Source organism: Arachis ipaensis, chromosome B1 (genome assembly GCF_059453495.1).
Source record: "Arachis ipaensis isolate K30076 ecotype BB chromosome B1, ASM5945349v1, whole genome shotgun sequence".
Lineage (NCBI taxonomy): Eukaryota > Viridiplantae > Streptophyta > Magnoliopsida > Fabales > Fabaceae > Arachis > Arachis ipaensis.
In genome coordinates, this window is record NC_142436.1 from 106,068,481 (window position 1) to 106,140,569 (window position 72,089).

Below are 72,089 nucleotides of genomic sequence, written 5' to 3' on the forward strand. Positions count from 1 at the left end.
ATTATGCTCATGGTGGGTGGGAGTATCAGGAACAGGAAACGGGGTACTTCCCAGAGCCACAAAATGGTCCATGTTTTGGTGAATTTGATCACTACTCAAGTTGTGGCTGGGAAGATCAAAACCAAAGAGATTTCACTTATTCACACCCCATTCATCAAGAGCCATCACCTCTGAATTATCCAACCTCACCTCCTAGTTTTACATATCCAAATTCTTCATCACTTGAGCATTTCTCAGCACAAAATTCCTTCTCAAATTCATACAATTCATTTCACTATCCACAAGACTCATTCCACTACACACAAGAGTCATACCACTACCAACACTCCAACCAAAGACTCTATCAGCCCACACAAAACACATACTCCCAGCCACCATATCACAGCCAAGATAATCAACCTCATCAACCCAATCCGAACCAATCACTTCATGATCAGTTAACCAGGATAGAAGGAATGCTTGCAACTATGGGCAGAGATGTGGCTGATTTGAAAAGCTTTAAGGAAGAAGTGATATCCAACTTACAAAATCAAGGTGCTGCCATTCAAAAGCTAGAAGCACAAATTGGATATCTATCAAAGCAAATCCCTACCCACAATTCTTCTAGTGATACCATGGCAAACCCAAGGGAGGAATCAGAAGAACAAGAAAGGGAGAAAGTCAATCAAGGGAGATCACACTCCAATGAAACAGAGAGTTGCAAAGAGGAAGGGTTCATTGAACCACAAATTCAGGAAGCTTTTGATGAACAGGATACTCCAACTGTCCAACAACAACCAAGTTCTGAGATCAAGGATGTGAAGGCAGTAGAAACAAGCACCAAAATGAGGATTGTGACCGAGAAACAAAGGACCATATCCATGAAGAAGAGAAGGTCGAAGAACAATCCAACTCCTGAGCCAACAAGCAAGTTCACTCAAGCCAATCACAAGGGAAAGCTTGCTGGAAAGAGGCATTCACAACAAGGGGCACTAACTAGCTCCTTTATCCACTTGAAGTCATTCCTCTTAACAAACTGGAGGAAGAGGAAGAAAGTCAGGAACAGCATGTCAAGCTAATGACAGTAAACGAGCGTTTGTTGGGAGGCAACCCAACCAAAGGTAGTTTTTCTTTTGTAGTTATTTCAATAAAAGAGTTAAGTAGATTTATCTGTATTGCAAGGAGCTAAGTTTGGTGTTGCACACCAAAACAATTCAAGGGTGAATGTGAGATTCAAAGTTTGGTGTTCTACCAAAAACTTCATTAAAAGCACATTTCTACCTCAGCATGACTAGTCACTAGCTCCAACCAATCAGGGAAACTACTTAAACAATAGTTTAATTTCTAGTTCATAGTTATTTTCTTAATAAAAGCACATGAGGTTTTCTGCATATGATCCAAATTGCTACATATGGCAAGGAACTAAGTTTGGTGTTCACACACCAATCTAAGTTCAGAGGCCTACAAACATACATGCATGCTAACTAATTCTCAAAGTGCTTGGGGAACAAGCAACTTCTAATAGCTTTGCAGGAAGACAATCAATCTCATGGAAGGAATATACATCATCATCAAAGAGAACACCAAGGCTAGGAAGGATGATGAACAACAAAGAAGATGCTAAAAGGTTGTATTGTCACTTAATTGCTTGTACTTTGAATTGCTGATATTGGAAGTTTGCATGCACCCCTGCTTTAAGTTTGAGTCATTGCAGTTTTTGTTTGTCTGTTTGTTTAATTTCCAAATAAGTGATAGTCTAAGTGTCTGGATAAACTTCACTTGCTTAAATGTATGCTTGTTCTGTTTCCAAAAATAAAAGAAAAGTTTGAACAAAAGTAACTTGGCTCAATTAGTGACAAATCAAGTAGAATTAAGTGGTGGTATGCATGCTTGATTGTTTAGTCAGATCACTGGAAATTGAGTGTAGAATTATCATTTTTTGTGTAGAATTTGAAAACTGTCTATGGATCTTGATGAATAAATGTCTTTGGCCATGAAAAAGAAAGAAAAAGAAGAAGAAAAAGCCACTGAAAAAGGGCAACCAAAAAAAAAAAAAGCAAAAAAAAAAATTGAGAAAATAAGCTAGGCACCAATGGTTTGAACTTCTGAGACAAATGCCTGTGGTGTTTATGTATTAAGGATATGCTTGGATGAATAGGTTCTGAGGAGTGTTTCAACACTTGGTAACTTGGGTTAACTAACCCGGGATTATCAACCAAAAGTCCATTATCAAGAGCAACCTAAATACAAAACATTTAGTCACACAAAGAGGTGCTGGGCACCAATGTCTCAAGAAGAAATGTGAACTAAAATGCCTGTAGTGGATATGTGTAGTACACTGATAAGAAAAAGAAAATGCCAAAGGCTTGTGCAACACATGACACTGAGCAAACAAGGAGCAAAGGAGCTCTAAGGAAAAGAAAAACAAAGAAGAGAAAAGTGCCAAGGACATAAGAATAACAAGGGGCCATAGCAGTGTTTGATGGATGCAATGAAAAAGTGATAATCTTACTTGATAAGAATGAAAAAGTGATGCTGCAACTTTCTGCATAAAACCCTTCTGATGAACTTCAAGTGCTTACTAATATAGCCAATGTAATTGCTTTCTGTTTCATACTTTCTTCTCAAGTAACTCAGGACTTGCTTAGGGACAAGCAAGTATTAAGTTTGGTGTTGTGATGCCAAGGCATCTTAGGCTAGTTTCACTAGCATTTTTCTGTTATTTTTAGTTGTTTTATGCATTTTCTTGAGCCTTAAGTAATCAGTTGGGCCAAATAGTCATGCTTGTCTTAAATCATTCAAACATGAAGATTTTGATGCAAATTCCATGAGTTTTTAGTTATATTCCTTGAATGCTATGAATGAAAGATTTCTCATGAAATTTTGCAAGACTTTGATGCAGTTGTTTGGATGATTTCAGGGAAGAAGAGGCTAGGCAAGGAAGTAACAAAATCAATAAAGGAAGCTTGAATATCACATGTGGAGTTTAAGTTCCAGTTTAAGCTTAAACTGGAGCTTAAACGCCAAAACCATGAGAGCTAAGGAAATGCTGAAAGTGGCGTTTAACCTCCAGTTTAACCTTAAACTGGAAGTTAAACGCCAGAATTAGAAATGCACCAGGGAGCATTTCCACGTTTAAGCTCCAGTTTAAGGTGTTTAAGCTCCAGTTTAACCTTAAACTGGAGCTTAAACGTGTTCGACTATTTTTTCTCCTCCAGGGTTGCTTTCTCATTTCCACGTTTAAGCTTCAGTTTAACCTTAAACTGAAGCTTAAACGTGCTCGAGCTTGTGCCTCCAGGGAGTGCCAGCGTTTAAGCTCCAGTTTAAGCTTAAACTGGAGCTTAAACGTGTTATATGGAACAGCTTGACCATGCCTTCTTCAAACATAAATAACTTGAGCTACAAAACTCCAAATGAGGTGATTAAAAATGCATTGGAAAGAAGACATCTAGAGCTTTCCAAGCATATATAACATGCATGGTGGATACTAAAAATTGAGGGAGAAAACAGCCCCGTAATGTGCATAGAAGAGCATAGTACCAACATGCAATCAGGCCAGCTGACCTCTTCACCTTCCATGGAGTATAACTCGAGTTGTAGAACTCCAAATGAGGTGCTTCCAGTTGCGTTAGAAAGCTGACATCCATAGCTTTCCAAAGAGGTATAATAGTCTATATTTGGCATCAAATTGGCAAGGTTGACAAGAGAACAAAGTGACGACTCAAGAAAGGGGGGTGCAACGTTTGAGTGTAGTTTAATGGATCATTATCCTTTTTGGATCAATTATGTCACTCTACCCTTCAAGCAAGCAAGGCCCATCAACAACACCAAATCAAGGCCACAAGAATCATCTAGAATAGTTTATTTTCATTTGATTGTAATTTGCTTTGAATTTCATTTTCATTTTGTAATTTAGGGAGCCTATTTAAAGGCCTTAGTTTCTGCATTTGAGACGGGGGGATTGAGGGGGAATCCAGCCCCTGAGGGGGAAGTTTGGACACAGAGAGAACTGGGGATCATTTTCTTTTAGTTTTGTAATTGAATTCAGAGCTATGACTCACTAAACCCCTTTCATTGGGTTAGGGAGCTCTATTGTAATTCAATGAATCAATAATAGTTTTATCTTCTTCTTCAATCTTTTCTCTTGAATTTTGTTAGAAAGCTTCTCGATCTAATTCCATTGGGTAGTTGTCTTGGGAAAGAAACTACCTATAATTGGAATCCTTCGGAACCTTGGGAAAGGAATGGAGGATTCATGCTAGAGAAGCTTTCTCACAGTGAATTGGATTGGGGTTTGGATGGATATTGTGACATGTAATCCTACCAAATTGTGGTTCATGAAACTGTGTGGTATAATCAGTGATCGAGCATCATCTCTTCTTATGAACATTTAAACCAAGGGATTGGGAATTTGTTCGTTTTTAGAGAGAATTGGTGAGCCAAGGGATTGGGATCCAATCATATAAGATTGCCAAGCAAAATTCAATGAATGCATTGGTTGAGGAAGGAATAAAAATGTTTTGATTCGGAGATCTCAATATCTCCTAACACCCAATGAATTCCCCATTTCTGATCTACCACTTTCTCTTTACATTCTGCAATTAAATTCATGCAATCACCCCATCCCTTTTAATTTCAGCAATTTAGCTTCTCGCTCTTTAATTCATGCAATTTTACATTCCGCAATTCTCATCTAAATTTTGATTCCGCTCAACTAGAACATACTTCTAATCCGAATTGCTCACTCAACCAATCCTTGTGGGATTCTACCTCACTCTACTGTGAGTTTTTACTTGACGATAACCGGTGCACTTGCCGGAAGGAATTTTGCCGATCGTGCAATTTCCTAAATCGTAGCATAACAAGTTTATGCGCATCAAGTTTATGGCGCCGTTGCCGGGGATTGGTTTTCGATTGACAATTCTCCAATTGGAAGTTAACTAGATTGAGCAATTTTTCTTTTCTTTTGTTAATAGTTTTTGTTTCAGTTTATTACTGCTAATTTCTGCAAATTTTAATTTGTTTTCTTTGCTTATTCACTTGTTAGCATACTAACCACTAGCTGTTTGTGATATTGCCTCACTATGGAATTTCCACTATCTTTGGATGAGTATTGTTTGAGACTGAGCACATTGCAAAAAAGAAAGGAGTATCCATCATCTTTTGGTCAATCAAAATTCATGAGAAACTCTCCACCACCACAGAATGATTCATGTTATTATGCTCATGGTGGGTGGGAGTATCAGGAACAGGAAACGGGGTACTTCCCAGAGCCACAAAATGGTCCATGTTTTGGTGAATTTGATCACTACTCAAGTTGTGGCTGGGAAGATCAAAACCAAAGAGATTTCACTTATTCACACCCCATTCATCAAGAGCCATCACCTCTGAATTATCCAACCTCACCTCCTAGTTTTACATATCCAAATTCTTCATCACTTGAGCATTTCTCAGCACAAAATTCCTTCTCAAATTCATACAATTCATTTCACTATCCACAAGACTCATTCCACTACACACAAGAGTCATACCACTACCAACACTCCAACCAAAGACTCTATCAGCCCACACAAAACACATACTCCCAGCCACCATATCACAGCCAAGATAATCAACCTCATCAACCCAATCCGAACCAATCACTTCATGATCAGTTAACCAGGATAGAAGGAATGCTTGCAACTATGGGCAGAGATGTGGCTGATTTGAAAAGCTTTAAGGAAGAAGTGATATCCAACTTACAAAATCAAGGTGCTGCCATTCAAAAGCTAGAAGCACAAATTGGATATCTATCAAAGCAAATCCCTACCCACAATTCTTCTAGTGATACCATGGCAAACCCAAGGGAGGAATCAGAAGAACAAGAAAGGGAGAAAGTCAATCAAGGGAGATCACACTCCAATGAAACAGAGAGTTGCAAAGAGGAAGGGTTCATTGAACCACAAATTCAGGAAGCTTTTGATGAACAGGATACTCCAACTGTCCAACAACAACCAAGTTCTGAGATCAAGGATGTGAAGGCAGTAGAAACAAGCACCAAAATGAGGATTGTGACCGAGAAACAAAGGACCATATCCATGAAGAAGAGAAGGTCGAAGAACAATCCAACTCCTGAGCCAACAAGCAAGTTCACTCAAGCCAATCACAAGGGAAAGCTTGCTGGAAAGAGGCATTCACAACAAGGGGCACTAACTAGCTCCTTTATCCACTTGAAGTCATTCCTCTTAACAAACTGAAGGAAGAGGAAGAAAGTCAGGAACAGCATGTCAAGCTAATGACAGTAAACGAGCGTTTGTTGGGAGGCAACCCAACCAAAGGTAGTTTTTCTTTTCTAGTTATTTCAATAAAAGAGTTAAGTAGATTTATCTGTATTGCAAGGAGCTAAGTTTGGTGTTGCACACCAAAACAATTCAAGGGTGAATGTGAGATTCTAAGTTTGGTGTTCCACCAAAAACTTCATTAAAAGCACATTTCTACCTCAGCATGACTAGTCACTAGCTCCAACCAATCAGGGAAACTACTTAAACAATAGTTTAATTTCTAGTTCATAGTTTCTTTTTCTAGTTCATAGTTATTTTCTTAATAAAAGCACATGAGGTTTTCTGCATATGATCCAAATTGCTACATATGGCAAGGAACTAAGTTTGGTGTTCACACACCAATCTAAGTTCAGAGGCCTACAAACATACATGCATGCTAACCAATTCTCAAAGTGCTTGGGGAACAAGCAACTTCTAATAGCTTTGCAGGAAGACAATCAATCTCATGGAAGGAATATACATCATCATCAAAGAGAACACCAAGGCTAGGAAGGATGATGAACAACAAAGAAGATGCTAAAAGGTTGTATTGTCACTTAATTGCTTGTACTTTGAATTGCTGATATTGGAAGTTTGCACGCACCCCTGCTTTAAGTTTGAGTCATTGCAGTTTTTGTTTGTCTGTTTGTTTAATTTCCAAATAAGTGATAGTCTAAGTGTCTGGATAAACTTCACTTGCTTAAATGTATGCTTGCCCTGTTTGTTCTGTTCAAAAAAAAAAATAGAAGAAATGTTTGAACAAAAGTAACTCAATTCCATTTGGTAAGAAATCAAATAAGATTAAATGGTGGTATGCATGTTTGATTGAATAGTCAGCTCACTAAGAAATAAAGTTAGAACTGTCACTTTTAGTGGAAATTAGGATGCTGTCTATGGATCTTGATGAATAAATGTCTTTGGCCATGAAAAAGAAAGAAGAAGAAGAAGAAAAAGCCACTGAAAAAGGGCAACCAAAAAGCAAAAAAATTGAGAAAATAAGCTAGGCACCAATGGTTTGAACTTCTGAGACAAATGCCTGTGGTGTTTATGTATTAAGGATATGCTTGGATGAATAGGTTCTGAGGAGTGTTTCAACACTTGGTAACTTGGGTTAACTAACCCGGGATTATCAACCAAAAGTCCATTATCAAGAGCAACCTAAATACAAAACATTTAGTCACACAAAGAGGTGCTGGGCACCAATGTCTCAAGAAGAAATGTGAACTAAAATGCCTGTAGTGGATATGTGTAGTGCACTGATAAGAAAAAGAAAATGCCAAAGGCTTGTGCAACACATGACACTGAGCAACAAGGAGCAAATAAGCTCAAAGGAAAAGAAAAACAAAGAAAAGAAACTTGCCAAGGATATGTGAATAACAAGAGGCCATAGCAGTGTTTTAGTGGAAACATAAAAAGTGACATTCTTACCTAAGAAACAATAAAGTGATGCTGCAACAACTTTCTGCATGAACACCCCATTAATCAATGTCAATTACTTACTGATATGGCTAATGAATTTACTTTCTGTTGCATTCTTTCTTCTCAATAATTCAGAACTTGCTTGGGGACAAGCAAGGATTAAGTTTGGTGTTGTGATGCCAAGGCATCTTAGGCTAGTTTCACTAGTCTTTTTTCTTTTATTTTTAGTTGTTTTATGCATTTTCTTGAGCCTTAAGTAATCATTTGGGCCAAATAGTCATGCTTGTCTTAAATCATTCAAACATGAAGATTTTGATGCAAATTCCATGAGTTTTTAGTTATATTCCTTGAATGCTATGAATGGAAGAATTCTCAGAAATTTTGCAAGACTTTGATGCAGTTGTTTGGATGATTTCAGGGAAGAAGAGGCTAGGCAAGGAAGCAACAAAATCAATAAAGGAAGCTTGAATATCACATGTGGAGTTTAAGTTCCAGTTTAAGCTTAAACTGGAGCTTAAACGTGGAAACACAAATTCTCTCCAAAGAAGCATTTCCACGTTTAACCTCCAGTTTAACCTTAAACTGGAGGTTAAACGCCAGAAGTAAGAAAGGCACCAGGAGCATTTCCACGTTTAAGCTCCAGTTTAACCTTAAACTGGAGCTTAAACGTGTTCGACTATTTTTCCTCCTCCAGGGTTACTTCCTTCATTTCCACGTTTAAGCTTCAGTTTAGCCTTAAACTGAAGCTTAAACGTGTTCGACCCAATTGCTCCTCCAGGGTTGCTTTCTTCAATTCCACGTTTAAGCTTCAGTTTAAGCCTAAACTGAAGCTTAAACGTGTTCGACTTTTCACACTCCTGGGTTGCTTTCTTCCATTTCCACGTTTAAGTTTCAGTTTAACCTTAAACTGAAACTTAAACTTCAACTTAAACGCCACTTTTTGAAAGAGGTTTCTGGGCCAAATATCTTGAAGTTTAAGTTAGCATTTGAGCACAAACATTAACTTAAACGTATTATGGTATGAAACCCAATTGAATATCATGGTTTATGGGATTGGGCCTGAAGGATTGATGAGTCTGGAGCTTTAATTTGTTGAGTTTTATGTCATTACTTGTTTATCACTAAGTCTGCTCAATGAATGTTACAGAATTGGATCACAGCCTCATCAGGATTATGGACCATAAACCCAAAGCAAAAGGAAATCAGGGAAAGGCCTCAAAGCCCAAGAAACACAACAGAAGCTCAATTTAGAAAGTGTATAAATAGGATAGAATTTAAGTTAGTTAGGATCATCGGGAGAGAACGGGATATCATTTTCTTTTAGTTTTGTAATTGAATTCAGAGCTATGACTCACTAAACCCCTTTCATTGGGTTAGGGAGCTCTATTGTAATTCAATGAATCAATAATAGTTTTATCTTCTTCTTCTATCTTTTCTCTTGAATTTTGATTAGAAAGCTTCTCGATCTAATTCCATTGGGTAGTTGTCTTGGGAAAGAAACTACCCATAATTGGAATCCTTCGGAACCTTGGGAAAGGAATGGAGGATTCATGCTAGAGAAGCTTTCTCACAGTGAATTGGATTGGGGTTTGGATGGATATTGTGACATGTAATCCTACCAAATTGTGGTTCATGAAACTGTGTGGTATAATCAGTGATCGAGCATCATCTCTTCTTATGAACATTTAAACCAAGGGATTGGGAATTTGTTCGTTTTTAGAGAGAATTGGTGAGCCAAGGGATTGGGATCCAATCATATAAGATTGCCAAGCAAAATTCAATGAATGCATTGGTTGAGGAAGGGATAAAAGTTGTTTTGATTCGGAGATCTCAATATCTCCTAACACCCAATGAACTCCCCATTTCTGATTTACCACTTTCTCTTTACATTCTGCAATTAAATTCATGCAATCACCCCCATCCCTTTTAATTTCAGCAATTTAGCTTCTCGCTCTTTAATTCATGCAATTTTACATTCCGCAATTCTCATCTAAATCTTGATTCCGCTCAACTAGAACATACTTCTAATCGGAATTGCTCACTCAACCAATCCTTGTGGGATTCGACCTCACTCTATTGTGAGTTTTTACTTGACGATAACCGGTGCACTTGCCGGAAGGAATTTTGCCGATCGTGCAATTTCCTAAATCGTAGCATAACAAGTTTATGCGCATCAAGTTTATGGCGCCGTTGCCGGGGATTGGTTTTCGATTGACAATTCTCAAATTGGAAGTTAACTAGATTGAGCATTTTTCTTGCTTTGTTAATTCAGTTCAAGTTACTTGTTGAATTTTAATTTCTGCACTCTGTTACATGCTTTCTTTCTTTATGCCTTTAAATTCAAGCAACTAACTCACTGACTCACTAACTATTTGAATTAATTCCTCAACTACTCTAACCATACTCTTCCATTAACCAAGAGTATTTCAATTGTTTGTTGCCTGTGCTGTGTTCTTGTATGACAGGTAGGAGAGAAGAGACATCAACCCCTCCATATACTGAACCAGAGAGGACCCTTCATAGACTTAGAAGGGAAGCAAGAGGGAAGAGAGTACTGAGAGAAGAGGAATCTGAAGGAGAATCTGAGGACAATTTTGAGGAAGCTCTAGATCTCAACATGGATAGAGAAGTTCACAACCATGAGAGAGCTGATGGAAACAATGCCATTCCGGAGAGGAGGGTTCTTAGTTCATACATAAACCCAACCTCTGGGAATTGTGGTAGCAGCATTCAGAAACTACCCATCCAGGCCAACAATTTTGAACTCAAACCACAGCTAATATCACTTGTGGAGAATCATTGTTCATTTGGTGGGAGTGCTAATGAAGATCCAAACCAACATCTCACAAAATTCCTGAGAATTTGCGACACTGTGAAGTCCAATGGAGTCCAAGAAGATACCTATAAACTGCTCTTGTTCCCATTTTCACTTAGGGACAAGGCAGCTAAGTGGCTGGAATCATTCCCAAGGGGGAGCCTAACAACCTGGGATGAGGTGGAAAGCAAGTTTCTGGCACGTTTCTACCCCCCACCAAAGGTCAATAGGCTTCGATCTGAGGTTCAGACGTTTAGACAACAAGATGGTGAAACTTTCTACGAGGCATGGGAGAGATTCAAGGATTTGACAAGGAAATGCCCACCAGACATGTTCCATGACTGGGTGCAATTGCATATTTTCTATGATGGACTTTCTTATGAATCAAGGAAGGCTGTAGACCATTCATCAGGAGGTTCATTGAACAGGAAAAAGACTGTGGAAGAAGCCATTGAAGTGATTGAGACAGTGGCTGAGAATGAGTACTACTATGCTTCAGAGAGACACAACACTAAGGGAGTCATGGAGCTGAGCCATGTTGATACAATTTTAGCCCAAAACAAGGTGTTTGCCAAGCAACTAGCAGAGCTCACCAGGAAATTAGAAACAAAGCAAGTGGCTGCAATACACACACAAGATCAAGAGGAAGTAAGCACTGAAGGAGGTGATTGGGAAGAGGCCAACTATGTGGGAAACCAACAAAGGCAATCATATGATCCACATTCCAACACTTACAACCCAGGATGGAAAAACCACCCAAACTTTGGGTGGGGAAACCAGCAAAACCAACATAACAAGTCCACATACCAAAACTCCAACCAAAGATCATACCAAGCCACACAAAACACTTACTCCCAACCATCATATCATGGCCAAAATAATCAACCTACCCAACTTAATCCGAACCAACAATTTCAAGATCAATTAAACAGGATAGAAGGAATGCTGGCAAACATGGGCCAGGACATAAGTGAGTTGAAAAGCTTCAGGGATGATGTGAGATCTACCTTAAGAAACCATGGTGAAAAACTCAAGAGGATGGAGTCTCAAGTAGGAGAGCTATCTCAACAGGCCCCCAAATCAACTGCAGTGTTCCCTAGTGACACAGAAAATAATCCTAAAGGGGAACAAAAGAGAGTGAGATGGGAAGAATGCAAGGCCATCACCATATTGAAGGAAGTCTCAGAAGAAGAAGGAATTAGACCCTCAGAACAGGAGCCAGAAATCTTGAAGGAAGGTGTGGAAGAAGCTAAGCAGGAAAGTGAAACTGAGCAAGCCAAGGAACTGCAAAAAGGCATGCTGGAAACATACCAACCAAAAGCACCATTTCCTCAGAGGTTAGGAGGAGGTGAAAAAGGGCAAACCTATTCAAGGTTTTTAGAGACATTTAAGTCTCTCTATATCAATATTCCCTTCCTTGAGATTCTCCAGCAGATGCCTACACATATCAAGTATTTAAAGGAATTGCTGAGCAAGAAAAGAGTTTTGAAGGGAGGACAAATCGTAATAATGAACAAAGAATGCAGTGCCCTCATCAGGAAGGACATAGCCTCTAAGAAAACAGACCCAGGAAGTTTTCATATCCCCTGCATCATAGGGGAAACAAAAATTGACAGAGGATTCTGTGATCTAGGAGCTAGCATAAATGTGATGCCTCTGACTCTTATGAAGAGGCTACAACTGAATGAGGTGAAATCCACTGATGTAATCATACAACTGGCTGACAAAACTTAGAAGCAAGCTGAAGGGGTAGTTGAGAATGTGCTGGTGAAAGTGGGAAATTATTTCTTCCCCACAGACTTTGTCATTTTAGACATGGAGGAAAGCTACCTACACCCTATCATTCTGGGAAGGCCATTTCTAGCCACTGCTAGAGCGCTCGTAGATGTAGAACAAGGAGAGCTAATTTTGAGAATACATGATGAACAGCTCAAATTCAAGGTTTTCAAACTTGCATCTGAGCCTGAATCAGAACCTGAAAAGCCTAAGGATGATAATAGCCATCTGTGTTTGGAGGAAAACAATCCAGCAGCTGAAATTCTGAAACAGTCCTTGGAAGGCAAACAAGAATTGCAAGAGTTAAAGCCACAAGAATCAATAGAAACAGATCAGAAGGATCCTCATGGCATAAGGGTCAATGAAGAAATCCTCAAGAGAAAGGGAAGAATTGTAAAGAAATTGCCAAGAGGATGGAGAAACAAGAAAATTCCCACTGAAGGTTTCTCTCTGGGAGATAAAGTGATATCAAGTCATTATCTGCCGATTCCACCTGGCCTCAAAACCATTCCTTCCCAGCTCCCTCAAGTGTTCACAATCAGGAAAGTTCTTTCTATGGAACATTTAGAAGTCATGAAGGAATCAAATGGGGACGTTTTCATAATGAGAGGAGAAGGCATCAAGCACTACAATCCACCCTAACAAGGGACAATCGTCAAGCTAGTGACGTTAAATAAGCGCTTCGTGGGAGGCAACCCATGTTTTAGTATCCTTACTCTTTATTGTTTTGCTTTGCATCTAATAAAGCAGGGTTTCTTATGCATGAACTTGAATCCTCAGGACAACTGTTGAAAGAGTGCACTAAACATTGCATGTAAAATACAATTGGTATCTAAGTTTGGTGTGCCTGAAGGCATCCCAAATTTTATTCAAATTGTATTCAATCTTTCATTCAAAGTGCACAACCAAACATTAAGTTTGGTGTTCCTTTTGAACACAGTTAATGAAAAGCAAGAAGTTCCTCTGGATTTAGAAATTCATGACAAGTATACCATTTGCATATTTTAATACTTTGATTTCAATTACTTTAGGTAGTAAAATTGTTTAGGATCAAAGAGCCAAAGTGACTATGATTTGTTAGAATTATGCACATTCATTAAGGATAACCAACATGGATTTCATGTCATCAGAAGACATTACCAAACACTAAGTTTGGTGTCCAGTAATAAGTGTGCATACGTACAATGGTCACGGCTATAAGCTCAGGAAGTCAATCATTGATTTACAATTCAAAAAAAAAAAAAAAAAAAAAAAAAAAACATGTACAAGTACTATTCATTATTCACATGAACGAAAAAATCATAGCAATTTTGTTTGTTTGTGCAGGTACAAAAGGAAGGATAAGAATGGAGGAAAAAGACAAAGGGGGAGGTACAGTGCTTGGTCAAAAAGGAAGTTCACAAGTCTTTGAAACTAACACATGGGAAAAGGAAGTTCTGCATGAAAAGATAGCTACATGTACAACCTAATGCACTCAAAATACTTCCAAGAAAATGAAAAGCAATTTGTCCTTCTCCCTAATTCATATATTTACCATCAAGCCACCCTTCACAAATCACCCTAGCCGTCCATTTTTCACTTACAGGCACTATAAAGAACCACTTGGGGAACGAGTTCCACACCACCAATTCTCCTTCATGCACATTTTCTTTCATCATAGCATAACTATCTCTTGCCGAAAACAACCTCACCACACTTCCAACAACACTTCTTGCTTCACCTTGTCAACTTTAGCTTGTCACTTACCAAAACTAAAGAACCAATGGCAGCCTCATCTAGCCACAAAAGAAGAAAAGACAAGCAGCCAATGGAGGAGAATAGGGAATTCGATGCATGGAGATACCAATCAGTTTTCCATGAGATTCAAGCCGAATGGATGAGACCTAAAACGGTACTAGCTGAGGTTCCCTTTGACCTTGAAAAGGATGAGTTCCCAGGTGTCTGGGAGAAGATCAAAAAGAGGAAGTGGGAGCTCCTGACTAAGCCAATCACTAAAATCAACATCAACCTGGTGAAAGAGTTTTATGCAAATGCAGTGAGGGAGGATTCAACCGTGAAACCCACATACAAAAGCTATGTGAGAGGGGTGGAAGTTGACTTCAGCCCCAAGGCAATCATGAAAACTCTTGGCCTGAAAAACATACGTTTCAGCCAAGCAAGTTATGAAGAAAGGATGATAGGAGAACCTGACTATACAACTATTGCTGAAGACCTTTGTGCCATCAGAGCTGAATGGGTGAGAAAAACAAGAGGGGCTCCAAGAGTCTTGAAAAGGGGAGACCTAACACCTGAAGCTAAAGGGTGGTATGCAATAGTTAGGAGATCCATCCTACCCACTGCAAACTCTTCAGAAATAGTCCCTAAAAGAGCCATCTTGCTACATTGCATTATGGTGGGAGGGGAGATCAAAGTTCATAAACTCATTGCTGAACAGATACAAGAGCTTAGTGAGAAAAGTGACCCGGAATCCTGGCTCCACTTCCCTAGCACCATCATTAGACTATGCATCGATGCCCAAGTACCACTTGAAGACGAAAGACCTAATTGGCTATATCCTGGATTGGCTATAACTACGTACAGAATGACTCTTGGCCCAACTGCTCCAAGACATACAAAAAGAAGAAATGAAGAAGGGCAACAAGCAGAAGCAGAGCAAGAAGCAGAACAAGAAGGACAAGAAGGAGAAGACGGAGAAGAAGAGCAAGAAGAGCAAGGAATTCCAGAAAGAAGACAACGAATTCCCAGAGACCCCATGGATATGAGCAGAATGCAGGAAATCATAGAAGGAATGTCTCAACAATACATGAGGTCTCAAGAGAGACAAGAGGACTTTCACCTAAAAATGATGGATATGCAAAGGAACTTTGAATCAAGATTCTTAGATCTGCAAAGGGAACAGAATTTACACTTACAGGAATCCTTCAGCCACATATGCCAACACCAAGATGCCAATGTCTTGGCAATCAAGGAAGCCAGCAAAAATTCCAGTTTAAGTGGTGGCTTCCTTGATTGCCAAGACATTGGCATCTTGGTGTTGGCATATGTGGCTGAAGGATTCCTGTAAGTGTAAATTCTGTTCCCTTTGCAGATCTAAGAATCTTGATTCAAAGTTCCTTTGCATATCCATCATTTTTAGGTGAAAGTCCTCTTGTCTCTCCTGAGACCTCATGTATTGTTGAGACATTCCTTCTATGATTTCCTGCATTCTGCTCATATCCATGGGGTCTCTGGGAATTCGTTGTCTTCTTTCTGGAATTCCTTGCTCTTCTTGCTCTTCTTCTCCGTCTTCTCCTACTTGTCCTTCTTGTTCTGCTTCTTGCTCTGCTTCTGCTTGTTGCCCTTCTTCGTTTCTTCTTTTTGTATGTCTTGGAGCAGTTGGGCCAAGAGTCATTCTGTACGCAGTTATAGCCAATCCAGGATATAGCCAATTAGGTCTTTCGTCTTCAAGTGGTACTTGGGCATCGATGCATAGTCTAATGATGGTGCTAGGGAAGTGGAGCCAGGATTCCGGGTCACTTTTCTCACTAAGCTCTTGTATCTGTTCAGCAATGAGTTTATGAACTTTGATCTCCCCTCCCACCATAATGCAATGTAGCAAGATGGCTCTTTTAGGGACTATTTCTGAAGAGTTTGCAGTGGGTAGGATGGATCTCCTAACTATTGCATACCACCCTTTAGCTTCAGGTGTTAGGTCTCCCCTTCTCAAGACTCTTGGAGCCCCTCTTGTTTTTCTCACCCATTCAGCTCTGATGGCACAAAGGTCTTCAGCAATAGTTGTATAGTCAGGTTCTCCTATCATCCTTTCTTCATAACTTGCTTGGCTGAAACGTATGTTTTTCAGGCCAAGAGTTTTCATGATTGCCTTGGGGCTGAAGTCAACTTCCACCCCTCTCACATAGCTTTTGTATGTGGGTTTCACGGTTGAATCCTCCCTCACTGCATTTGCATAAAACTCTTTCACCAGGTTGATGTTGATTTTAGTGATTGGCTTAGTCAGGAGCTCCCACTTCCTCTTTTTGATCTTCTCCCAGACACCTGGGAACTCATCCTTTTCAAGGTCAAAGGGAACCTCAGCTAGTACCGTTTTAGGTCTCATCCATTCGGCTTGAATCTCATGGAAAACTGATTTGTATCTCCATGCATCGAATTCCCTATTCTCCTCCATTGGCTGCTTGTCTTTTCTTCTTTTGTGGCTAGATGAGGCTGCCATTGGTTCTTTAGTTTTGGTAAGTGACAAGCTAAAGTTGACAAGGTGAAGCAAGAAGTGTTGTTGGAAGTGTGGTGAGGTTGTTTTCGGCAAGAGATAGTTATGCTATGATGAAAGAAAATGTGCATGAAGGAGAATTGGTGGTGTGGAACTCGTTCCCCAAGTGGTTCTTTATAGTGCCTGTAAGTGAAAAATGGACGGCTAGGGTGATTTGTGAAGGGTGGCTTGATGGTAAATATATGAATTAGGGAGAAGGACAAATTGCTTTTCATTTTCTTGGAAGTATTCTGAGTGCATTAGGTTGTACATGTAGCTATCTTTTCATGCAGAACTTCCTTTTCCCATGTGTTAGTTTCAAAGACTTGTGAACTTCCTTTTTGACCAAGCACCGTACCTCCCCCTTTGTCTTTTTCCTCCATTCTTATCCTTCCTTTTGTACCTGCACAAACAAACAAAATTGCTATCATTTTTTCGTTCATGTGAATAATGAATAGTACTTGTACATGTTTTTTTTTTTTTTTTTTTTTTTGAATTGTAAATCAATTATTGACTTCCTGAGCTTATAGCCGTGACCTTTGTACGTATGCACACTTATTACTAGACACCAAACTTAGTGTTTGGTAATGTCTTCTGATGACATGAAATCCATGTTGGTTATCCTTAATGAATGTGCATAATTCTAACAAATCATAGTCACTTTGGCTCTTTGATCCTAAACAATTTTACTACCTAAAGTAATTGAAATCAAAGTATTAAAACATGCAAATGGTATACTTGTCATGAATTTCTAAATCCAGAGGAACTTCTTGCTTTTCATTAACTGTGTTCAAAAGGAACACCAAACTTAATGTTTGGTTGTGCACTTTGAATGAAAGATTGAATACAATTTGAATAAAATTTGGGATGCCTTCAGGCACACCAAACTTAGATACCAATTGTATTTTACATGCAATGTTTAGTGCACTCTTTCAACAGTTGTCCTGAGGATTCAAGTTCATGCATAAGAAACCCTGCTTTATTAGATGCAAAGCAAAACAATAAAGAGTAAGGATACTAAAACATGGGTTGCCTCCCACGAAGCGCTTCTTTAACGTCACTAGCTTGACGATTGTCCCTTGTTAGGGTGGATTGTAGTGCTTGATGCCTTCTCCTCTCATTATGAAAACGTCCCCATTTGATTCCTTCATGACTTCTAAATGTTCCATAGAAAGAACTTTCCTGATTGTGAACACTTGAGGGAGCTGGGAAGGAATGGTTTTGAGGCCAGGTGGAATCGGCAGATAATGACTTGATATCACTTTATCTCCCGGAGAGAAACCTTCAGTGGGAATTTTCTTGTTTCTCCATCCTCTTGGCAATTTCTTTACAATTCTTCCCTTTCTCTTGAGGATTTCTTCATTGACCCTTATGCCATGAGGATCCTTCTGATCTGTTTCTATTGATTCTTGTGGCTTTAACTCTTGCAATTCTTGTTTGCCTTCCAAGGACTGTTTCAGAATTTCAGCTGCTGGATTGTTTTCCTCCAAACACAGATGGCTATTATCATCCTTAGGCTTTTCAGGTTCTGATTCAGGCTCAGATGCAAGTTTGAAAACCTTGAATTTGAGCTGTTCATCATGTATTCTCAAAATTAGCTCTCCTTGTTCTACATCTACGAGCGCTCTAGCAGTGGCTAGAAATGGCCATCCCAGAATGATAGCGTGTAGGTAGCTTTCCTCCATGTCTAAAATGACAAAGTCTGTGGGGAAGAAATAATTTCCCACTTTCACCAGCACATTCTCAACTACCCCTTCAGCTTGCTTCTGAGTTTTGTCAGCCAGTTGTATGATTACATCAGTGGATTTCACCTCATTCAGTTGTAGCCTCTTCATAAGAGTCAGAGGCATCACATTTATGCTAGCTCCTAGATCACAGAATTCTCTGTCAATTTTTGTTTCCCCTATGATGCAGGGGATATGAAAACTTCCTGGGTCTGTTTTCTTAGAGACTATGTCCTTCCTGATGAGGGCACTGCATTCTTTGTTCATTATTACAATTTGTCCTCCCTTCAAAACTCTTTTCTTGCTCAGCAATTCCTTTAAATACTTGATATGTGTAGGCATCTGCTGGAGAATCTCAAGGAAGGGAATATTGATATAGAGAGACTTAAATGTCTCTAAAAACCTTGAATAGGTTTGCCCTTTTTCACCTCCTCCTAACCTCTGAGGAAATGGTGCTTTTGGTTGGTATGTTTCCAGCATGCCTTTTTGCAGTTCCTTGGCTTGCTCAGTTTCACTTTCCTGCTTAGCTTCTTCCACACCTTCCTTCAAGATTTCTGGCTCCTGTTCTGAGGGTCTAATTCCTTCTTCTTCTGAGACTTCCTTCAATATGGTGATGGCCTTGCATTCTTCCCATCTCACTCTCTTTTGTTCCCCTTTAGGATTCTTTTCTGTGTCACTAGGGAACATTGCAGTTGATTTGGGGGCCTGTTGAGATAGCTCTCCTACTTGAGACTCCATCCTCTTGAGTTTTTCACCATGGTTTCTTAAGGTAGATCTCACATCATCCCTGAAGCTTTTCAACTCACTTATGTCCTGGCCCATGTTTGCCAGCATTCCTTCTATCCTGTTTAATTGATCTTGAAATTGTTGGTTCGGATTAAGTTGGGTAGGTTGATTATTTTGGCCATGATATGATGGTTGGGAGTAAGTGTTTTGTGTGGCTTGGTATGATCTTTGGTTGGAGTTTTGGTATGTGGACTTGTTATGTTGGTTTTGCTGGTTTCCCCACCCAAAGTTTGGGTGGTTTTTCCATCCTGGGTTGTAAGTGTTGGAATGTGGATCATATGATTGCCTTTGTTGGTTTCCCACATAGTTGGCCTCTTCCCAATCACCTCCTTCAGTGCTTACTTCCTCTTGATCTTGTGTGTGTATTGCAGCCACTTGCTTTGTTTCTAATTTCCTGGTGAGCTCTGCTAGTTGCTTGGCAAACACCTTGTTTTGGGCTAAAATTGTATCAACATGGCTCAGCTCCATGACTCCCTTAGTGTTGTGTCTCTCTGAAGCATAGTAGTACTCATTCTCAGCCACTGTCTCAATCACTTCAATGGCTTCTTCCACAGTCTTTTTCCTGTTCAATGAACCTCCTGATGAATGGTCTACAGCCTTCCTTGATTCATAAGAAAGTCCATCATAGAAAATATGCAATTGCACCCAGTCATGGAACATGTCTGGTGGGCATTTCCTTGTCAAATCCTTGAATCTCTCCCATGCCTCGTAGAGAGTTTCACCATCTTGTTGTCTAAACGTCTGAACCTCAGATCGAAGCCTATTGACCTTTTGTGGGGTGTAGAAACGTGCCAGAAACTTGCTTTCCACCTCATCCCAGGTTGTTAGGCTCCCCCTTGGGAATGATTCCAGCCACTTAGCTGCCTTGTCCCTAAGTGAAAATGGGAACAAGAGCAGTTTATAGGTATCTTCCTGGACTCCATTGGACTTCACAGTGTCGCAAATTCTCAGGAATTTTGTGAGATGTTGGTTTGGATCTTCATTAGCACTCCCACCAAATGAACAATGATTCTCCACAAGTGATATTAGCTGTGGTTTGAGTTCAAAATTGTTGGCCTGGATGGGTGGTTTCTGAATGCTGCTACCACAATTCCCAGAGGTTGGGTTTATGTATGAACTAAGAACCCTCCTCTCCGGAATGGAATTGTTTCCATCAGCTCTCTCATGGTTGTGAACTTCTCTATCCATGTTGAGATCTAGAGCTTCCTCAAAATTGTCCTCAGATTCTCCTTCAGATTCCTCTTCTCTCAGTACTCTCTTCCCTCTTGCTTCCCTTCTAAGTCTATGAAGGGTCCTCTCTGGTTCAGTATATGGAGGGGTTGATGTCTCTTCTCTCCTACCTGTCATACAAGAACACAGCACAGGCAACAAACAATTGAAATACTCTTGGTTAATGGAAGAGTATGGTTAGAGTAGTTGAGGAATTAATTCAAATAGTTAGTGAGTCAGTGAGTTAGTTGCTTGAATTTAAAGGCATAAAGAAAGAAAGCATGTAACAGAGTACAGAAATTAAAATTCAACAAGTAACTTGAACTGAATTAACAAAGCAAGAAAAATGCTCAATCTAGTTAACTTCCAATTTGAGAATTGTCAATCGAAAACCAATCCCCGGCAACGGCGCCATAAACTTGATGTGCATAAACTTGATATGCTACGATTTAGGAAATTGCACGATCGGCAAAATTCCTTCCGGCAAGTGCACCGGTTATCGTCAAGTAAAAACTCACAAAAGAGTGAGGTCGAATCCCACAAGGATTGGTTGAGTGAGCAATTCGGATTAGAAGTATGTTCTAGTTGAGCGGAATCAAGATTTAGATGAGAATTGCGGAATGTAAAATTTGCATGAATTAAAGAGCGAGAAGCTAAATTGCTGAAATTAAAAGGGATGGGGGTGATTGCATGAATTTAATTGCAGAATGTAAAGAGAAAGTGGTAAATCAGAAATGGGGAGTTCATTGGGTGTTAGGAGATATTGAGATCTCCAAATCAAAACAACTTTTATCCCTTCCTCAACCAATGCATTCATTGAATTTTGCTTGGCAATCTTATATGATTGGATCCCAATCCCTTGGCTCACCAATTCTCTCTAAAAACAAACAAATTCCCAATCCCTTGGTTTAAATGTTCATAAGAAGAGATGATGCTCGATCACTGATTATACCACACAGTTTCATGAACCACAATTTGGTAGGATTACATGTCACAATATCCATCCAAACCCCAATCCAATTAACTGTGAGAAAGCTTCTCTAGCATGAATCCTCCATTCCTTTCCCAAGGTTCCGAAGGATTCCAATTATGGGTAGTTTCTTTCCCAAGACAACTACCCAATGGAATTAGATCGGGAAGCTTTCTAACAAAATTCAAGAGAAAAGATTGAAGAAGAAGATAAAACTATTATTGATTCATTGAATTACAATAGAGCTCCCTAACCCAATGAAAGGGGTTTAGTGAGTCATAGCTCTGAATTCAATTACAAAACTAAAAGAAAATGATCCCCAGTTCTCTCTGTGTCCAAACTTCCCCCTCAGGGGCTGGATTCCCCCTCAATCCCCCCGTCTCAAATGCAGAAACTAAGGCCTTTAAATAGGCTCCCTAAATTACAAAATGAAAATGAAATTCAAAGCAAATTACAATCAAATGAAAATAAACTATTCTAGATGATTCTTGTGGCCTTGATTTGGTGTTGTTGATGGGCCTTGCTTGCTTGAAGGGTAGAGTGACATAATTGATCCAAAAAGGATAATGATCCATTAAACTACACTCAAACGTTGCACCCCCCTTTCTTGGGTCGTCACTTTGTTCTCTTGTCAACCTTGCCAATTTGATGCCAAATATAGACTATTATACTTCTTTGGAAAGCTATGGATGTCAGCTTTCTAACGCAACTGGAAGCACCTCATTTGGAGTTCTACAACTCGAGTTATACTCCATGGAAGGTGAAGAGGTCAGCTGGCCTGATTGCATGTTGGTACTATGCTCTTCTATGCACATTACGGGGCTGTTTTCTCCCTCAATTTTTAGTATCCACCATGCATGTTATATATGCTTGGAAAGCTCTAGATGTCTTCTTTCCAATGCATTTTTAATCACCTCATTTGGAGTTTTGTAGCTCAAGTTATTTATGTTTGAAGAAGGCATGGTCAAGCTGTTCCATATAACACGTTTAAGCTCCAGTTTAAGCTTAAACTGGAGCTTAAACGCTGGCACTCCCTGGAGGCACAAGCTCGAGCACGTTTAAGCTTCAGTTTAAGGTTAAACTGAAGCTTAAACGTGGAAATGAGAAAGCAACCCTGGAGGAGAAAAAATAGTCGAACACGTTTAAGCTCCAGTTTAAGGTTAAACTGGAGCTTAAACGTGGAAATGCTCCCTGGTGCATTTCTAATTCTGGCGTTTAACTTCCAGTTTAAGGTTAAACTGGAGGTTAAACGCCACTTTCAGCATTTCCTTAGCTCTCATGGTTTTGGCGTTTAAGCTCCAGTTTAAGCTTAAACTGGAACTTAAACTCCACATGTGATATTCAAGCTTCCTTTATTGATTTTGTTGCTTCCTTGCCTAGCCTCTTCTTCCCTGAAATCATCCAAACAACTGCATCAAAGTCTTGCAAAATTTCATGAGAAATCTTTCATTCATAGCATTCAAGGAATATAACTAAAAACTCATGGAATTTGCATCAAAATCTTCATGTTTGAATGATTTAAGACAAGCATGACTATTTGGCCCAACTGATTACTTAAGGCTCAAGAAAATGCATAAAACAACTAAAAATAACAGAAAAATGCTAGTGAAACTAGCCTAAGATGCCTTGGCATCAGATCCCCACCTACCTCCACTCACTTCTTCTCACCACTCTCTTTCACACAACCCCACAAACACTCTTCCCTAAAAAACCCTTCACCAATCACCTCAATCTCTCTTCCCCATTAAACCTTCACCACTCACATCCACCCACTCTTCCCAATAAACCTACCTCATAAACTCCACCTACCTTCAAAATTCAAAACCAATTTCCCACCCAAACCCACCCATATGGCCGAACCTTAACCCCCCTCCCTTCCCTATATAAAGACCTCCATTCTTCATCAAATTCACACAACACACCCCTCTACACTCCTCTTGGCCAAAACCACATTTCCCTCTCCCTCTCCATATTTCTTCTTCTTCTTCTTCTATTCTTTTGTTTATTGCTCGAGGGCGAGCAATATTCTAAGTTTGGTGTGGTAAAAGCATAGCTTTTTTGTTTTTCCATTACCATTGATGGCATCTAAGACCGGAGAATCCTCTAGAAGAGGGAAAGGGAAGACAAAAGCTTCCACATCCGAGTCATGGGAGATGGAAAGATTCATCTCCAAAGCCCATCAAGACCACTTCTATGATGTTGTGGCCAAGAAGAAGGTGATCCCTGAGGTCCCTTTCAAACTCAAAAGAAATGAGTATCCGGAGATCCGACATGAAATTCAAAGAAGAGGTTGGGAAGTTCTAACAAATCCCATCCAACAAGTCGGCATCCTAATGGTTCAAGAGTTCTATGCCAATGCATGGATCACCAAGAACCATGATCAAAGTAAGAACCCGGATCCAAAGAACTATGTTACAATGGTTCGGGGGAAATACTTAGATTTTAGTCCGGAAAATGTGAGGTTGGCGTTCAACTTGCCATACATGGAAGAGAACGCACGCCCCTACACAAGGAGAGTCAACTTTGATCAAAGGTTGGACCAAGTCCTTATGGACATATGTGTAGAAGGAGCTCAATGGAAGATTGACTCCAAAGGCAAGCCGGTTCAACTAAGAAGATTGGACCTCAAGCCTATAGCTAGAGGATGGTTGGAGTTTATTCAATGCTCAATCATTCCCACTAGCAACCGGTCTGAAGTTACTATAGACTGGGCCATCATGATCCATAGCATCATGATTGGAGAAGAGGTGGAAGTTCATGAGATTATACCTCAAGAACTCTACAAGGTGGCTGATAAGTCCTCCACTATGGCAAGGTTAGCCTTTCCTCACCTCATTTGCCACCTATGCAATTCAGCTGGGATTGACATAGAGGGAGATATCCTCATTAAAGAGGAAAAGCCCATCACTAAGAAAAAGATGGAGCAAGCAAGAGAGCCCACTCATGGAGCTCAAGAGGCGTATGAAGCTCATCACCATGAGATCCCGGAGATGCCTCAAATGCACTTTCCTCCACAAAATTATTGGGAGCAAATCAACACCTCCCTAGGAGAATTGAGTTCCAATATGGGACAACTAAGGGTGGAACATCAAGAGCACTCCATCATGCTTCATGAGATAAGAGAAGATCAAAAAGCAATGAGGGAGGAGCAACAAAGACAAGGAAGAGACATAGAAGAGCTCAAGGACATCATTGGTTCCTCAAGAAGGAAACGCCACCATCACTAAGGTGGACTCATTCCTTGTTCTTGCTTTCTCTGTTTTTCGTTTTCTATATTATGTGCTTATCTATGTTTGTGCCTTCATTACATGATCATTAGTAGTTAGTAACTTTGTCTTAAAGATATGAATGTCCTATGAATCCATCACCTCTCTTAAATGAAAAATGTTTTAATTCAAAAGAACAAGAAGTACATGAGTTTCGAATTTATCCTTGAACTTAGTTTAATCATATTGATGTGGTGACAATGCTTCTTGTTTTCTGAATGTATGCTTGAACAGTGCATATGTCTTTTGAAGTTGTTGTTTAAGAATGTTAAATATGTTGGCTCTTGAAAGAATGATGACTAGGAGACATGTTATTTGATAATCTGAAAAATCATAAAAATGATTCTTGAAGCAAGAAAAAGCAGCAAAGAACAAAGCTTGCAGAAAAAAAAAATAGGCGAAAAAAAAATGTAGAAGAAAAAAAATAGAAAGAAAAAGCAAGCAGAAAAAGCCAATAACCCTTAAAACCAAAAGGCAAGGGCAAATAAAAAGGATCCCAAGGCTTTGAGCATCAGTGGATAGGAGGGCCTAAAGGAATAAAATCCTGGTCTAAGCGGCTAAACCAAGCTGTCCCTAACCATGTGCTTGTGGCGTGTAGGTGTCAAGTGAAAACTTGAGACTGAGCGGTTAAAGTCAAGGTCCAAAGCAAAAACAAAGAGTGTGCTTAAGAACCCTGGACACCTCTAATTGGGGACTTTAGCAAAGCTGAGTCACAATCTGAAAAGGTTCACCCAATTATGTGTCTGTGGCATTTATGTATCCGGTGGTAATACTGGAAAACAAAGTGCTTAGGGCCACGGCCAAGACTCATAAAGAAGCTGTGTTCAAGAATCATCATACTGAACTAGGAGAGTCAATAACACTATTCGAAATCTGAAGTTCCTATAGATGCCAATCATTCTAAACCTCAATGGATAAAGTGAGATGCCAAAACTATTCAAGAGGCAAAAAGCTATAAGTCCCGCTCATATGATTGAAGCTCTGTTTCATTAATAGTTTGGAATTTATAGTATATTCTCTTCTTTTTATCCTATTTGATTTTCAGTTGCTTAGGGACAAGCAACAATTTAAGTTTGGTGTTGTGATGAGCGGATAATTTATACGCTTTTTGGCATTGTTTTTAGTATGTTTTTAGTAGGATCTAGTCACTTTTAGGGATGTTTTCATTAGTTTTTATGTTAAATTCACATTTCTGGACTTTACTATGAGTTTGTGTGTTTTTCTGTGATTTTAGGTATTTTCTGGCTGAAATTGAGGGACTTGAGCAGAAATCAGATTCAGAGGTTGAAAAAGGACTGCTGATGCTGTTGGATTCTGACCTCCCTGCACTCAAAGTGGATTTTCTGGAGCTACAGAACTCTAAATGGCGCGCTTCCAATTGCGTTGGAAAGTAGACATCCAGGGCTTTCCAGAAATATATAATAGTCCATACTTTGGCTAAGAATTGACGACGTAAACTGGCGTTCAACGCCAGCCTTCTGCCCAAATCTGGCGTCCAGCGCCAGAAAAGGATCCAAAACCAGAGTTGAACGCCCAAACTGGCACAGAACTTGGCGTTCAACTCCACAAATGGCCTCTGCACGTGCTACACTCAAGCTCAGCCCAAACACACACCAAGTGGGCCCCGGAAGTGGATTTATGCATCAATTACTTACTCATGTAAACCCTAGTGACTAGTTTATTATAAATAGGACCCTTTACTAGTCTTTTTGACCATCTTTGGATCTTTGGATTACCTTATGATCCTTTGATCACGTTTTAGGGGGCTGGCCATCTCGGCCATGCCTGGACCTTCACTTATGTATTTTTAACGGTAGAGTTTCTACACTCCATAGATTAAGGTGTGGAGCTCTGCTGTTCCTCAAAGATTAATGCAAAGTACTACTGTTTTCTATTCAATTCTTCTTATTTCGCTTCTAAGATATCCATTCGCACCCAAGAACGTGATGAAGGTGATGATTATGTGTGACGCTCATCACCATCTCCCTTATGAACACGTGCCTGACAAACACTTCCGTTCTACATGAAATAAGCTAGAATGAATATCTCTTAGATCTCCTAACAGGAATCTTCGTGGCGTAAGCTAGAATGATGGCGGCATTCAAGAGAATCCGGAAGGTCTAAACCTTGTCTGTGGTATTCTGAGTAGGATTCAATGATTGAATGACTGTGACGAGCTTCAAACTCGCGAGTGCTGGGCGTTAGTGACAGACGCAAAAAGAGGGTGAATCCTATTCCAGCATGATCGAGAACCGACAGATGAATAGCCGTGCCGTGACAGGGTGCGTGAGCATATTATTCACTGAGAGGAGGGGATGTAGCCACTGACAACGGTGATGCCCTTGCATACAGCCAGCCATGGAAAGGAGTAAGACAGATTGGATGAAGATAGCAGGAAAGCAGAGATTCAGAGGAACAAACGCATCTCTATACGCTTATCTGAAATTCCTACCAATGATTTACATAAGTATTTCTATCCCTATCTTATTATATTAAATTCGAAAACACCATTATCACTTTATATCTGCCTGACTGAGATTTACAAGGTGACCATAGCTTGCTTCATACCAACAATCTCTGTGGGATTCGACCCTTACTCACATAAGGTATTACTTGGACGACCCAGTGCACTTGCTGGTTAGTTGTATCGAAGTTGTGACAATTATGAATTAAGATCAGAGCACCAAGCTTTGGAGCCATCACCAGGATTTGTTCGAGCCTGGAGATCACAATTTCGTGCACCACCTAACTACATCTAAGTGGTTTCTCTTGATTGGATGGAGCTAGCAATGTTCTTCTGGAGTGGAGTGTAATTCTAACTAATGTCCTTTGGTGGAACACCAAACTTAGAATTACACCATCACTCTTGGATTGTTCTGGTGTGGAACACCAAACTTAGATCCTTACAATATAGGGGAAACGACTTGTGATTTTTTTATTGAAATAAAGATGAAAGTGAAACTACCTGAGGTTGGGTTGCCTCCCAACAGAGCGCTCTTTTATCGTCGCTAGCTCGACGAGTCCTTAATTACTTGAGATGGTACTTTACTCTTGGGTTTTCCCCCATGTTGCCCAGATAATGCTTGAGTCTTTGTCCATTCACTGTAAAAGTCCTCTCTGAACCTTCATCCGTGATTTCGATGTGGCCATATGGCGATACTTTCGTAACCATGAAAGGTCCGGACCACCTTGACTTGAGTTTTTCTGGGAGCAGCCTTAATTTAGAATTGTAAAGGAGTACTCGCTGCCCTTTTTCGAAATTCCTGGGCGCAAGATGCATGTCATGTTTTCTCTTTGCCTTTTCTTTGTACATCTTAGTGTTTTCATAGGCTTGTGACCTGAATTCCTCCATCTATTGTAGCTGCAAGATCTTTTTTGCACCAGCAGCAATGCTGTCAAAATTTAGTATCTTGATAGCCCAGAGAGCTTTGTGTTCCAGCTCCAGTGGTAAATGACAAGCCTTCCCATAGACCAGTTGATATGGAGACATTCCAAGTGGAGTTTTGAATGTTGTTCTGTATGCCCAAAGAGCATCATCCAGCTTCTTCGACCAATCCTTTCTAGATGCACCCACAGTCTTTTCCAGGATCCTCTTCATCTCTCTATTGGATATCTCAGTTTGCCCACTCGTTTGAGGGTGGTAAGGTGTGGCTACTTTGTGTTTTACCCCATATCGTAGGAGGAGAGCTTCTAGTGGTTTGTTACAAAAGTGGCTCCCTCCATCACTGATGAGGGCTCTTGGGACTCCAAACCGGCTAAAGATATTCTTCCTGAGGAAGTTCATGACTACCTTGTTATCATTAGTTGGGGTTGTAATAGCCTCTACCCACTTGGAAACATAATCTACTGCTACCAGGATGTACTTGTTTGCATATGAGGTTGGAAATGGTCCTATAAAATCTATTCCCCACACATCAAACAGTTCCAGTTCCAAGATGAAATTTTGTGGCATGGCGTTTCATTTGGGCAGGTATCCAGATCATTGGCATTCATTGCAGCTTTTTACTAGTTCCTTGGCATCCTTGAAAAGGGTGGGCCAAAAGAATCCGCTTTGTAACACCTTTGCTGCAGTTCTGTCCCCTCCAAAGTGCCCGCCATAACATGAACCGTGGCAATTCCACAGGACTTCTCTTCCTTCTCCTTCCGAAACACATCTTCTAAGGATTCCATCTGAACATTTCTTAAAGAGATATGGCTCGTCCCAGACAAAGTATTTTGCATCATTCATGAGCTTCCTTTTTTGATGTTTATTGATCCCTGGGGGTAATGCCCCAGTTGCCTTGAAATTTGCAATATCTGCAAACCATGGTGCTTTGTGAACTGTCATCAACTGCTCATCAGGGAAGAGCTCGTTCACATTTGTATCATTTTCTCCACCTTGATCATGAGGGATTCTGGATAGGTGATCTGCCACCTTGTTCTCCGCTCCTCTCTTGTCTCTGATTTCAATATCAAATTCCTGCAAAAGTAAGATCCACCTTATTAGTCTTGGCTTTGATTCTTGCTTGGCAAACAAATATTTAAGTGCTGCGTGATCTGTAAAGACAATCACTTTAGCACCAATGAGGTATGATCTAAATTTGTCAAATGCAAAAACTATTGCTAGCAACTCCTTTTCAGTAGTGGTATAATTTCTTTGAGTTTCATTAAGGACTTTGCTAGCATAGTATATCACATGAACTACGTTATCTTTCCTTTGTCCTAACACTGCCCCAACTGCAAAATCAGATGCATCACACATCAATTCAAATGGTAGGTTCCAATCAGGTGGGGAAATGATAGGAGCAGAGGATAACCTCATTTTCAAATGTGCAAATGCTAGCATGCATGTTTCATCAAAGATAAATGGTGTATCAGATACAAGAAGATTGCTTAAGGGCTTGGCTATCTTTGAAAAATATTTAATGAACCTTTTGTAAAAACCAGCATGCCCTAAAAAACTCCTAATTACCTTGACATCACTGGGTGGGGGTAGTTTTTCAATAAGTTCTACTTTAGCTCTATCAACCTCAATGCCTTGGTGAGAGACCTTGTGACCAAGGACTATTCCTCCTGTCACCATGAAGTGGCATTTTTCCCAGTTCAAGACCAAATTGGTCTCTTGGCATCTTTTCAATACCAAGGCGAGGTGATGTAGGCAACTAGGAAAGGAATCTTCGAATACCGAGAAATCATCCATAAAAACTTCAATGAATTTTTCTATCATATCTGAAAAGATAGAAAGCATGCAGCGTTGGAAAGTTGCAGGTGCATTACATAGCCCAAATGGCATGCGGCTATAGGCAAACACTCCATACGGACAAGTAAATGAGGTTTTCTCTTGGTATCTGGGATCAACCACTATTTGGTTATATCCTGAATAACCGTCGAGAAAACAATAATATGCGTGCCCTGCAAGTCTTTCCAACATCTGATCCATGAATGGAAGGGGAAAATGGTCTTTTCGTGTAGCCTCATTGAGTTTTCTGTAGTCTATGCACATCCGCCATCCTGTGACGGTCCTTGTAGGTATGAGCTCGTTCTTCTCATTGGTAACCACAGTGATTCCTCCCTTCTTGGGCACAACATGTATAGGGCTAACACAAGGGCTGTCCGAAATTGGGTATATGACCCCTCCTTGCCAAAGCTTCATAACCTCTTTCTGTACCACTTCCTTCATGATTGGGTTCAGCCTTCTTTGGGATTGAATGGATGGCTTAGCATCATCTTCCAACAGTATTTTATGCATGCATATGGCTGAACTGATTCCCTTCAAGTCAGCAAGGGTCCATCCAATGGCATCCTTATGCTCCCGCAGCACCTTGAGTAGCTCGTCCTCTTGATCTTGACTGAGGGATGAATTTATGATCACTTGGTAGTTATCATTTTCTCCTAGATATGCATATTTGAGAGTGGGTGGCAGTGCTTTGAGTTCAAGTTTGGGTGCTTCTGACTTTTTGTTCCCTTCCTTTGGTGCATCTGGTATATGTATTTCTGCTGTGGCCACCTCTTCACTTGATTCAGATTCTTCCTCCACCAATCTCTCATCCTCTTCAGGTTCTTCTTCTTCAAAATTCTCCTGCACTTCATCCTCAAGTGCATCTAACCTCATGCATTCCCCCAATTGTTCTGGTGGGTAACTCATGGCCTTGAACACATTGAATGTCATCTTTTCATTGTGTAATCTTAGGGTGAGGTCACCTTTCTGAACATCAATGACAGCTCCAGCAGTGGCCAAGAATGGCCTTCCCAAGATGATGGAGGTCTTGGCGTCCTCCTGCATGTCCAGCACCACAAAATCTGTTGGAAATATGAAATCTCCCACTTTTACTAGCAAATCCTCTACTATCCCGTAAGGGAATTTGAACAATCGGTCTGCCAGTTGTAGGGCCATTTTTGTTGGTTTAGCCTCCTCAATTTTCATCTTTCTCATCATAGCTACTAACATCAAATTGATGCTGGCCCCTAAGTCACAAAGAGCCTTCTCTACTGTGATTTCTCCTATAATATAAGGGATCTGAAAACTCCCAGGATCCTTCAGTTTCTGGGGTAGTTTATGCTGAATGATAGCACTGCACTCTTCAGTTAGTATCACAGTCTCATTGTTCTTCCAGCTTCTCTTCTTAGTTATTAGCTCCTTCAAAAACTTGGCGTAGAGTGGCATTTGTTCTATGGCTTCAGCAAAGGGTATGTTGATTTGTAGTTTCTTGAAGATTTCCAAAAATCTCAAGAACTGGTTGTCATCTTCCCTTTTCTTCAATAGCTGGGGATATGGAGCTCTTGAGATGTTTAGTTGTGGTATCCCTTTTTCTTTCTGCGGACTTGGCATGGGAGGTTGAACTCTATCTTGCTCTTCTCCCTTTTCATTTGAGCCTTCTTCTTGTGGTTTTTGGGGACGTTCCTTCAGTTCCTTCCCACTCCTAAGTGTGATAGCTTGACACTCCTCCCTTTTGCTTGAATGGGCATCATAGCAAAGGTTGTGGTTAGGAAGCTGCTTAAACAGATAGCTGATTTGTGTCTCCAGTTTCTTGATGGCAGCACTTTGATTCTGCATGTTTGACTGCACTTCCTCTCTGAATGCTTTACTGTTTCGAATGTCTTTGCATACTCCTTCAATTAAGGTTTCGATCTTAGAGAGCTTGTCATCAATTGATGGGTGATTTGGAGCAGATGTGCTGTTTTGGTTTTGATAAGCATGTGGAGAAGTGTTGTTGTGGGGGGTGTTGAGATGTCCTCTGTGTGAATTACTGGTGAGCTGCATTGTTGTTGGAGTTGTAACGTCTCTGGTCTTGGTTTTGATCTTGCTCATTTCCCCACCCAAAGTTTGGGTGGTTTCTCCATCTAGGGTTGTACGTCTTGGAGTATGGATCATAATTTTTTCTTGGTGAATTCCCAATGTAGTTGGCTTGCTCCTGACTACCCTCTGCTTCTTCATTCACTCCTTCTTGGGTTGTTGATGAAGTGGAGATTGCTGCTACTTGGTTCATCTCCATCTTCTTGGTGAGGTCAGCCAGCTGCTGGGTAATGAGCTTGTTTTGGGCCAACGGAGCATCTACATTGTTTAGCTCCATTACTCCTCTTGTGTTCCCTCTTTCAGAAGCATAGAAGTAGTCGTTCTCTGCTACTGTTTCAATAACATCTATGGCTTCCTCAATAGTCTTCTTCTTGTTCAAAGATCCTCCGGATGAATGGTCTACGGCCTTCTTTGACTCATAAGAGAGTCCTTCATAGAAAATATGCAGCTGCACCCATTCGTTGAACATATCTGGTGGGCACCTCCTTGTTAGGTCTTTAAACCTCTCCCATGCTTCATATAGAGTCTCACCATCTTGTTGCCTGAAAGTTTGGACCTCAGCTCTCAGCCTATTGATTCGTTGAGGAGGGTAAAATCTTGCTAAGAATTTGTTCACCACTTCTTCCCGAGTTGTCAAGCTTTCCCTTGGGAAAGATTCCAGCCACTTGGCTGCTTTGTCCCTAAGTGAGAATGGAAATAGGAGCAGTCTATAGGCGTCAGGATGAACACCATTAGACTTCACTGTGTCACATATTCTCAGGAAGGTTGTTAAATGTTGATTAGGGTCTTCTTGAACACCTCCTCCAAACGAACAGTTGTTCTGAACAAGGGTGATGAGCTGTGGTTTAAGTTCAAAGTTGTTGGCATGGATTGTTGGCTTTTGGATGTTACCTCCACAATTGCCTGGGTTTGGATTGATGTAAGAGCCTAAAACTCTTCTATCCTCCCCAGCGTGATTTGCTCTACCTCCTCCCCCATGGTTGTGATCCTCTTCTTCATGATGGTTTTCCATGTTGTCTTCCATGTTTGGTTCAAAGAATTCCTCTTCTTCCTCAGCACCAACCACTTTCTTTCCTCTTGCCTCCCTCCTTAATCTAAGGAAGGCCCTCTCAGGTTCAGAATCGAAGGAAGTTGAAGCCCCGCTTCTTCTCCCTGTCATACAACCATCAAGTGCAAGCAAGAAAAGATAGGTGTAGAAAGTATTTGTGTCAGAATTACTATTAGTTGTGGGTGATGCAATATATCAAACAATTAGTGGGTTAGCAAACAGAATTGAAAATAACAAAGAAAAACAAAAGAGTAGAGGGGAAAGGGAAGAAGTTTAACTAAAACAGAAAGTAAATCACTCAAACAGAAAATGAAATTCACAAAATAAAAATGCTCAATCTAGTGATCTTCCAATTTAATCATTGTTGATGCACAATCAATCCCCGGCAACAGCGCCATAAACTTGATGCACGGAAAACTTGTCTCACAACAAATCTCCCTTCGGCAAGTGTACCGAATTTGTCGTCAAGTAAAAACTCACAATAGAGTGAGGTCGAATCCCACAGGGATTGATTGATCAAGCAACTTTAATTAGAAGAATGTTCTAGTTGAGCGAATCCAGGATTTGGGTTGAGAGTTCCAGAAAATAAAATGGCGGGAATGTAAATAACAGAAAAGTAAATGCTAGAATTAAAGGACTGGAAGTAAATGACTGAAAATAAATTGCAGAATTGTAAATGGGAATGGGGGATTTGCTCATAAAAGTAAATGGCAGAAGTTAAAGAGAATGGGTAAGATCAGAGATGGGGAGTCCATTGGGCTTAGGAGATGTTGCAATTCTCCGGATCAAGTTCATTTTCATCTCTTCCTCAATCAATGCACTCATTGATCTCCTTGGTAATCTTAAGTGATTGAATTACAATGTCTTGCAATTTAATCTCTCAAATCTTGATCAATAGCCAATTTCTTGGTCAATTGCTCATGAGAAGAGATGAAGTATGGTCACTGATTATACCACATGCATTTCCCAAATCAAGTATTGAGAGGGTTATAGTCACATACCCATCCAAACCCAATTTGGTCCAGCATGAGAAAGCATTTCTAGCTTGATCTCTTCATTCCTCTTTCAAGGTTCAAAAGAGATCCAAGTTTGAATAGCTTCTTTTCCAAGATAACTGCTCAATTGGATGAAGATCGAAAGCTTTCAAGTAAAATCAAGAGAAAAGATAGAAGAAGAATAATGAAAATTAGTATTGATCAATCAAATTACAACAGAGCTCCCTAACCCAATGAAAGGGGTTTAGTTGTTCATAGCTCTAGAAAAATGAAAACAAAGATGGAGAATACATCATAGAACTAGAAATTGTAGAGAAAGTAAAATACAGAGAGTAATTCTCTTTTTCCAATCTTCCAGAACTCCCTTCACAATTCAAAGCTACTCCTATATATACTACTTCTCTCAGCTTCTAGTTGGCTCTTCAAGTCTTGGGCCTTTGGATCTTGAGTTTGAAGCGGTTCTCTTCTTCATTTAGGCTTGGCTTTACTTGCAGAGAGAAAATGTGAAGTGGGCAGAGACTTTAGCTTAGGACGTTAGGGGTGTTAATGTTTAGTGAAAATATAAGTTCGAGAACGTTAGTGACAATCAACTTTCTCACTAACGTTACTAAGTAAAAGCCACGTTAACTTAAACGTTAGTGGCATAAACGTTGCCACTAACGTTGCCTCTAAGTCCTTCGCACACGTTATTGAGACTTAACATTTCCAATAACTTTGAAAAGCCCCCTTTGTTCCCACGTTAGAGCCCACGTTAACTTAGTTAACGTGGCTCTTTAACGTGGGCTTGCCATCCTTCGAGAACGTTAGTGACACTCAACATTGTCACTAACGTTCCAAGGTGCCCCTATGCCTCACATTAGAGTCCACGTTAACTAGGTTAACGTGGCTTCTAACGTGGCCATGCTTATCCATCCCCAACGTTAGTGACAATGTTGAGTGTCACTAACGTTGGCCATTCTTTCACTCATCAATGTTAGCTTCCACGTTAACTAGGTTAACGTGGAAGTTAACGTGGCTCCTTGGGGGGTTGTGTGGTTGCTTCCAACGTTAGTGACAATGTTGGGTGTCACTAACGTTGTCAACCATGCTTGCTTCTTACGTTAGCTCCCACGTTAACTAAGTTAACGTGGGAGTTAACGTGGTATATTTCTCCTTAGGCCAACGTTAGTGACAATGTTGAATGTCACTAACATTGGCGCTTCTCCCCCTTTCTAACGTTAGAGGCCACGTTAACTAAGTTAACGTGGACTCTAACGTGGCCACTTATGAGCATTTGCCAACGTTAGTGACAATGTTAAGTGTCACTAACGTTGGCTCAACTTCCCTTCTCCACGTTAGAGTTCACGTTAACTTAGTTAACGTGACTCTTAACGTGGTCAATGATGGCTTTGAGAGCGTTATTGGCAATCACTTTTCTCATTAACTTTGCAAGTTTCCTCCCATTCCTTGCTTCCTTCGGTCCTGAAATCAAGCAATAGACTGCATCAAAGTTCTAGTCCAAGTCATGGGTAATGCAACATACAATTTGTCACTAAACTCATGCAAAATCCTCATGAAATAATGTAAAATGCACAATTTATGCTTGAATTAAGGTGTAAGTGAATATCTACCCAAAACTAGCTTATTTCCTAAGGAAATGCATGAAACTAACCTAAAAAATGTAAAGAAATGGTCAGTGAAACTGGCCAAGATGCCCTGGCATCAGTATTCACCCTAATGGCCGGATCAGTAAGGAGCTCCCATCTTCTCTTTTCTACCTTCTTTGTGATTTCGGGACACTCATTTTTCCTAACTTGAAATCCCAGCTCATAAATAATTTTCTTATCCACCATCCATCCGTATTGCAATGCATGGTGCAAGCTTCTAAATCTCTTTTCATCATACGGGTGTTGCTCCATAGGTTCCTTTCCCTTTTTTCTTTTAGAGCTCGAAGATGCCATGAATGAGGGGTAATGCGTGAAGTTAGCAAGGGTGTGGAGACTTTTGGTTGTTTAGGGTTGAGTGTAATGAAGGGAGTGAAGGGGAACCCGAAATGGAGAGGTGTGAAGAGTGGGTACGGAACAAGGATCACTTATATAGAGAGGTTGTGAGTAAATGGAGGGTGTGGATTGATAGAGTGGTTGTTTGATGGACGGTTGGGGTTGTGCATGGAGAAAGGACAAGGATCATCACTTTATGATGGAGATTGCTCGGTCTTCAAGGGTCCCATTTTTTTTTCAATGTTGCATGGCAACATTTTCCAATGACTTCCCTTTTTAGAACAAGTGTATAGTCCTTCCTTTTGTGGTGTCCGAACCTTCTTCATTTAATTGTCCAATCTATCCCCTTCAATGCTCCTTTCCTTTTCCTAAAAAGATAAAAGAAGAAACGGAAGAATTAATCATCATAAAAAAAACAATTTAAACTTTTCGGCTAGAATAATAAAAAGAAGAAAAGATTTTGTTTATTCATGAACTCCAACTAACTAACTAACCGTGTATCCTTATATGCACATTGGTGGCACCATGGGGTGACACCAAACTTAGTTTGGGGCACTGTGATGAAAAGTTCTGTTCAAAGCTCCAAGACTAGCATGCTCTCAGTTGCATTCATGCTTTCTTAGCACGCTTTGAACACCAAACTTGTTCTTCACTATATACTGCAATATAAGGACTTCACCAAGTGTTTGTCAAGTTTGGGTTGGAATTCATGAATATTGACTTATTCACTAGTAAAAGCTCATAAAACATGGGCTGCCTCCCATGAAGCGCTTCTTTAGCGTCACTAGCTTGACGTTTCTCCTTCATCAGGGAGGTTGATAATGCTTCAAGTCCTCCCCTCTTGCCTTGGACTTATATCCATTGGTTGTATCAATGATCTCTACATGTTCCAAGGAGAGAACTCTGTTGATAGTGAAGACCTTAGGTAACTGAGATGGTACAGTGGGGAGATTAGGGGGGATATCTGGGAAGTAAGCTGAGATCACTTTATCTCCTGGAGAGAAGTCTTCCGTAGGGATCTTCTTATTCCTCCACCCCCTTGGTACCTTCTTCTTTGTCCCTTTTGATGCTGCCTTGCTCTTGGCGACTTCTTCTAAGGGAATTTTGTTGTTGTCTTCATATGCCTCTGGTGGTTTAGGTTCCTCCAGCTTCTCCTTGAGCTGTGACAATTACTGTTTGCCTTGTTCATCATTCAGTGGGGTTCTCAGATGTGTTGGTTATGCTTCAGTGCTTGTTTCCTCTGTCAGCATCTCATTATGATCATTGCTTGGTTCTTTGTTTTCTTGGTCTGCTTCTTGTGAGAGTTTGAAGACGTTAAAGCTGAGTCGTTCATCATGGATCCTCAATATTAGCTCCCCTCGCTCCACATCTATGAGTGCTCTGGCTGTAGCTAGGAATGGTCTTCCCAATATGATTGGGTGAGTGTGACTCTCTTCCATGTCCAAGATGACAAAGTCTGTGGGAAGAAAGTATTTAACGTTGGCTCATCATCCTTCTCCCCACGTTAACTTCCACGTTAACTAAGTTAACGTGGGAGTTAACGTGGCTCATTGTGGCTTGTGTTGGCTCCTTCCAACATTAGTGACAATGTTTAGTGTCACTAACGTTGTCGACAACCTCTCTTCTTCATGTTTACTTCCACATTAACTAGGTTAACGTGGGAGTTAACGTGGCTTCTTGGGGATAGTGTGTGTTCATCCCAACGTTAGTGACAATGTTTGGTGTCACTAACATTGTCGACCACCTAGTTTCTTCACGTTAGCTTCCACGTTAACTAGGTTAACGTGGGAGTTAACGTGGCTTCTTGTGACTTGGCCAACGTTAGTGAGAAAGTTGAATGACACTTAACGTTGGCTTCCCCTTTTCTTCTTAACGTTAGAGGCCACGTTAACTAAGTTAACGTGGCAACTAACGTGGCCACTTATGAGCTTGGTCCAACGTTAGTGATAATGTTAAGTGTCACTAACGTTGGCTCTATTCCTTTTCTTCCACGTTAGAGTTCACGTTAGCTTAGTTAACGTGCCTCTTAACGTGGGTAATGATGGCTTCTAGAGCATTATTGGCAATGACTTTTCTCATTAACTTTGCAAATTACTCCCATTCCATGTTAGTGTCAACGTTAGTGTAACTAACGTTGCCACTAATATGGTTCTTCTTTGCTTCCTTTTTCCTGAAATCAAGCAATAAAGTGTTGTAACAAGATAAACCGTCAGTTGTCCAAACTCGAACAATCCCCGGTAATGGTGCCAAAAATTTGGTGCACGAAATCACAATCACACTGTTGTAATTCCGCACAACTAATCAGCAAGTGCACTGGATCGTCCAAGTAATACCTTACGTGAGTAAGGGTCGATCCCATAGAGAGTGTCGGCTTGAAGCAAGCTATGATTATCTTGTAACTCTTAGTCAGGATATCAATAATTCTCAGATTTAATTGTAAAAAGTAAAAGAACATGAAATAAATACTTGTTATGCAGTAATGAAGAATATGTTGAGGTTTTGGAGATGCTTTGTCTTCTGAATCTCTACTTTCCTATTGTCTTCTTCTTCATCCACGCAAGGCCCCTTCCATGGCAAGCTCTATGTTGGGCATCACCGTTGTCAATGGCTACTTCCCGTCCTCTCAGTGAAAATGTTCCAAATGCGCTGTCACCACACGGCTAATCATCTGTCGGTTCTCGATCATGTCGGAATAGGATCCATGACAAAGTATTTTGCATCATTCATGAGCTTTAATAGGATGCTCTGCCATGGTTGTGAATCTCTTCTTCATGGTGATTTTCCATGTTTTCTTCCATGTTTGGTTCAAAGTATTCCTCAAACTGTTCCTCTTCTTCTTCAGTACCAACTACTCGTTTTCCTTTTGCCTCCCTCCTTAGTCTAAGGAAGGTTCTCTCTGGTTCAGAATCAAAAGAAGTTGAAGCCCCGCTTCTTCTCCCTGTCATACAACCAACAAGTACAAGCAGAGAATATAGGTGCAGACAGTATTTGTGTCAGAATTGATGTTAGTTGTGGGTGATGCAATATATCAAACAGTTAGTGGGTTAGCAAACAGAATTGAAAATAACAAAGAAAAACAAAAGAGTATAGGGAGAAGGGAAGAAGTTTAACTAAAACAAAAAGTAAATCAATCAAACAGAAAATGAAATACACAAAATAAAATGCTCAATCTAGTGATCTTCTAATTTAATCATTGTTGATGCACAATCAATCCCCGGCAACGGCGCCATAAACTTGATGCGTGGAAAACTTGTCTCTCAACAAATCTCCCTTCGGCAAGTGTACCGAAGTTGTCGTCAAGTAAAAACTCACAATAGAGTGAGGTCGAATCCCACAGGGATTGATTGATCAAGCAACTTTAATTAGAAGAATGTTCTAGTTGAGCGAATCCAGAATTTGGGTTGAGAGTTGCAAAAAATAAAATGGCGGGAATGTAAATAACAGAAAAGTAAATGCTAGAATTAAAGGACTAGAAGTAAATAACTGAAAATAAATTGCAGAATTGTAAATGGGAATGGGGGATTTGCTCATAAAAGTAAATGACAGAAATTAAAGAGAATGGGTAAGATTAGAGATGGGGAGTTCATTGGGCTTAGGAGATGTTGCAATTCTCCAGATCAAGTTCATTTTCATCTCTTCCTCAATCAATGCACTCATTGATCTCCTTGGCAATCTTAAGTGATTGAATTGCAATTCCTTGCAATTCAATCTCTCAAATCTTGATCAATAGCCAATTCCTTGGTCAATTGCTCATGAGAAGAGATGAAGTATGGTCACTGATTATACCACATGCATTTCCCAAACCAAGTATTGAGAGGGTTACAGTCACATACACATCCAAACCCAATTTGGTCCAGCATGAGAAAGCATTTCTAGCTTGATCTCTTCATTCCTCTTCCAAGGTTCAAAAGAGATCCAAGTTTGAATAGCTTCTCATCCAAGATAACTACTCAATTGGATGAAGATCGAAAGCTTTCAAGTAAAATCAAGAGGAAAGATAGAAGAAGAACAATGAAAATTAGTATTGATCCATCAAATTACATCAGAGCTCCCTAACCCAATGAAAGGGGTTTAGTTGTTCATAGCTCTTGAAAATGAAAATAAAGATGGAGAATACATCATGAAACTAGAAATTGCAAAGAAAGTAAAATACAGAGAGTAATTCCTCAGCCTCCAGAACTATTTTACAATTCAAAGCTACTCCTATATATACTACTCTTCTCAGCTTCTAGTTCACTCTTCAAGTCTTGGGCCTTTGGATCTTGAGTTTGAAGCAGTTCCTTTCTTTATTTGGGCTTGGCTTTACTTGCAGAGAGAAAGTACGGAGTGGGCAGAGACTTAAGCTCAGGGCGTAAGGAGTGTTAATCATTTAATGAAAGTCCAAGTTCGGGAATGTTAGTGACACTTAACATTGTCACTAACGTTCCAATGCACCCCTTTGCCTCACGTTAAAACCCACGTTAACTAGGTTAACGTGGCTTTTAACGTTGCCTTGTAAACCTTCGAGAACGTTAGTGACACTCAACATTCTCACTAACGTTCCAGTGTGCCCCTTCTTGCTTCACGTTAAAGCTCACGTTAACTGGGTTAACGTGGCTTCTAACGTGGCCTTTGCCATCCTTCGAGAACGTTAGTGACATTCAACATTGTCACTAACGTTCCAATGTGCCCCTAGGTCTCACGTTAGAGTCCACGTTAACTAGGTTAACGTGGCTTCTAACGTGGCTATCTTCTAGCCATCCCAACGTTAGTGACAATGTTGAGTGTCACTAACGTTGGCTCATCCTTCATTTCTCATCGTTAGCTTCCATGTTAACCAAGTTAACGTGGAAGTTAACGTGACTCTTGGGGGTTGTGTGGTTGCTTCAACGTTAGTAACAATGTTGAGTGTCACTAACGTTGTCGACAACTCTCCATTCTCCACGTTAGTTCCCACGTTAGCCAAGTTAACGTGGGAGTTAACGTGGTACTTAGCACCATAGGCCAACGTTAGTGACAATGTTGAGTGTCACTAACGTTGGCTTCTCTCCCTCCCCCTTAACGTTAGAGGCCACGTTAACTAGGTTAACGTGGCTTCTAACGTGGCCACTTATGAGTAAGTGCCAACGTTAGTGACAATGTTGAGTGTCACTAACGTTGGCTCAACTTCTTTTCTCCACGTTAGAGTTTACGTTAACTTGGTTAACGTGACTCTCTAACGTGGGCATTGATGGCTTTTTGAGGGTGTTATTGGCAATCACTTTTCTCATTAATCTTTGCAAGTTACCTCTCCTTTTCTTGCTTCTTTTTGGTCCTGAAACCAAGCAACAAAGTGCATCAAAGCTCTAGTCCAAGTCATGAGTAATGCAACATAATATTTGTCACTAAACTTATGCAAAATCCTCATGAAATCATGTAAAATGCACAATGTATGCTTGAGTCAAGGCATAAGTGAATATTTACCCAAAACTAGCTTATTTCCTAAAGAAATGCATGAAACTAACCTAAAAACAGTAAAGAGAAGGTCAGTGAAACTGGCCAAAATGCCCTGGCATCAGTAAAATGGCAAGAAAAGTAATTGTAAGAACTAAAAATAAAATGAACATTGGGATCAAGAGATATTACAATCCTCCGGATCAAGTTCATTCTCATCTCTTCCTCAATCAATGCATTCATTGATCTCCTTGGCAATCTTAAGTGATCGAATTACAATTCCTTGTAATTCGATCTCTCAAATCTTGATCAATTGACCAAGGAAGAGATGAAGTATGGTCACTGATTATACCACATGTATTCCCCAAAGCAAGTGTTGAGAGGATTATAGTCACATATCCATCCAAACCCAATTTGGTCCAGCATGAGAAAGCATTTCTAGCATGATCTCTTCATTCCTCTTTCAAGGTTCAGAAGAGATCCAAGTATGAATAGTTTCTTTTCCAAGATAACTACCCAATTGGATGAAGATCGAAAGCTCTCTAGTAAAATCAAGAGGAAAGAAAGAAGAAGAAGAATAAGAACTACACTTAATCCATTGAATCACAATAGAGCTCTCTAACCCAATGTAAAGAGTTAGTTGATCATTGCTCTACAAAAATAGAAAAGAAAGAAAGTGCAGAAGAGTAAAGATGAAGATTCAAACTGAAATTGAAAATTTAACATTCATAAATGAAAATTACAACTAAAAGAAAGAGAAGGAAAAGTGTGTGAGGGGAGGGAGTCCGAAGACCCCCCTTCAATCCCCCATTCCAGAATCTCAGTCCCCCTTTTTCAAGATCTTTTCAATGTAAAGACTAAGGCCTTTATATAGGCTCTCCTAAATTATAAAATGAAATTAAAAGTAAATTACTATTAAATGAAAATTCCTATTCTAGATGCTTCTTGTGGTCTTGATTGGTTGACAATTGTGGGCTTGCTTGCTTGAGCTTTGAAGTGGACTTGAGAGAGAAGTGAGTCAATTTGAGGTCCAGGTGCTAAAGTTAGTGCTAAAGTTAGCCAAACTAACGCTACAAGTGTGGCGTTAGTGCTAAAGTTATTGTGGCTAACGTTGCACTTGCTGCCCAGTTGGTGTTTTTGGGGCTTAAAAGATGCCTCTTGTTTATGCTCCAATTTCATGCCCACTATAGAATATTATATATCGTTGGAAAGCTCTGAATGTCAGCTTTCTAACGCAACTAGAATCAACTCAATTGGACCTCTGTAGCTCAAGTTATGCTCCTTTGAAGTGGACATGGTCACTGGCGTAGTTGCTAGCGTTAATGAAAAACTTGAGTGCCAATAACGCTAGCGATCAGGGCTTCATTATTGCCAGTTTCTGAAGCTCAAGCTTAGTGTCCACCCCATACTATTATATATTGTTAAAAATCCCTGGATGTCTACTTTCCAATGCCTTTGGAAGCGCATCATTTGGAGCGCTACAACTCGTGTTACACTTCTTGGAATGTGAAGAGGTCAGCTGGCCTTACTACAGGTTGATACCATGTTCATCTTTGCACTTTCGGGGCAGGTTTTTTCCCTCAAATTTAGTGTCAACCATATAGTGCCATATATGCTTGGAAAGCTCTGCAATCCTACATTCCAATGCCAGTGGAATCACCTCATTTGGAGCTTTGTGGCTCAAGTTATGCGTGTTTGAAGAAGGCATGGTCAGGCTGCCAGGTGGGACTTTTGCCCACATTAACTACCATGTTAACTATGTTAACGTGGGAGTTAACGTGGCTCATAGTGGCTTGTGTGGGCTCATTCCAATGTTAGTGACAATGTTGGGTGTCACTAACGTTGGCGATCACCTCCCTTCTTCATGTTAGCTTCCACGTTAACTAGGTTAACGTGGGAGTTAACGTGGCTTATTGGGGCTTGTGTGGGTTCCTTCCAACGTTAGTGACAATGTTTGGTGTCACTAACGTTGTCGACCACCTTGTTTCTTCACGTTAGCTTCCTAGTCTTATTGTGACTTGGCCAACATTAGTGATAAAGTTGAATGTTACTAACGTTGGCTTCCCCTTTACTTCTTAATGTTAGAGGCCACGTTAACTAAGTTAACGTGGCAACTAACGTGGCCACTTATGAGCGTGGTCCAATGTTAGTGATAATGTTAAGTGTCACTAACGTTGGCTCCATTTCCTTTCTTCAAAGTTAATGCCACTAACTTTTCTCACTAACGTTGGGGATTTCCTTCCTTCCACGTTAGTGCCCATGTAACGACCCAATTTTCAATATTCTAGATCATACCAGAAACTGAGCGCTACCAATTTGTCTTCCTAATTATTATCTATTATTTATCATATGAGCCTGATTCATTGTTAAAAACGTAGTTAATTTGCGGGGTATTTTTTTTTTGCAAACATTTGGATTAATAGACGGAATCATTCATAATCAATTCAGAACTGATAACAGATAAAACAGTTATAAACAACCACACATAAATACATCACAAGTAGTTAATAACGTTCCGTGATCCAGCTTTTATTTAAGTATAAGCTTTTAGTTAGAACACCCCTAGATATAACTAGATAATAACTATATACATATATATACATACAACATCCCAGTCCCTGACCTATTCAAGAAGTCCCTAAGCTGGCGCCCAGGCTAGCCTAGACTCTATACTCACCTAGTCCCTCTAAACAACTAAGGCGAGGGAAAGTATGTTTTAAGCCATCAAAACTTGAGTCGGGTCGAATGTCATCAAAAGGTGGAACATCATATACTACTCCTCTGCACGATCAGTCATTGCCATATGACGTCTCTCTGGTACCTCATCAAGCAGCTACATAACAGGAGTCTCGTACACAGGATTTAAGTTAAAGTTTGCATACAAACGGGGTGTAAACGTTGGCTGGCCTCACAATATATACATATAAACAGGTAACGGAGTTCACTCTAGATTCAGAAGACTACCTAGAGCGGAATCCTTTTTTTTTTGCGTACGATCGTCAGTGAATTACGGAAGGGAACTCTTGCTTCCATCTGAAGGGGGAAGGGAGAGAGAAGGGGTAAGAACTGGGGAGTTCTTAGTAGGGTCGGGGTTATTAGTTAAGTTCATTAATTCCGTGTTGTTTAGCAAATAAATAGCAAAACACCGAGAAGTAGTGAACAGAAGATATAGATAAATAGAGAAAATAGAAAAAACAGAAAGCAGAACGCAAACAAAAGAATACAAGAAAATAAAACATAAATACAGAGAATAGAATACAAACAAACAGAGCATACATTCATTCAATAATCATAACAGAGGAAATGCACAACCAAGTATGATGCATGTCTGTCCTATGCAGGCCATGAGCTCACGTGTCGGTTTACACCCTGCAGCCCGACATTACCTAAGAACCTGTCTTAGATATGGTTTCCCTTTGTGTCCTTAGTGCATATGTTTCGGTGGTAAGAATACCACTCCTTCGTGACTACCGGAAGTCAGCGCAAAGCTTGACCCCATAATATACGCACAAGGGAAAACAGTGATCCTCAGTTCGTGGGCGTCCCCGAGATCAATTCACAAACAAAACAATGATCCTCAGTTCGTGGGTTTCCCCGAGATCAACATACAACAACAAACACGATCCTCAGTTCGTGGGCTGTACCCGAGATCAATACTCAACAATACAGTAATCTTCAGTTCGTGGGTTATACCCGAGATCAATACTCAATAGCTCGTGGGTTATTCCCGTAATCAATGATTATCAGTTCGTGGATTTTTCCCGCATATAAAATAGTTAACAGTTTGTAGGTTTTCCCCGAGATCAATGATCATTCAGTTCGTGGGTACTTCCCGTATTTAACCAATTATCCGTCCGTGGGTTTTACTACTCTTTTCTCTTTGTCTGTTTACTCTGCTCTGATTACTCTTTTCTCTGTATCTGTTTCCTCTGCTCACATTACTCTTTTCTCTATATCCCTCTTACTCTTTTTTTTATCTCTTTGCTTTACTCTGGTTACTCTGTTCTTTGTGTTACTTTATTCTGCCCTGATTTCTCTGTTTAACGTTTGTTTTTAAGGCTTATGTAAATTTCGGAATGAATAGTTAGCCTGTCCCAACTATAGGTTCATTAAGTCTATACTGAAATAGTTTAAATTTTCATATAATACCTAAACCTAGTCGCAACTCAAGGACTCACTATATTGCCTTAGTTCGTTCACTAATCTCTGTCTGTTTTTCTGTTATTAAAACTTTACAGACTTTTCTTTGGTTTTTATCTTTTCTTTAACCTCTTATCTTTCCTTTATCTTTGCCTCACTAACATGTTATTACCACTCCCTAAGTGTTTTATGAAGGTAATTATGAGATTCTACGCTTAAAGTTGTCTTTCTAAAGCTTTTACAAAAAACTGCTTTTTCCGCATTATTTTATTATTTTTATTAAAATATTATTTTTAATTAAATATTATTATTTAATATTTTATTATTTTTTATTATTTTATCATTAAATTTTCGAAAATTAACTTACTTTTACTGTTAACCTTTAAAATTCACTTTTTACCACCCGTAACTTTTAATATTTCTACTTTTACCACCCTAACTTTCAGAAATTACCAAACAACCCCTAAAACACCAAAAATTTTACTTCCTTGCCCTTTTTAAGATCGAAGGCCTGTTCTTCATTGTTCTTCATCACACTCAAAGTGTTCTTCATGTTCTTCATAAATTCTTCAGATTTTTTCTCTGTTTTTACCCATTTTTCAGTCTTTTCAGCAACCGATTTTTACCATAATTCAAAATAAAATTGCAGCCACTAAAACCCCATCTTTTCTACATGATTTCAACATAAACTGAACCTCAATTTAAGCTTAAGATTTCGTTTTTCCAGCTGCCTAAGAACATGAACTTTAAAGCTTGAATTTCATCAAATTTCATCGAAATTTCACCAAATTTTCACCAAGAATCAGTCATATATGCAACCAATTTTTAGCACAGCCAAATAATACAACATTCACACAACTCAAACACAAATAATCAAGATTAATTTCGTGACACCCTACCTGGTTTTGCTGCTCCTAATTCGATTAAACTTTCAGGTGGTCCTTAAGCACTTTTTCCTCCTAAATCACATAAGGAAAACACATATTTAAGCATGTTTCCTTGAAACTGAATCAAAAGAGAGATGGTGCAGCCAACTCACCTTGATTCCAGCTTTGATAAGTCATATGATTATGTAGAGAAAGAAGAGAGGATCATTTTGGTCGGATTGGAATTTTGATTTGAGTTTTAATTCAGCAGAAATCAAGCTTTGAAGATTTGGAACTAGGAACTTTTCTCTCTTTTTCTCTCTTGAGAATTTCGGCCACAAGGTTAGAATGAACCAGCCTTGGGGGTTTTGGGGGGTGTAGGGTGAGTTGTGATTGGTTGGCTTGGAGGTGGATTAAAATAATATTAAAATATCTCAGGTGTATAACTACTAAAACTAGATGTATCGGAACACTTGTAAAAACATCTCTAAAAATTATTTTATGAGCTACTAGCATAAATAACACTAGTAACATATTTATTATGAGAATAGAACATGTATAATGAGGCCTTACCATTGCTAAAGTCATCAGAGAGTGATGGTGCTAAGCTGCACCAGTAAATTGCGAACCCGGTTAAACCAGTTTTCTGTTTTTAACTAAAACAGACCAGGTAACCTTATAATATCATTCAAGCATTTTCTAATACTAATATAATGATAATATTATACTATTATCTCTCTCCTCTCATAAATCGAGTCCGGTTTGTCAAACTGAGACTATTTACGAAAAACCGAATCAAAACCCCTAACCGATACGGTTCAAAAACTAGGTTCTTCGTGACCGCGTTATCGAGCTTGTCTCAACTAAGGTCCTGAGTTAAAGATAATATAATGACAATGAGGATTGAGATACTTGATGATACAGAAGAGGTATTCCCTTTACTGATCTTTCGGAGAAAACCGTGTATTCAGAAATGATCTCGCGTACTCGAAAATTAGGGTTGTTACAGCCCATGTTAGTGTAACTAACGTAGCCACTAACGTGGCTTCTTCTCTTCTTCTTTTGGCCTGAAATCAATCAAACAAAGTGCATCAAAGTCTTGCTCTTAATCATGGGATCATGCATCATCCAATTTATCATATAATTCATGCAAAATTCTCATGAAATCATGTAAAGTGCACAATGTATGCTTGAATCAAGATGTAAGTGAATATCTATCCAAAACTAGCTTATTTTCCAAGAAAATGCATGAAACTACCTTAAAAACAATAAAGAAAAGGTCAGTGAAACTGGCCAAAATGCCCTGGCCAGTAATAACTCACTATAGAGTGAGGTCGAATCCCACAGAGATTAACGGATTAAGCAATCAATGGTTAATTGATTATCCTAGTTAGACGAATCAAATTGGAGTGATAAGCAACAAGAAAATGTAAATTGGCAGAAAAGTAAAGAAAGCAATAAGGTGCAAAAAAGTAAAATGGAAAGAAAAGTAATTGTAAGAACTAAAAATAAAATGAACATTGGGATCAAGAGATATTACAATCCTCCGGATCAAGTTCATTATCATCTCTTCCTCAATCAATGCATTCATTGATCTCCTTGGCAATCTTAGGTGATCGAATTACAATTCCTTGTAATTCGATCTCTCAAATCTTGATCAATAGCCAATTTCTTGGTCAATTGCTCATGAGAAGAGATGAAGTATGGTCACTGATTATACCACATGCATTTTCCAAAGCAAGTGTTGAGAGGATTATAGTCACATATCCATCCAAACCCAATTTGGTCCAGCATGAGAAAGTATTTCTAGCATAATCTCTTCATTCCTCTTTCAAGGTTCAGAAGAGATCCAAGTATGAATAGTTTCTTTTCCAAGATAACTACCCAATTGGATGAAGATCGAAAGCTCTCTAGTAAAATCAAGAGGAAAGAAAGAAGAAGAAGAATAAGAACTACCCTTAATCCATTGAATCACAATAGAGCTCTCTAACCCAATGTAAAGAGTTAGTTGATCATTGCTCTACAAAAATAGAAAAGAAAGAAAGTGCAGAAAAGTAAAGATGAAGATTCAAACTGAAATTGAAAATTTAACATTCATAAATGAAAATTACAACTAAAAGAAAGAAAAGAAAAAGTGTGTGAGGGGAGGGAGTCCGAAGACCCCTCTTCAATCCCCCATTCCAGAATCTCAGTCCCCCCTTTTCAAGATCTTTTCAATGTAAAGACTAAGGCCTTTATATAGGCTCACCTAAATTACAAAATGAAATTAAAAGCAAATTACAATTAAATGAAAATTCCTATTCTAGATGCTTCTTGTGGTCTTGATTGGTTGACAATTGTGGGCTTGCCTGCTTGAGCTTTGAAGTGGACTTGAGAGAGAAGTGAGTCAAGTTGAGGTCAAGGTGCTAAAGTTAGTGCTAAAGTTAGCCACACTAACGCTACAAGTGTGGCGTTAGTGCTAAAGTTATTGTGCCTAACGTTGCACTTGCTGCCCAGTTGGTGTTTTTGGGGCTTAAAGGATGCCTCTTGTTTGTGCTCCAATTTCATGCCCATTATAGAGTATTATATATCGTTGGAAAGCTCTGAATGTCAGCTTTCTAACGCAACTAGAATCACCTCAATTAGACCTCTGTAGCTCAAGTTACGCTCCTTTGAAGTGGATATGGTCGCTGGCATAGTTGCTAGCGTTAATGAAAAACTTGAGTGCCAATAACGCTAGCGATTAGGGCTTCATTATTGCCAGTTTCTGAAGCTCAAACTTAGTTTCCACCCTATACTATTATATATTATTGGAAAGCCCTAGATGTCTACTTTCCAATGCTTTTGGAAGCGCATCATTTGGAGCTCTACAACTCGAGTTACACTTCTTGGAAGGTGAAGAGGTCAGCTGGCCTTAGTACAGGTTGATACCATGTTCATATTTGCACTTTTGGGGCAAGCTTTCTCCCTCAAATTTAGTGTCAACCATATAAATCCATATATGCTTGGAAAGCTCTGGAATCCTACTTTCCAATGCCACTGGAATCACCTCATTTGGAGCTTTGTGGCTCAAGTTATGCGTGTTTGAAGAAGGCATGGTCAGGCTGCCAGGTGGGACTTTTGCCCACGTTAACTAATTAATGTGGGAGTTAACGTGGCTCATAGTGGCTTGTGTGGGCTCATTCCAACGTTAGTGACAATGTTGGGTGTCACTAACATTGGTGATCACCTCCCTTCTTCACGTTAGCTTCCACGTTAACTAGGTTAACGTGGGAGTTAACGTGGCTTATTGGGGCTTGTGTGGGTTCCTTCCAACGTTAGTGACAATGTTTGGTGTCACTAACGTTGTCGACCACCTTGTTTCTTCACGTTAGCTTCCACGTTAACTAGGTTAACGTGAGAGTTAACGTGGCTTATTGTGAATTGGCCAACGTTAGTGATAAAGTTGAATGTCACTAACATTGGCTTCCCCTTTACTTCTTAACGTTAGAGGCCACGTTAACTAAGTTAACGTGGCAACTAACGTGGCCACTTATGAGCTTGGTCCAACGTTAGTGATAATGTTAAGTGTCACTAACGTTGGCTCCATTTCCTTTCTTCAAAGTTAATGCCACTAACTTTTCTCACTAAAGTTGGGGCTTTCCTTCCTTCCACGTTAGTGTAACTAACGTAGCCACTAACGTGGCTTCTTCTCTTCTTCTTTTGGCCTGAAATCAATCAAACAAAGTGCATCAAAGTCTTGCTCTTAATCATGGGATCATGCATCATCCAATTTATCATATAATTCATTCAAAATTCTCATGAAATCATGTAAAGTGCACAATTTATGCTTGAATCAAGATGTAAGTGAATATCTACCCAAAACTAGCTTATTTTCCAAGAAAATGCATGAAACTACCTTAAAAACAGTAAAGAAAAGGTCAGTGAAATTGGCCAAAATTCCCTGGCATCATCGTCTCAGTCATCCCTTCCCAGATCCTACTCAAAATACCATAGACAAGGTTTAGACGTTCCGGATCTTAGGAATGGCCGCCAATAATTCTAGCTTATACCACGAAGGTTCCAATCTTAGATTAGAAACCCAAGAGATACACATTCAAGCTTGATTGCATGTAGAACGGAGGTGGTTATCAGGCACGCGTTCATAGGTGAGAATGATGATGATTGTCACGGATCATCACATTCATCAGGTTGAAGTGCGAATGAATATCTTAGAATAGAAGCAAGCGTGATAGAATGGAAAGCAGTAGTAATTGCATTAATTCATGAAGAACAGCAGAGCTACTCACCCCCAACAATGGGGTTTAGAAAGTCATGCCATAGAAGATACAATATAAAACGTGTAAAGTGTCATGAGGTACAAGATGAATCACTAAAAGTAGTTTTTATAGTAAACTAGTGACCTAGGGTTACAGAAAATGAGTAAGCTAGGGTGTTTAGTATAAAAATCCACTTCCGGGGCCCACTTGGTGTGTGCTTGGGCTGAGCATTGAAGCTTTCATGTGTAGAGACTTTTCTTGGAGTTAAACGCCAGCTTTTGTGCCAGTTTGGGCGTTTAACTCCAGCTTTTATGCCAGTTCTGGCGTTAAACGCCAAAATTCTTAAGCTGACTTGGAACGCCGGTTTGGGCCATCAAATCTTGAGCAACGTATAGACTATTATATAATGCAGGAAAGCCCAAGATGTCTACTTTCCAATGCAATTGGAAGTGCTCCAATTGGGTTTCTGTAGCTCCAGAAAATCCACTTCGAGTGCAGGGAGGTCAGAATCCAACAGCATCTGCACTCCTTTTTCAGCCTCTAAATTAGATTTTTGCTCAGGTCTCTCAATTTCAACCAGAAAATACCTAAAATCACAGAAAAATATACAAACTCATAGTAAATTCCAGAAAAGTGAATTTTAAATAAAAACGAATAAAAATATAATAAAAACTAACTAAAATATACTAAAAACATACTAAAAACAATGCCAAAAAGCGTATAAATTATCCGCTCATCAGGTTCCTCCCATCTTTGATGGTTCCAACCTTGATACATGTTGTCATTGAAGTTCACATTTCCTACAACACAATTAGAACCAAACTCAAAGCCAAGAGGGTGAGAATTCAAAGTGGAAGCAAAACAAACTAACTAAGTCCTAAAGCTAACAAAAACTAACAAACAAGCAAAAGACAAACATATTCACAATATTCACATATATAAAATAACCAATAACAAGGCACACAATTGCAATCCCCAGCAACGGTGCCTAATGAGTGGATAATTTATACGCTTTTTGGCACTGGTTTTAAGTAGTTTTTAGTATGATTTAGTTAGTTTTTAGTATGTTTTTATTAGTTTTTAAATAAAAATCACATTTCTAGACTTTACTATGAGTTTGTGTGTTTTTCTATGATTTCAGGTAATTTCTGGCTGAAATTGAGGGACCTGAGCAAAAATCTGATTCAGAGGCTGAAAAGGACTGCAGATGCTGTTGGATTCTGACCTTCCTGCACTCGAAATAGATTTTCTGGAGCTACAGAAACCCAATTGGCGTGTTCTCAATTGCTTTAGAAAGTAGACATCCAGGGATTTCCATCAATATATAATAGTTCATACTTTGCCTGAGTTTTGACAATGCAAACTGGCGTTTAAACGCCAACTTCCTGCCCTATTCTGGAGTTAAACGCCAGAAACAGGTTGGAAATCAGAGTTAAACGCCAGAAACATGCTACAACCTGGCGTTTAACTCCAAAAAGAGTCTCTACACATGAAAGCTCAATGCTCAGCCCATGCACACAACAAGTGGGCCCCGGATGTGGATTTCTGCATTATTTACTCATTTCTGTAAACCCTAGTTACTAGTTTATTATAAAAACTACTTTTAGTGATTTATTTCACATCTTTTGATCATCTTTTGAATAATTTTATGTTCATTGATCACGTTAAGGGGGCTGGTCATTCGACCATGCCTGGACCTTCATCACTTATGTATTTTCAACAGTAGAGTTTTTACACACCATAGATTAAGGTGTGGAGCTCTGCTGTTCCTCATGAATTAGTACAAAGTACTATTATTTTTGATGAGTTTGAAAAACTCTAAAATAATATTTGTGATGACTAAACATTATTAATCTAATTAAATGCAAAAATATTAATTCATATATGGTGATGAAAATTATTTTTGCTATGCAGGTTCTGTTTGGACCGAATACAAAAAGAAATTGTTGCAAACTAACCTTCAGCTCTGTGATACTCTGTGGACACTTTTGGAAATATTTTGGATATTCTGCTTGCTATGTCATATTCTTTTTGCAGGTGCCCCTTGATGCCAAAAGGGGGAGGAATGGTTCTGAAAATTGAAAATGGAAAACAGGGGATGGAACTCCTTTGAGAGTTCATGATCACGAGTTCATGATCACCCTTGTTTATGCTTGCTTGATAATGCATGTCGATAATGCACTAGTTTTATCATGATTGCTGCTGATTGCTTAATGTTTATCTTGGTAAAAATGCTTGGTTGATTGTTGATTATAATTATGAAGCATTTGTTTTACCTTGATATAATGATTGCTGTTTTGGACTTATTTTTGGCAGTTCTTTTAAGCTGAAAAATATGAATTTTATTATGGCTTGAGATGATCATGAATGATTAGAAAACTTTCTTTTGCTATGATCAATCTACCTTGTTTTGATTAGAAAATATTCAGGAAACATCATGCTGCTTGCTTTTGTATGATTGAGCAAAAAATCAAATTATTGATAACAAATGAGTTTTGATTATCATTCACTTCTGCTCATAAATCAAGCCATTCAACATTGCATACTGAATATGTTGTATAACATTGTTGCCTTAGGCTTGATAAAAATTGTTACAAGTATGAAGCTTCCCTTGGTAAAATAAGCATACATCAGGGGGAGCCATGTGACAATTAGAAAGGGGGAGAAATTCAAATATTCAAAGGGAGTATTCTATACTTATATCTTTTATTTCTTTCTATTTCAATTTTAATAATGTTTGTCATCAAGGGGGAGATTGATGAGTTTGAAAAACTCTAAAATAACATTGGTGATGACTAAACATTATTAATCTAATCAAATGCAAAAATATTAATTCATATATGGTGATAAAGATTATTTTTGCTATGCAGGTTCTGTTTGGAGCGAATACAAAAAGAAATTATTCCAAATTAACCTTCAGTTTTGATGTCAATATGATTGTGTTGCCTGATTTATTTTAATGGGCCAGTTTGATTTATTATTACAAGCCCAATATGCTTTTAAGAATTAAGCCTTGTTCAAAGTATGGCATACTATATGGCTGATGTAAATTGTGTTTAATTGGGCCAATTTCTACTAACATCAACATTAAGCCCATATTAAACCAATGATCCAATGCTTGGTCCGAAACCCATTGAAAGAAAGCAAATTGGTTTCATGCCTCCAACGGATTCCATTTCTTGTTGAAGGATGGATTTCAAAATTTAATTTCCTAGCATTGGAAATATAAAAGAGAGAGAAAAAGTATGATTGATTGGTTTAATGCAACACGCCACTCAGCAAGGGAAGTAAAAGCAACCTCATTTTAATTAATTTATTCTATTTCAATTAATTGCTTTTCTTCTAATTTCATCTTCTCTCTCATCTTTCTTTCTTCTCTTTCGGTCATTACCCAGCAACCATGAAAGCTACACCTAGCCACCGAAAAGAAGATAGAGCAAGCAACAAGACCATCACAATGATGGCAAGAAAAAGCAAACGAAAAGTATGATGTGGCTAAGATCCTCCTTCACTTGTGGTAAGATTTTGTGAAGAGATCTTGGCTCCTCCATACCAAAAATGGAAGTGAAGATCTCGGCCAACAGAGAGGAAGATCTTGGAAAGGATGGCTTGTCTCTGACTCGGCTCAACCATCACAGGAGGTAGCTACAGTGGCTATGTGATGGAAGAGGCAGAGATTGGAGCAGATGAAGCTATCATCATCATGAAGCATCAAGGGCCAGAAGTTCATCTTGGAGAGCAAGGCAATGATGAAGGGCTCGGATTGATAAAGAGTGGTGACCAAGGAAGGACAAGAGGTAATTGCATGTTGGGTTTTGCATGTGTTATCTCTTCTCTCTCTGGCCGAACCGGTTCTGTTTGAAGAAGAAGAAGATTGGCTTGGTTTGTTTGGTTTCAACCTTGAAGGCTTCTCTCTATAAGTAAGGGTGAACAGTCAGGGTTTGATTCAAGGAGTGAGAGTGCAAAAGCACAGGGTTCTCATAGCTCTCTAAGCTGATAGAATTTCTTCTCCTTCAATGTTCTCATTTTGTAATTTTTTCTGTTTAATTTTGTCATGTCTTGAGTCTCATGAAAAAAAAGCAAATAGTGAGGTTTGTATTAAAAAGCCATAGAGCGGAAAAAGGCAGAGAGTGCAAAATTAAAAGAAAAAGCCATAGATGTTGATGAACGGACTTTTGTGTGATTTAGAATTCACAAATAATGAAGTCTCATTGTAAAGTATAGTTTCTAAACCAACAATAGTCCTTTCATACAAAAGATTTGTTTGTCACTAGTACAAACCCCTAAAATTATAAACTGAAGTATTTAAACCTCGGGTCATTCTCCCTAGGAATTACAATAAAGTGTCTTGTTATTGGTTGTAGAGTATGTTTTGGGGTTTTTGGGATAAGAGGCAAGGAAGTAAATGGACAAGAATTTAAATGAAGCAAGTATTTAAAGAAGACAAGTAAATAAGAGAAAGCAAGTAATAAAGAGAGAGACATTCATGGCAAGGATTGAGAATATAAGCTTTCTATCCTAGTCATACAATGATCAATTCATCTTATTTAGTCAACTCCAACAAATAGAAGAAGGTATCATGTCATCTTCACATAGGGAGAAAGTCAAACAAGACTAATTAATCATGTCACAAATATAAACAAGAATTTATCTTATTACGTCATCTCCAACATTGGAAGAAGATATATGTTATCTTCCATGAGAGAAAGTCTAACAAGACTAGCTAATCTCAATCCAAAAGTCCTAATCAACTCACTAATTAAATTAGCAAAAGGTTAGCGTCAATGGAAACAATATTAGCTAACAAATCTAGATCACCAACATGAGTTGGGTTTTCTTGACTCAAGATTGCCTAATTACTCTTTCCAAGCCAAGAATGCTCAAAATCTACTCCAAAGCTGAACCAAACATTTTGTCAAACACTTGGTGGGTACAAATAGAAAGCATGATAAAAGTGCAAGAATAACAAATCTACCAACTATCAATTGCAAGAAAAGTAAATTCACAACTCAATTCAACAATTAAAAGAACATCAAACATTAAATTTCATTAAAAGAGATCTAAATCCAACATAAGCATCCATGAACATAAAAGAGAGCAAAAAGGGAAATTAACACTACAAATCATGAGAATGAAAGAGTAGAAGCAAGAATTCATAAAAGAAACAAGATGAAAACATGTAATTGAACCTAAATCTAAGAGAGATTAACCTAACCTAATTCTAGAGAGAAGAGGGAGCTTCTCTCTCTAGAAACTAACCTACATGATGCTAATGCTACAAACAATTGCTCCCCCCTTGCCCAAGCTTGAATTCTGCATGAAATAGCATCAGAAATGAGTTGGGTTGGGCCCAAAGTGCTTCAGAAATCGCTGGGGGCGATTTCACTTTAGTAGGCCATGAGCAGCATCAGCGCGCATGCGTACATGGCGTGTGCGCGCCCCTATACGCCAAGCAACGTATGATAAATTTTATATCAATTCGAAGCCCCAGATGTTAGCTTTCTAACGCAACTGGAACCGCCTCATTTGGATCTCTGTAGCTCAAGTTATGGTCGATTGAGTGCGAAGAGGTCAGGCTTGACATCTTTACGGTTCTTTCATTTCTTCATGAGTTCTCCCACTTGCATGCTTTTCTCCTCACTTCTTCCATCCAATACTTCCCTTATGAACCTGAAATTACTCAAAAAACAAAACAAGGCATTGAATGGAATTAAAGTGAGTTAAAATTAGCTATTTTAAAGCCTAAAAAGCATGTTTTCACATTTGAGCACAAATCAAGGGAGAATTGGAAAACCATGCTATTTCATTGAATAAATGTGAGAAAAGGTGATAAAATCCCCCAAATTAAGCACAAGATAAATGATGAGCAGATATTTTATACGCTTTTTGGGGTTAATTTCATGTAGTTTTTAGGATGTTTTAGTTAAGTTTTTAGTATATTTTTATTAGTTTCTAGGAAAAATTTATATTTCTGGACTTTACTATGAGTTTGTGTGCTTTTCTGTAATTTCAGGTATTTTCTGGCTGAAATTGGGGGAGCTGAGCAAAAATCTGATTCGGGAAAAAAAAATGATTGTTGATGCTGTTGGATTCTGACCTCTCTTCACTCGGAATGGATTTTCTGGAGCTACAGGAGCCCAATTGGCGCTCTTCCAATTGCGTTGGAAAGTAGACATCCAGGGCTTTCCAGCAATATATAATAGTCCATACTTTACTCAAGGATAGATGACGTAAACTGGCGTTCAACGCCAGTTCTATGTTGTAGTCTGGCGTCCAGCGCCAGAAACAGGTTACAAGTTGGAGTTCAACGCCAGAAACAGGTTACAACCTGGCGTTGAACGCCCAAAACAGCCCAGGCACATGAGAAGTTTTATTTTCATCCCCAGCACACACCAAGTGGGCCCCAGAAGTGGATTTCTGCACTATCTATCACAGTTTACTCATTTTCTATAAACCTAGGTTACTAGTTTAGTATTTAAACAACTTTTAGAGATTTATTTTGGATCTCATGACATTTTTAGATCCGAATTTTGTACTCTTTGATGGCATGAGTCTCTAAACTCCATTGTTGGGGGTGAGGAGCTCTGCTGTGTTTCGATGAATTAATGCAATTACTTCTGTTTTCTATTCAAACACGCTTGTTCCTATCTAAGATGTTCATTCGTGCTTCATTATGATGAATGTGATGATCCGTGACACTCATCACCATTCCCAACCTATGAACATGTGCCTGACAACCACTTTCATTCTACATTAGATTGAATGAGTATCTCTTAGATTCCTCAATCAGAATCTCCGTGGTATAAGCTAGAATCTATTGGCGGCATCCTTGAGAATCCGGAAAGTCTAAACCTTGTATGTGGTATTCCAAGTAGGATTCTGTGATTGGATGACTGTGACGGGCTTCAAACTTGCGAGTGCTGGGCGTAGTGACAGACGCAAAAGGATAGTAAATCCTATTCCGGTATGATCGAGAACCTACAGATGATTAGTCGTGCGGTGACAGCGCACCTGGACCATTTTCACTGAGAGGAAGGATGGTAGCCATTGACAACGGTGATCCACCAACACACAGCTTGCCATAGGAGGGATGTGCGTGCGTGAAGAAGAAGACAGGGAGAAAGCAGAGATTCAAAAGACAAAGCATGTCCAAAACTCCAACATATTCTCTATTACTGCATAACAAGTATTTATTTCATGCTATTTTATTCCTCGCAATTCAATTTGATAAGTGAATTGTTTTCCTGACTAAGAGCTACAAGGTAACCATAGATTGCTTCAAGCCAACAATCTCCGTGGGATTCGACCCTTACTCATGTAAGGTATTACTTGGACGACCCAGTGCACTTGCTGGTTAGTTGTGCGAATTTGTGAAAAATAGTAATATTGACATTGACATGTAACAAATTCGTGCACCAATAAACCACAAAATCGGGGTTTATCAGATGTCCTTAGAGTTCCTTTGTACATCTACGTTGTGTTTCATGATTCTGTGGGAATCCCCTTGTAAGTTGGGTTAGCACTTTACAGTTGAAAGCTTGGCTGTGACCAAGTCAAGTTCAGTTTGGGTTTAGATTCTGGACTTGTCCCGGATAGGAAGGGTAGTTGATAAACCACTATTTTATGGTTTATCTTGTGCTCAATTGAGTGGTTTTTATCTACTCTTTACCCACTTATTCATACTATTTGCATGGTTTTACATTTGCCTTCCTAATTATGTGCTTTGATTGAAAACATGCTTCTTTGATCTTATATTTGCTTATTATTAATCATCCCTTATTACCATTAGATGCCTTGATATGTGTGTTAAGTGTTTTCAGATATTATAAGGCAGGAATGGCTTGGAGGATGGGAAGAAAGCATGCAAAAGTGGAAGAAATGCAAGAAGTTGGAGAAATTGCTAAGCTGTCCAGCCTGACCTCTCTACACTCAAATGGCTATAACTTTTGCTACAGAGGTCCAAATGACGCGGTTCCAGTTGCGTTGGAAAGCTAACGTCTGGGGCTTCGATTTGATATATAATATGCTATGGTTCTTCTGAAACTAGGCGATGCGACCGCGTGATCCATGCGGCCGCGTCGTAATGACGGAAATCAGCGCATTAAAATTCGAAAACAGTGAATTCTGGACTGTTTCTGACCCAGTTTGCAGCCCAGAAAACATAGATTAGAGGCTATAAAGTGGGGAAATGCATCCATTCATGAGGAGGCTCTGATAATTCATAATTTTAGGAGTAGATGTAGTTTTTAGAGAGAGAGGTTCTCTCCTCTCTCTTAGGATTAGGATTTAGGATTTTTCTTAGTTTTAGAGTGACTCTCAATCCCAGGTTCAATGTTCTTTTATTTCTTTTCTCAATTTTGTTTATGACTCTCTATGTTTAGATTGATTTTCTATTTAATATATTTTTGAGGTATTTCAAACTTATGATTGCTCCTTTTTATTATATAAATAATTTGGATTTTTCTCTTTTGACTTTGGTTGAGACCTTGGTAACTCTTGAGTTATCAAACTCATTGTTGATTGAAAATTGGAATTAATTTGTCCACTTAACTTACCTTCATAGTTAGAGGTTAATAAGGTGGGGGAAGAATCCAATTCTCATCACAATTGATAAGGATAACTAGGATAGTACCTCCAGTTCTCCATACCTTGCCAAGAGATTTTATTATTGTTAATTTATTTTACCTGTCATTTAAATATACCTGTGCACATTGCCCAAACTCCAAATTTCTCAAACCCCCAAATTTACAATCTCCATAACCAATAATAAGAACATACCTCCCTGCAATTCCTTGAGAAGACGACCCGAGGTTTGAATACTCGGTTATCAATTTCAAAGGGGTTTGTTACTTGTGACAACCAAAACGTTTGCACGAAGGGATTTTTGTCAGTTTAGAGACTATATCTACAACGCGACTGTTTTTATGACATTCTGTACTGGCAAAAATCCTAACATCAAAATGGCGCCATTGCCGGGGAATTGCAAACGTGTGCCTTATTGTTGGTTATTGTAAATATTTGCTTTCTGATTTGTTTTTATTTTTATTAAATTAAGAGGTTATTGATTTTTATTTTAAAATTTGTATCTTATCTTATCTTATTTCAAAAATCAAATTTCAAAAAATTCAAATTTAAAAATTTTTCAAAATTCAAATTTAAAAATTTTCAAATTTCAAATTTCAAAAATTCAAATTTCAAAAATTTAAAATTCAAAATTTCAAAATTTAATTTTCAAAATTCAAAAATCTAAATAACCTTTGAATTTAAATTTATTTTTATTTTTGTTTTTAATTTTTTTTTATTATTTACTACTATGAACTCTCACCCCTTTGGCTATGAGTCTGGTTACAATTATGTTGCAGGAAGAAGAAATTACAATGAGAACAGGCATCAAGGTTAGAACAATCAAAGATGGGAGGAGCCACAAGGACTTGATCAATCCTCATGGCAACAACCACCTCCAATGGACTATCAACAACCACCACCATATGCCTATGAACCCTTTCCTCAACATAACTATGGACCACCAAACTCACAAGCCCTTTTCCGCCATTCAACTCCATATAACCCCAACCCTCAACCACCATACCAACCACCTTATGAGCTATATGAACCATATATAGAACCACCCCAATTCCAACCCAATTACTCCCATGAATCACCACTTCAATATTCACCATCTCCATATCCATCAATCCAAGAGCACTATGATCCTACTTATGAAAGCCGAGTGCATCAAGAGACAAGGGATCGTTTCAAGGAAACAGTGGATCGATTTCAGGCAACCACTCAACAACTGGGGCAAGCATTAATTCAATGGGCTTCTAGGTGCTTAAATACACAAGGATCAGCCATAGCCCATGTGGACAGTCTAGTGAAGAGCATATCATGAAAGAGATACCAGAAACCCCAGTGGACAAGACAGAGAATGAATTCGTACTAGAACAAGTAGAAGAAGCTGTCATTGTTCAAGAAGAAGAGTTGGTTGAAGATCTAGGAGATGCAGAACCTCCATGGGAAAGTCCAGTCATAGAACCTCTTTCCAAGACGGTTGAATTTGATGCTGAGGAGGGTGTACAACCTCCAAAGCATATCATAGTTGAAGACTTGGAAGAGGTTGATCAAGAGATGGAGATTCAAGAAGAAGAAGCACAACCTCCCATGCCCTTGGAAAGCAATGAAGAGAAGATTGAATTGGAAGAAAGCTGCCAAGGGGAAGAGGTTGAAATTGAAGAAGCTTGCAAAGAGGTGGTAGTTATCAGAAAAAAGCACAAGGGAGTGGAGCTTGCAATTTCATTAAACATACCTCCCCCTAAGTTGCCATCATCCTTCACAACATTCAAGTGGGTAAAATTCATATCCCTCAACTTTCTAATTCCACTTGAATATGGGCTACTGGAGACGGATGGTCAACTTAAAGCTCTTTGTGGCATTAAGAGTAAGAGGAAGATGGTCAGTGGTAAGAATTGTCCTGCAAGGTTCATTATGGTTGGAAGCTTTAAGTTTAAACGCAAAGGTTGGTGTAAAGCTCAACTGAATGGGTCTAGGAAGTTGTTTGGCCGCTATAGTGAGAATTCAGATTGCTTGCTACCCGGATGGAATCATGATAATCAACACAAAGACGGGTGTAAAAGTAAAGTTTGGGATCCTGGAATCCGTTTTGGCAATTGTCACTCTGGTAGCCTAAGAATCTGTTTGAAGCTTCTTAAGGACTTTACATGCTTAGTTTGGGATCCCGGAGGACACTAGAATCACAAACATTGGTGGAGATTCCTGGATGAGTTCAAGCACAAGCCACCATAACAGGAAGCTCATCAAATGTCCAACTTAAGGACTTTAACTAAAAGTGCTAGGTGGGAGACAACCAACCATGGTATGATCGTCCTTTTTCATTTTTATTTAGTTTTATTTATTTTTGAATTTTATTTTATTTTGTTATATTGAACCTGGAGTTTTGTATCATATTCATATTAACACTGCATTCTGCATTTCTCAGATTACAAAAAAAAAAAAGTGCCACGCGACGCGACCGCATCAGCGACGCGTCCGCGTCGCAAGGAGAGAAGAGAAAATAAAAACGAACAGAGAGTCACGCTGGAGTGAGGCTGGAGGCGTGCCAGTGGCACAATTCGTCCCACGCGACCGCGCGTCGCTGACGCGTCCGCACCGCAGGGGAATACTGGCCTCCCACGCGATCGCGTGCCCCACGCGGCCGCGTGACCTGAAAATCGACGTCAACCAGGTGCATGGCCGAAAGTTGAGCTGGAGTTGAGCTGGACTCGTGCTGGTAGCCCAAGCCTCACCACGCGAACGCGTGCCTCACGCGTCCGTGTCATATCCCCATGATGGCCACTCACGCGATCGCATGCCCTACGCGACCGCGTCACCCTGGATTTTGGCAATACTGAGTTTTGAACAGAGAGTTGTGCGACCGCGAGGCTGCACTCGCGCCACTAGCACAAATCAAGTCACGCGATCGTGTGCCCCACGCGTCCGCGTCACCCTACCTTATCGCGCACCACGCGACCGCATCACCCACGCGACCGCGTCGCCAGCGTCGCACAACCTATCCAGATTGGTGCCAATTTTCTTATCTTTTCTTCTCTAATCCTTATTTTTCTTATCTTTTCTTATTTCTTTCTTCTTGCTTTCTTATTTTCTCTCACTTCCATTCTATTTTATTATTTGCATACTTTCATTCATTGCATATTTTTATTTTTTTTAAATTTATTAATTTTGGTGTTCAAATGTTCTTATTCAACTGTTACATCTTTTCTTGAATTACTTTGGTGCTTAATAACTTGTTTTACACTGTGGGATAATATTAATTATCTGCCAATGCCAATCTTTTATAATACTTGCACTTCATTTGCATTGCCACGAACTTACATTGTCTTTCATTACCCACTCTCTCCTCCCATTGTTGCAAATTTTTGCACTCTTGATCTGCCATGTACTTCTATTGTTTTCTCACTTGCATGTTGTAGCTACCATGTAATTGAGACCCTTATTATCTGGCATTAACACCCACATTTTATTTATTTATTTTCTATCTTTTTTGGGTTACTTTTTCTTTTTCCTCTTCTTTCAGGATGGCCACCACAAAGGGAGAGGAAAAGCTTCTTAATGGGAGAGACAAACAAGTTCCTACGCACATTCCTTGATGAGAAGAGCATCAGTTGAAGCAACCCGTCCACTTGCACATCTTCGCATGTACCGAGGACGGTGCAATCTTTAAGTGTGGGGAGGTCGATACCGATCTCCGTGGGTTAGTACCTTCCTATCTCAAACACCAATGGTTTATTTTTCTTGTTAGTTGTTGCATTTGCATATTTAATTGCATATTTATTTGATTTTTTTTGCATATTTTACCACTTGGTTAAATTAATATTTTCTTTTTCAAGAAAATTTTTAGAAAATTTCACTAATTTGAATTGAAATTTTTTTATGTTACACTTGTTTGAAGAAATATTATACTGGAACATGGTTTAGAGCTCGAACACACAAAACCTGTGAGATTTTGAGCCTATTTAAATTGGTTGCATTTTTCAACCAATATTTTATTTTTGATGTGTGTTTTTCTCTCTAAAATTGTGATCTTTGTCTTGCTTAATTCTATATTTCCATAATTTGATGTATGCATACACTTACATGATTGAGGCCTTTGTTTCACTGAGCTTACATATCCATATGGCCTTACCTTTCATTATCCCTTGCAAACCAATTTTGAGCCTATTTTACCCCTTTATTCTTTATTTTAGCTCATCACTAACTCTAAGCGGAAAACAATAATGTCCTTAATTTGAATCCTTGGTTAGCTTAGACTAGTGAGAGTGGTCATGAATTAAGTGTGGGGAAAAGTGGGTTTAAAAATGTTTGGTTTAAGAATTGGGTGTTATATATCTTTATGAAAATGTGAAAGAAATAGGACATGTTCATGCATTCAATAAATTAATCATATGCATTGAAAAAAAAAAGAAGAAGAAGAAAAAGAGAGAGAAAAAGAAAAGAAAAAGAGCAATTAATAAAAGGGGACAAAATGTCCCAAAGTAAGTAGTGAAAGCAATGCATATGAGTTGTACTTGAAATTAGAATGCATGAATATGTGGAAAATATGGTTAATGGATGATTAGATGTTGTATTATGATTGTTTAAGTTAGGTGGGAAAAGTTTAAGTTAATTAAGGATTCAGATTTTAGTCCACTTGGCCAAATACAATCCTACCTTGACCCTAACCCCATTACAACCCTTAAAAGACCTCTTGATATGTGTATCTGTGCATTAAATTTGTGTTGATTGTTAGATGAAGAGCAAGCCTTAGAAAGCAAGGTTAGTAGAGAATTGAGAGATCGAACCTTAAACACTTGAGTAATTAGAGTGTATACACTACCAGTAAAGGTTCGATGCTCAATTCCTTGTTCCTTGCTTTCATAAGCTATTTTCTTCTTGCAAGTCTATTTGTGCTTCATTTTTATGATTTGAATTAGTGAAATTCAGTTCATATTTATTCTTGAAAGATTTGTTTATTTTTAACCAAGTAAGTAGAAACATCTTAGCATGTAGTTACATTTATAGGTTGCATTTCATACATCCTACCATTCTTCTTCATCTTTATAGCTTCTCTTGAGCTTAGCATGAGGACATGCTAGTGTTTAAGTGTGGGGAGGTTTGATAAACCACTATTTTATGGTTTATCTTGTGCTCAATTGAGTGGTTTTTATCTACTCTTTATCCACTTATTCATACTATTTGCATGGTTTTACATTTGCCTTCCTAATTATGTGCTTTGATTGAAAACATGCTTCTTTGATCTTATATTTGCTTATTATTAATCCTCTCTTATTACCATTAGATGCCTTGATATGTGTGTTAAGTGTTTTCAGATATTATAAGGCAGGAATGGCTTGGAGGATGGGAAGAAAGCATGCAAAAGTGGAAGGAATGCAAGAAGTTGGAGAAATTGCTAAGCTGTCCAGCCTGACCGCTCTACACTCAAACGGCTATAACTTTTGCTACAGAGGTCCAAACGATGCGTTTCCAGTTGCGTTAGAAAGCTAACGTCCGGGGCTTCGATTTGATATATAATATGCTATAATTCCCCTGACGCTAGGTAATGCGACTGCGTGATTCATGCGGCCGCATCGCAGTGACGGAAATCAGCGCATTAAAATTCGAAACCAGCAAATTCTGAACTGTTTCTGACCCAGTTTGCGGCCCAGAAAACACAAATTAGAGGCTATAAAGTGGGGGAATGCATCCATTCATGAGAAGGCTCTGATAATTCATAATTTTAGGAGTAGATATAGTTTTTAGAGAGAGAGGTTCTCTCCTCTCTCTTTGGATTAGGATTTAGGATTTTTCTTAGTTTTAGAGTGACTCTCAATCCCAGGTTCAATGTTCTTTTATTTCTTTTCTCAATTTTGTTTATGACTCTCTATGTTTAGATTGATTTTCTATTTAATATATTTTTGAGGTATTTCAAACTTATGATTGCTCCTTTTTATTATATAAATAATTTGGATTTTTCTCTTTTGGCTTTGGTTGAGACCTTGGTAACTCTTGAGTTATCAAACTCATTGTTGATTGAAAATTGGAATTAATTTGTCCACTTAACTTACCTTCATAGTTAGAGGTTAATAAGGTGGGGGAAGAATCCAATTCTCATCACAATTGATAAGGATAACTAGGATAGGACCTCCAGTTCTCCATACCTTGCCTAGAGATTTTATTATTGTTAATTTATTTTACTTGTCATTTAAATATACCTGTGCACATTGCCCAAACTCCAAATTTCTCAAACCCCCAAATTTACAATCTCCATAACCAATAATAAGAACATACATCCCTGCAATTCTTTGAGAAGACGACCCGAGGTTTGAATACTCGGTTATCAATTTCAAAGGGGTTTGTTACTTGTGACAACCAAAACGTTTGCACGAAGGGATTTTTGTCGGTTTAGAGACTATATCTACAACGCGACTGTTTTTATGACATTCTTTACTGGCAAAAATCCTAATGTCAGTAGTTCCTAGGGAGAATTGGTGTTTGTAATCAAGGATGATTATAGTGAAATTCCATCATTGTTGTGATGGAGACTGGATGTAGGCTGCCTTGCACTTAGCAGCTGAACCAGGATATATCTTGGTGTAATTCTCTCTATGTTCTACTCCATTTCTGTTTCTGCTGCCCAGGAGATAAAACTGAAAATATCTCGTGCTGACTGACGAGACAAAAAGAAAAGTCTCGTGGCTGGGGACGAGACAAAAGAAAAAGTCTCGCGGCAAGTTACGAGATAAAAAGACAAAAAGTTTTCAGAAGTGGTTTCAACGGCCAGCAAGTATTATCAAGTAAAAAGCGGGCTAAGATTCAACCCCCCCTTCTCTTAGCCACTGATAACCATCAATTGGTATCAGAGCTTGGTCTCAAAGAGATCAAGCCTTGCAGCTTGGAGAAAAGATCCTGATGGCAGAAAACAGTGGCTCAAATCTAGTGTCCTACAATCTGACAGAAGGACAATCAAGCAACCGACCTCCTCTTTTCAATGGGAAAAACTATACCTATTGAAAGGAGAGAATAAAGATCTTTGTGCAAGCAATGGACTACAGACTCTGGAAGATCATCCTTGGTGGTCCTCAATATCCAACCGTCACAAGTGCCGAAGGAGTTGTCACTCCTAAACCAGAAGCAAGCTGGACCGAAGAAGACAGAAAGACGGTTGAACTCAACGCCAAGGCGATCAACTTACTCAACTGTGCTATCAGCTTCGAGGAGTACCGACGGGTATTACGATGCACAACAGCAAAGGAAATCTGGGACAAACTCCTAGTCACTCATGAAGAAACCACCATTGTAAAGAAGACCAGGATAGATATGTTAAACAGAGAGTATGAAATCTTTGTAATGAAGGAAGGAGAATCCATTGATGAGCTATTTGAGCGCTTCAACACCATTATTTTTGGCTTGGATGCTATGGGAATCAAGTATCCTGAATCTGTGCTAGTGAGAAGAGTGTTGAGATGTCTCACAAAAGAGTGGGAAACAAAAGCTTTAATTATTTCCAAGAGTAGTGGTCTTGACTCCATGACTTACGATGATTTGAGAGGAAATTTACTTGCTTTTGAAAACACCTATTTGAAAAAAGATTCAAAAAAAAAAAGGAATAGCTTTCTCATCTGTTACTAAGCCTCTGGATGATGAATCCAGTGATAACTCATATAAAAATGAATTTGTGTTGTTTGCAAAAAAATTCAGAAAAATGGTGAAGCTCAAGGAGAGAGGCAAAGGAGGCAGCTCAAGAAAACAGAAGAAAGATTTCAGCAAAGTGACTTGCTACAACTGTAAAGAAACGGGGCACTTCAAATCTGACTACCCTAAGTTGAAAAAGGAAGAAAAGCCGAAGAAAGGAAATAAAAAGGGACTGATGGCATCATGGGAAGATCTTGAAAATGACTCTGAAGATGATGAAGAATCTGAAACAAAGTCTCAACCATGCCTTATGGCTGACCACGTTGAGCAGGTAATCATTCCTAACCCTGACACAGAATCTCTTCATCTTATGATAGATCATCTTTCTGAAAAAATAAGATGCTTTTTGCTGGATAATCAAGAACTTGAATAAAAAATTATCATCCTTAAAGCAGAAAATGGATTTCTAAAAGAAAAGCTAAGGGAGGCCGAAACTGCTTGTGATCTTATTGAAGAAAATAAGCAGTTAAAAGCCCAACTTAGGAGCTTTGAAAGTGAACAATCGGTTGTTACTTATGTTGATTGTTTTAAAAGGAATGAAGAGTTGCTTAAAGAGGTCAAAAGGCTTAAAGAAGACTTAGCCAAATTCACACAAAGTTCTGAAAATCTGAATCATATCTTGGCTAGCCAAAAATCTCTTTATGATAAACCTGGCTTGGGGTTTTATAAATCTGTTGAAAAATCTCATTTTGAAAATATTGCTTCATCTTCCAATGATACAAGATTTCAAAACCCAAGAAGCTTTAAAAAATAGCAACTCCAAGATTTTGTAGGTTATGTAACCGAGTTGGACACTTTCCCATACAATGCTTTTTTTTTGAAAGGATGATAGGTGATAAAGTTTACAAGGTTGTTTTTGATTATAATGGCTTAGGACATAAGAGATGGTTTAACGTGAAAGGATCCAAGAAAATTTGGATACCTAAGGTCACTTGAGCTTGTTTTGTAGGTATGCCTAGTGTCCAAACGGAAAGAAAATATGTGGTATATGGATAGCGGATGCTCTAGGCATATGACCGGAAAGACAACCTTCTTCATAAAGCTTGATGAATATGATGGAGGACTTGTCACTTTTGGTGATGATGCAAAAGGAAAAATAGTGGCTGTTGGGAAAGTTGGTAAAAGCTTTTCATCATGTATAAATGATGCCCTTCTTGTAAATGGTTTGAAACATAATTTACTTAGTGTTAGCCAATTGTGTGATTTAGGTTTTGAAGTTATTTTTAGAAAGTTTGTGTGTTTGGTTGTTTGTGAGAAAACTGGGGGATATTTTATTGGAAGCTAAGAGATGCAATAATATGTATGGATTGACTCTTGAGGACTTGAAAGAACAAAATGTAACTTGTTTTACCTCTCTTGAATCTGAAAAATGGCTATGGCATAGAAAGTTGGGTCATGCTAGCATGTACCAAATTTCTAAGCTAGTTAAGAAAAATTTGGTTAGAGGATTTCCAAATATCAAATTTGATAAGGATCTTACTTGTGATGCTTGCCAATGGGGCAAACAAGTAAAATCCTCTTTTAAACCAAAAGATGGAATCTCAACCAAGAGGCCATTAGAGATGTTACACATCGATCTTTTTGGTCCAACAAGAACTCAAAGTTTAGAAGGTAAACACTATGGTCTTGTGGTGGTAGATGATTACTCTAGATTTGGTTGGGTACTTTTTTTGCTCATAAAAATGATGCTTTTCATGCTTTTTCAACTCTATGCAAGAAAATTCAAAATGAAAAATATTTAAAAATTGCCCATTTGAGAAGTGATCACGGAAGAGAATTTAAAAACCAAGATTTTGAAAAATTCTGTGATGACTTTGGAATTTCTCATAACTTTTCATGCCCTAGAACCCCTCAACAAAATGGGGTGGTTGAGAGAAGGAATAGAAGCCTTCAAGAGATGACTAGGGCCATGCTGTGTGAGAATGAGACTCCTAAATTTTTATGGGCTGAAGCTGTAAATACAGCTTATTACATTTTGAATAGGACAATTATTAGAAAAGGGTTGAAGAAAACCCCCTATGGGCTATGGAAAGGAACCCCTCCAAATCTTAAGTATTTTCATGTTTTTGGATGCAAATGTTCTGTACTTGTTCATACCCTGGGTCGAGCTACCCGACCTGGGATGATTGGCGACAAAGCGACCGACCTCTTCAGGTCAGGCTACCCGACCTCTTCTCAAAGAGGTCGGCCAAATCAACAGGAGAGCCCAATAAAGGGCCCAAATAGAGGAACGCGACCCAAATCCAAAGGCAATCCAAGCCTATAGAGATAAAGGCGGTTCCCTTGAAGATAAGTTGACTTCACCCAAAATAAAGATAAGATAAGATAAGATAACTAACTTATCTTATCAGAAAGGTCAGCCCCATCTACTATAAATGCACTGAAGCACCAGGTATAACTCATACTCTCATTCTACATAACACCTGTTTAATACCCATGCTAACTTAAGCATCAGAGTCTCTTGCAGGTACCCCCCACCCTTCGGTGACAGAGGGTTAGCAGCACGTTCAGTCCAAACAAGTCGGACGCACTAGCTCCGGCCGCCATTCACCAGCCGGACACATCGGTTCCGACCAGCGCAGAAGATCTCGTCCGAGATCAACCTACCGTTTCAGGTAACCCCCGGAACATTGGCGCCGTTGCTAGGGACCTGGAAGTCATCCCAACACCATGGCGGACAACCATGACAACGACCACGATTTGGATTTAGAAGACAGAACGTCGCACAAAAATGCAGACACTACACTGAAAAGATACCCTAGAAACCAACGGGAACAAAGACTCACCAAATCCAGGAGCAATAGAAGCACTTCAAGATCGCTTGAAGCAACTTGAAAAAGAAACCCAACAACAACGAGAGATCGGAAAGGATCTACAAAGAGAGGTATGGCGACGTCGAGAATTGGAAGAAAAATTACTGCAGTTAGAAGCCGATCTCAAATCAAAAGCCCCTCCGATAACTCCTGAGGAATGCTCACGCAAAGAACAGGATCCATTCACCAGGGAGATCATGAAAACCAAAATCCCAAAGGACTTCAAACTCCCGGATTTGACTTTATATGATGGTACCACAGATCCCAACCACCATCTCAGCAATTTCAGAAGCAGAATGTACCTTACCGACGCCTCAGATGCCGTTTGCTACAAAGCTTTTCCAACAAATCTCACGAAGACAGCAATCCGATGGTTCGACAACTTACCTCCAAAGTCCATCTCAAACTTCGACGACCTGGCCAAAAAGTTCCTGGCCAGATTTTCCATCCAGAAAGATAAGGCCAAGCACGCCCTCAGTTTACTAGGGATCAAGCAAGGAGATCGGGAGAGCCTCCACAACTACATGGAAAGATTCAACAAAACATGCATGGACATACAAAGCTTGCCAACAGAGGCCGCCATCATGGGACTCATCAATGGCCTACGAGAAGGACCATTTAGCCAATCTATATCAAAGAAGTACCCTACCTCCTTAGACGAAGTACATGAGCGAGCAGAAAAATACATCAACATGGAAAAAAATGCTCGGTTGGGAGAAACCTCAAAATCGGGGGCCTCCTACCATGACAGAGACAAAGAATCTAAAAGAAAAGAAGATCGACAAGGGGAGAAAATTAAAAAATACCATAATTACACTCCCCTCAGAGCATCCCTAGTCGAAATATACAAAGAGGTCTGCCATACAGAAAAAATTCCCCCAGCACGGCCCCTCAAAGGCAAAAGGGGAGGAGGAAATCGGAAGGAATATTGTGAATATCATTGGGTCAGAGAACACTCCACCAACGAATGCTTCGACTTGAAAAATATCATAGAAAAATTGGTGAGGGAAGGAAAATTAGATTGATTCCTGGCCACCCGAGATGATGATCAAAGAAAGAGACGAAGGGATGAAGATACCGAACGAACAGAACGATCACCTCGGACACCAGAAAGACATGTCCACATGATACATGGCGGATTCGCAGCAGGAGGGATCTCCAAATCCTCCCGCAAAAGGTATCTCAAAGAAGTATATCATGTTGAAGGAGAGGAGGAAGCACTCAACATCCCAGCAATAACATTCACTAAGGAGGACGCGTCCGGCATCATCACAGGACACGACGATCCCATGGTTATCACCATCATATTGGCAAACGCCAACCTACACCGCACCTTAATAGACCAAGGGAGTTCTGCCAACATCTTATTTAAAACAGCCTTTGATAAACTCGGCTTAGAAGAAAAAGAACTTAAAGCATATCCAAACAGTCTGTTCGGGTTAGGAGATACCCCGGTTCGACCACTAGGATACATACCACTACATACAACCTTCGAAAAAGGGGACCAATCCAGGACCCTCAAAATAGACTACATCGTAGTCAATGTAAGTTCAGCTATGCTCTCATAGGTCGGACAACACTCAACCAACTCGGTGCAATAGTCTCGACTCCACACCTATGTATGAAATTCCCAACTTCAAAAGGGATAGCCACGATAAAAGTAGACCAGAAGATGGCACGTCGCTATTATAACGAAAGCCTAAACTTCAGAGGAAAAGGAGAATAGTTCCAAACAATCGAGTTGGGCGGAGTTCAATGACGGGAAGATCTTCGTCCCCAACCAGAGGGCGAGATAGAAAAGATTCAGATCGGGGACACCCCGGAAAAAGCAACTAATATCGGTACAATCCTCAAAAGAGATTTAAAAGAATTACTAATACAATTCTTACGAGATAACGTCGACCTCTTTGCATGGAAAGCCGCAGACATGCCAGGCATAGACCCAAAACTAATGTGTCATAAGTTGGCAGTTTACCTAGGATCTCGACCGGCGCAGCAGAGACGAAGAAAACTTGGGCCAGAGTGATCCCAGGCTGTGGAAGAGCAAGTACAGGCACTGCTAGAAGCCGGATTTATAAGAGAAGTCAAATACCCACTATGGCTAGCCAACGTCGTCTTGGTGAAAAAATCGAATGGGAAGTGGCGAATGTGCACCGATTACACCGATCTCAACAAAGCTTGCCCAAAAGATCCATACCCACTCCCAAGTATTGACGCCCTGGTAGATGCTTCCTCTGGATATAAATATCTCTCATTTATGGATGCATATTCGGGAAACAACCAAATTCCCATGTATCCACCAGATCAAGAAAAGACCTCGTTCTTAACACCAAAAGCGAACTACTGTTACATCGCGATGCCTTTCGGTCTCAAGAACGCAGGAGCTACTTATCGAAGACTAATGAATAAAGTTTTCTCGGATCACATTGGAAAGATCATGGAGGTCTATGTCGACGACATGCTAATAAAAACACAAAGCGAAGAGACATTATTGTCTGACCTGGCTCAAATGTTCGACACCATAAGGAAGCATGACATGCGACTCAATCCCGCGAAATACACCTTTGCAGTAGAAGCAGGCAAATTCTTAGGTT

At 39.3% G+C, this 72,089-nt stretch overlaps 3 non-coding genes across 3 annotated transcripts; 2 read left to right on the forward strand and 1 right to left on the reverse strand.

Annotated features, from left to right (window-relative positions):
• Positions 1-10,740: 10,740 nt before the first annotated feature.
• On the reverse strand, positions 10,741-10,844 carry LOC148577800 (small nucleolar RNA R71). The gene has a single exon (XR_015903410.1). It is a non-coding gene; the product is annotated as a small nucleolar RNA R71 (small nucleolar RNA).
• Positions 10,845-19,699: 8,855 nt separating this feature from the next.
• On the forward strand, positions 19,700-19,803 carry LOC148577801 (small nucleolar RNA R71). The gene has a single exon (XR_015904478.1). It is a non-coding gene; the product is annotated as a small nucleolar RNA R71 (small nucleolar RNA).
• A 12,420-nt stretch (positions 19,804-32,223) lies between these two features.
• Positions 32,224-32,330, forward strand: LOC148577802 (small nucleolar RNA R71). Its single transcript, XR_015903978.1, has one exon. It is a non-coding gene; the product is annotated as a small nucleolar RNA R71 (small nucleolar RNA).
• The last annotated feature ends 39,759 nt before the right edge of the window (positions 32,331-72,089 follow it).